We start from the raw sequence: 70,735 nt of genomic DNA on the forward strand, positions 1-70,735 counted from the left end.
GTCACGCGGCGCCCGCGCGTGGGCGGGCGGCGGAGCGCGCGCGGGCTCTCCCCATGTGACCGCGCGGGAGGGGGCGGTGTGTGTGTGTGCGTGTGTGTGTGTGCGCGGGGCGGGGGCCGGCGGCGGGGCTGGGGCCCGGGGGCGCCGCAGGCCGCTCCCTCCCGCCGCCCGCGCGCCCGCCCGCTCGGCCTCCGCGCACGGAGAGCGCGGCCGCGAAGAGGCGAGCTGCGCGGGGCGGCGGGGCGGCCGCGCGGGCCCCCCCCCCCCCTTCCCGGCGGCAGCGAGGCGGTGGCGGGGACCGGCTCGCCCACCCGCCCCGTCGATGGGAAAGGAGGAGCCTGGGCCGGCGGCGCGCAGGCGGGGGGGGCGCTGGCAGGAACTTCGGCGGGGCTGAGTCTGCGGCGGCGGGACGGCATCGAGGGAAGCCCCGCGCAGCCGGCGGCGGCAGCAGCCTATTGCAGAGTACGTGCGGGACGGGCGGTGGGGCGCGGGGCTGCGGAGCTGGGGCAGCCTGGCCCCGGTCCCGCTCCCGCGGGGGACGGCCGGAAGGAGCGGGCGGGCCGTGCGTGGGTGATTCCCGGAGCAATCCGGCGCGGGGGGGACGGGGGAGTGGGCGGAAAGTACAGAAACGTCCCTGCCGTGTCGGCTGCCGCGGGGGGGCGGCGGGGCGGGACGGGACGGGCGGGGGCGGCGCCCCGGCGGCGGGCGGCCGGCCGGCCCTGCGCGGGGGTACCGGGGGGGGGGGACGGCGCTGTGGTACCGGCCGCCTCCTCCTCCCCCGGCATCGTAGTGCCGTGCCCCTCCGCGGCCTCTCCCCCCCGCCGTCCCCCGCGCAGTGGTTCACCCCCTCCTCCCGCCCCGCGCCGTTGGTGGGACGGGACGGGACGGGACGGGACCGGCTGTCCGCACCCGGTGGCTCCGGGCCGAGGCCGCCCCGCCTGTCCGGCACCCGCGTCCCTCGGTGTAGCCTTCACGGAAAAGCGGCCGCCGGGGAGGCTTCCCGCGGGCAGCCGGCTGCCGGGCCCCGGCTCGGGGGTGTTCCTGTCAGCGGGCTCCGCGGCTGCCAACTCGGTGTCGGGACCGCGGCCCCTCCCGGACTCGCTGCGCCGGGCTCTCCGCGGCCTGCCCGGGGCCGGCGGGCATGCCGGCGCGGTAGGTAACGCTCCCGGGCGGGACGCTGCGCCGAGCGGGTGGGAATCGTGAACTATTGGGACTCTTTTTTTTTTTAATCCTTCCGCGGTTGTTTGTTGCACGTTTCAAGTTTCTTATTAGTTGCAGCGAGATACGCATCTGCGTGTGAACGTGAAACTCGCTTAATGGGTTGTGTTTTGGCACATCTCGGAGCTAGACAGGACTATTTAATTTGCTAAGTCTCGCTGCTGCAGCTACGCGTAATTTTCTCCTGCTAAAAGTCCTTTGGAAACGCTGCGAAAGTGTAATGAATATGCAAAGCAGCCACAGCTCTCAAATCCAAACCCGGTTTGTCTTTAGAGACTTTTCAAAACGCCCAAAGTGATCAAGATATATTATGAAATAATCACTTTTGCCTAAAATACAGGAGTGCGATGTTCCGCGCTTTCTCCTCGTGCGTACTCCTGATTTAATTGGTGACAGCTCAAATATAATTCACCTGAAATTAAAAAAATCTTTAAAACTCCGTCAGGATTGTTCAATTGCTCTTACTTCCAGCGCAGCCTTAAAAAAGCAGGAAAACTCCTAGCAAAGCCCTCACCCCGTGCTTACGTCGCGCAGCTCCCGAGCTTTCCTTCTCCCGGTGCTTCACCCGCACCCCCCACCCGCTCGCTGCAGCCCCTCGCTCCCTCCACCGCCGGGGAACGTGCAGCTCTGAGCCCCGACCAGGCAGGACGGGAAGAAATGGGTGTTTTCCCCTGGTTAAAGATGAGCTGGGCTGCTGCTGCCGCCGGTTGCCTTGATAGAGGGAGCCGGTTGCAGGCATAGTTTGTGATTGCTGCACTGATTGTTTACAAATATTTAGTAGTGCTGTGTGGTGCCTCTGTGGTTTTTGTTTTCCTTTTCTCCTAGGAGTTAATGTTTGCGGTCGGGGTTAAGGTGACATCCAGCGTTTGGAGAGGAGGGCACGGCGTGTGGGGGTGATAGGCTGTGGATGTGGGTGAGGTAATGTGGAACATGAGAACGCGGGGTTGTGGGTTGCAAAGGCTGAGTGAAAACCTGACTTGTGATTTCCTGGTTCTTCCGTGGCCGTGGCAGTATGCGACCTTGCACGTATTTTAAACAGCTTTGTCTGTTACGGGGAATTTCCTAGCTGCTTTGTTTGTTCTGTATGTGAAAAATGTAGAAGGCAGCTGCTCTTCCCTGCGTGTTCCCACACTCCTGACTGGTATGGACGATGAGCGATGAAGGGGGAGAAGTAGCAGCTCAACTGCCATCGCCACGTTCGTTTATTCCTGCAGACCTTCCCATGCCAGCTTCGCTTTCCCATCTTTTGCTGTCATAGGGTTTGCAGTTGGCCGTACCTTAGATCTACCTGCTTGCTCCTAAGGCAGCAGATCGTTCTGGCTAGCTTCTTAGGGTTTGCCAGAGGACGTTACCAGGCTGTTACCCTGCGCCAGGTTTGTTGGGGATCACAGATTAGAAAGTCTAGGACTTCCGAGCAGGCTGTGGAAGAGGGGGAACGCACGTGGTGCCCCAGGGTCTGACCCGAGGTGCTCTCCCTGGTGAGGAGCATACGCCATGCTCCTGGCTGTGAGCTCGTCCCTTGTCTTCTCCTTGCGTAACCTCTTCTCGTGCTCACCCTCTGCCCTAAAAGCATGGTCCCTGTTGCGCTAAGAAATGAGAACAAGAGTGGTGGAAAGCAGTACTTTTTGTCTCTTGGATTCAATTTAAAGGTCACCTGAAAGATGTGTAGCACTGGGACTTGAGTAGGTGCTGAGGCTTTGCCGTAGCCGGAGAGGTAAGCAGCCGGGCAGCAACAGCAGTGCCCCAGGAGAGCGGGAGAGGGGCTTTTTGCAAGGGCAAGTAGTGACAGGACGAGGGGGAATGGTTTTAAACTGAAAGAGGGGAGATTTAGATTAGATATTAGGAAGAAATTCTTTCTTGTGAGGGTGGTGAGACACTGACCCAGGTTGCCCAGAGAAGCTGTGGCTGCCCCCTCCCTGGCCGTGTTCAAGGCCAGGTTGGATGGGGCTTGGAGCAACCTGGTCTAGTGAAAGGTGTCCCTGCCCATGGCAGGGGGGGTGGAACTAGATGATCTTTAAGGTCCCTTCCAACCCAAACCATTCTATGATTCTATGTGTCCTTTGGGTTAACGGTCTCTTCTGATTCCAGCAGTGCTGCGCTGCTTTCTCGCAGACCTTGTTTGTTGCTTGTCCTCCTCCTAAGCCTCGTCTTACTCCTCCAAGTCGACTAGCTTACCTGCTTTCCTGGCTTTGTAGGCTGTGAGCTGAGCCGAACCTGTGGAGCAGACCAGTAAGAGCAGCGTAGCTGGCGGCGTGGTGAAGCTGGCTCGGAAAGGGGAGGGAGCCTTCCCCTTGTAAAGGTGTGGAAATACTTGGGATGTTGTTGAGGTCAGTGCAGAAGGAACTCAGCTTAGTGTGAGGAGAAAAGAGGTCAAAAGGAGGAGTGTTGGAAAATGTCTTCTCTGCAGAACGTGGTAGCAATCTGAAATGGAAAATTTGCGTGGCCCTCTCAGGAGTTACTGTACTAAATTTGGGAAACAGAGTTGGCCTTTAAAGTACAAAACAAAGAGATTTCAGTCTTGCTTTAAATGCAAATCTCAACGCAGTCTGAACTGTGGACTTGCTACTGACGCCTCCATAGTACATATTAATCCAGTTTTATCTGTCATGAGGAGATTTGTTGATTAGAAGCCTCTAGGTAAAGGCTGCTCACGGGCTGTAGCTGCTCTTCCAGCCTGTGGGCTGGAAAAATGAGCTCCGTGCCTTGCCTGGAGCTCTTGGGCTGGGTGTAATTTCACTGCCACCGTCCTCCCAGGGTTCAATTTAGCTCGCTGCACAAAGTCCATTTATGTAGATTTATGTAGATTTTGTGCTAAGATGGATGACTTTCGGGGCGAACGGGTATTGTAACAGTTACATAAGTTAATTTGTGGTATTGATGGTAGAAAGTCAACACCATTTGAAATGGGAAGGTAGGAACAGTTTGCTGAAACGCCACTAAACCATAAGCCGTCAGTTTTGTTTGTCTTGTGTGGAATGGGAGTTTTTATGAAATGGGAGGATTTTTCTAAGAACTTCAGTGAAGTAATGACAATTTTTAAAATACTGAATTATGTACCGTTTAAAGGATCACCTTAAGTGATTTTCCTCATTTTCCTTGTTGCTGCTCACATCTTTTGAGTGTAGACAGTACTTAATTGTTTTCTTGCAATTAACTATTATTTTTGAAAGCTAAACTGTTTTTCTAAAATAAGCAGCTCTTAAATGTTTCCAGTTTCACCCTGAGTTCCAAAGTGTGCAGTTCATTAGCTCTTGAGCTCACCAGCAGTTCCTTGGGGTGGCTGCTCAGACCTCAACGGCTATTGCTGTCTGTTCTGTTTTACAAAGGATGATATGTGCAGCTGGTGGTTTGGGTTTTTTTTTGTATGTTTTGTTTTTTCCAGGGCTTTTCTTCCTGAAGAGATTGTTTGTAGTACGCTGCCACATGAAGTTTCTGTTGGCCTCCTAATTTTGTTTGTCTCTAGTAGAGTTTGATCAAGGTTGTATAGCAAAAGCCTGATCTTTCAGATGCCTCCTGAACAGAAGTTGTGTTCCATTTGTTACATCTGTACATTTATTTTGAGTTGCTGAAGGAAGAGAGCGTATTTTAAAAAAACAATATGCAAAAGTGCACGTTGTAAAAATAAATTTCTGCCTTAGTTTTACTTTTGGTTACCAGTCTCCCAGTGCCCCTAAGCATACATATACTCTTGCATCAGAGTTTTGGGGGGAGTTTTGCATGCTATTAAAATCGTTTCCCCCCAGTGTGTGCAAATTGTTCTGTAAGCGCCGAGTTTTAGGTTACTACTGTGTGTTTTTTAAAGTGCAATGTGATAGTAGAGCCAGAGTAATGTTAGCAGACCAGCTCCGTGTTTTAGTTCTGTTACTTTCCCAACCAACTATAAATTACATGCTTTAGACCTCATCGATTGGTGGTTTGGCTTAATACAGTAATACTGGAAATTATCCGCTTGTAGCTGTGAAAGCCACCGTAGGGTGAAGAGGTGCGTGTGTGCGACCTCAGAATTCTCTGAAGAGTTTATTATTTGCGGGATAACTCTGGATAATGGGTTTTACGAAGCTGAAACTTGGGCAAATGGTTTTTCTGCAGCCATAAGGGTAGAATACTGCTGCAATTGGGCTGTTAGGAGCCCTTAGAGTGCAATTGCTGTGTTGCTGAGTGGTATTTCGTGTCCTAAGTACCAATAACGTGCAGGCCTGTTAGCAAATGGAACGGGCAGGTGAATTTGAAATAATGTTTTTGTACGTGTTGGAATCCATCAGTATTTTTGCTTTGTCTACAGATGTTGCTGCCGTAAGATCAGCAGAGGCATTAGATCCTTTTTATATGAAATGGGGAAAACTGTAGAAGTGCTTGGGTCTGAAACACCCTTTTACTGATCCAGCTTCATTAATCCCCTGGGGCTCTGTGGAGCACTTGTATTCTTTGCTTTCCTTTTACAGTCCTCTACACCGCTATGGGCAAAATGATTTGAAAATTAAGGAGAGTCGAAACTGATGAGCTTTTTTTCTTCAGGGGATCAAGTATTCAGTAATTCTTCGGAGCATTTTGTGATCGTTTTGATCTGAAGATATAAAAGAGAGTCAAGTAGAAGCAGTGAGCAATATTGAATGACATTCTTGGGAACAAACATGAAGTGGGAATGCTGAAAACAAGCTGGCTTCATGTTTGAATCATCTTCTTTGTAGGTGCATCGCAACTATCTGCCGATTTGTTTTTTCACAAATGTTTCCATTAAGTTAACTAGTCAAAAAATAGAGCTGTCGCCCCTTTTTTCATTTCCATATGTGTTCTTATGATGAGAGAAATAAGTCCTGTCCTCTGAGCTGACAGCGTTACGGAAGGATGGGCGGTGGGGGGAACGCGTCTGGACGTTGGCGTTCTGGTCCTCATCATCTCTCTGTTGTTACTCTTTGCAGGTTCTGTCGTCCGTGATGGCGTCAGCTCTACCCAGAACCCTTGGGGAATTGCAGCTGTATCGAATACTACAAAAAGCAAATCTCTTATTCTACTTCGATGCCTTCATTCAGCAGGGCGGTGATGATGTCCAGCAGCTCTGTGAAGCAGGTGAAGAGGAGTTTTTGGAGATAATGGCTCTCGTAGGCATGGCTAGTAAGCCACTCCATGTCCGAAGGCTGCAGAAGGCTTTGAGGGACTGGGTCACAAACCCTGGTCTTTTTAACCAGCCTCTCACCTCCTTACCGGTCAGCAGCATTCCAATATATAAGCTGCCGGAAGGGTCTCCTGCATGGCTGGGGATTTCCTGCAGCAGTTACGAAAGGAACAGCAGCACCAGAGAGCCTCACCTGAAGATTCCCAAATGTGCTGCCACAACGTGCGTGCAAAGCGTGGGCGCAAGCAAATCCGATGTGGTGGGGAGCTTGTCGCTGCAGAGCGGCAGTGAACCGAGACTCTGGCAAGGACACCACACCACAGAGAGCGAACATAGTCTTTCCCCGGCTGACCTTGGCTCTCCAGCTTCACCAAAGGAAAACAGTGAGACCCTGGATGCCGCCGCTGCTCTGTCAGTTGCTGAATGCGTAGAACGTATGGTTCCCTCCCTGCCCAAAAGTGACTCGAATGAAGTCAAGGAGCTACTGAAAACAAATAAGAAACTGGCAAAGATGATTGGTCACATCTTTGAGATGAGCGACGAGGACCCTCACAAAGAGGAGGAGATCAGGAAGTACAGTGCAATATATGGCAGGTTTGACTCGAAAAGAAAGGATGGCAAGCATCTCACCCTCCACGAGGTAAAACACCTTGAGCGACAGTGGGCTTCCTCCCCTGTTCTTACACCTTTTATGAGATGTTCTTCACAGGGTACACGTTCGGTACAGGCACTTCTCTCTGGGTGACAAGAACCATGTGTCTCGCAGGAGCTGTAGGCGGTCCTGCCCTGGGATAGAAATCTCGGCTGCGGTAGAAGTGCCCTTTCTTGGGTGGGTGTGTGCACTGATGACTTCAGCTTGGTGTCATCAGACTGCTCGATCCCTGGTGTGGCCCGTCAGACAGAGGGTTTGAACAGTTTGGCACTGAAGCAGCAAACCAGCATTGCACTGAGTGTGGCCCTTGGCGTTCTAGGCATTCGGCACATTTTCAAAGCAGTCCTGTCTTGGTATTCCCTTGCAGCTTTGAGAGTAGACTGTGTGGAAGATTAGTAACTAAAATGGTTTGTGTCTGGTAACAGGATCACCTGGCTTGGTTACTACCCTCTGCTGTCTTCCCTTACCTCGAGACCCTGCTCTGTAGCTTGTGCCCTCGAGGTAAAAAAGATTCTGCTGATGAGGTCCCTAAACCAGGTGGAGTGGGATTTTTTTTGTGTTTGAATTGGGATGAAGCTTAATTACACAACACGTGGGGTTTTTTGGGCACAGTGGTCTTAAACTGGTGAAGTGAAGTGCAGACTATGCGAGGAGGAAAGGAAAGGACCATCTCCAATATTGATGGGTGACTGTAATTTGAAGGTTTGTCCTTTAATACCTGCGTAGCATCTGTTCCCTCTTGTCCTTAGAAGTCCACGCGGGCCTCCTTCGCTTCTCTTGTGGCGTTCTCGAGGCTCACACTGCATGTGTTGTAACGCAGTAGGTGTGTCTGTGTGGGGAATAGTTCCCTAGTGCCAAAGTACAGTACAAGAGGAGAACAAACATTAATTCAAAGCAGTGCCAAAACACTGTTGATATGAGTGCTGCATCAGCATTTTCACAGTTAACAGTGATTGCAAAATTTCAGTTGGATTTAAAATCTGGCATGTAAGGCTTAGCTCCCAAAAGGAAAAGCAATGTTTGTGTTACAGGAGTGCCAAGAAAACTGTACTGGCTTTAGCCTTTTTTTGGTACGAGAAGTTTTGTAGGTGTGTGATCCATAGACTAGGTTCTCTTTATGCTTCTGGGTAGAAAGGCAGAAGGAAACAAGGCATATTTCTTTACATTTTTGTTTATGTATTTACATTTATAAGGCAACTGCACATCACCAGCGGTGACTTCACTGGGGCTTTTACTACAGACTGGGGAGACGCTTCCAAGGGAACTTGTCAGCACTCAGCCGCCTTTCTGCCACGCGGTTTTGGTTGTGCTGAGTGTTCCCTTACGTGTTTTGTGGCTTTTTGTTGAACACGTATAATCTATGAATTCATCCAGTGTGCAAGAACAAATCTCGTCTTACTCCCCTGAGCTTGTGGAAGTCTCTCCGTAACAGAACAAGTTGCTTATGAGATGGAGGCGGGATTTGAAAGGATTAATTGTGTAGATGCCCCGTGTACGTTGGTGCAGAGACAGGATTTGGAGCGAGGGGGTTCTCCCCACCTGAGGATGGAGGCAGTCAAGGTGTACAACGTGTGCAGCTGTGCGCCTTCCCAGTCTATCTCCGGGATAGCGGCTGCAGAAAATACACTGAAATCTGGGCGGACTCCTCCTAGGATAATGTCCTGGCACCCAGCAGCGTAATGGGAGGTGGGCGCCGGGGGCAGCTTTTGTGTCAGGCGTGTGGTAGCTCAGGAGTGGCTCTGCGAAGCTGGAGGAGTGAACAGTGAGGGGGCAGCTTGAAGGAGCAGGGGAGCAAAGAACTGGAAGAAAGGACGACTGCTCTGCCCTGTTAATATTTTTTAGTACTGCACTACAGATTTTTACTACATCATTGTAAAACCATGTTTAAAAATGGAATGAGAGCATGGTTTGGCTTTAGGAAATATTTCTATCGCTATTATGATTAAGGGCACAAGATCAAAGGAGTATGTGGTTGACTTATGGCTCACTTACGCATGTGGGGCCTCGCTGAGCTTGGTGGGAACTGCGCACATGCAAGCAAGAAGAATTTGCTCATCGTTGGGTTACTGTTTGCTTAAAGAGGCCGGATTGCAAAAAGTTTTGTCTTAAACAGTTTTTTCTCCGTTTCCATTTTAAAGCAGAAAATCTACAAATAGTAGCAATGAGACCATTTTTTTTTGTTTAAAATCTGCTAAACCAGAGTTTGCCTTTTGTAAACTCAACTTCAATGGATTTTTGTTTTTGATGGCTTAATCAATTTGCTGCTCAGAAGGAGGGACCTTGAACAACCAGGGAGGTAAGTTTCTGCTCGTCCAGAGACTGTGTTTCTGCACGTGTTAATACATTCCAAGGCTGTCATTCTGCCTCGCAGTTCAAGGTTTCTCTTTGCAGCTGGCAATGAACAGCTGAATAAACTTCACTACAAATTTAAAAAGCTTAAGTAGTGGTTAGCTTCTTAATGTGCAGATTAGGGTATCTGACTCCTCAAGCAGAGTGGAGTTGCACGCAAATTTAGCTCCAACTTGCTGGAATTATTAGTGGTGAATTACTGAGGATACTCTCTGTTTCGTATGGACACTGGAGTGTCTCAGAGGGCTTGAGCAGCCATTAGAGGCCAGTGAGAGCTGTAGACCCTGAGCTGGTTTGGAAGTGCGTGCTGTTGGGAGGATTATCTGCGTAAGGCACTGATCTAGCATAAAATCTCATGCAGAATCTTTTAAACAAAGAGGTTCCAAAACCAATAAACATGCTGTCCTTAATCCATGCCATTGTCTTGGTATTAGAGTGCTTTTCAAGCACGGAGAGCGCTTTATGTTTAAAGTTGGGCTGGAGGAGAGATGAGTACAAGGCATACCCTTGAACTCGGTGACCCGTGCATGTTTGAGTCAGATTTGTAATTTGCGTGTTAATATTTCGGGGCTTTTCTAGGTACCTATAAAACTGAAAAAAATCCTGTTTAATAGTGTGAGAAACAGGAATAAGAAAGGCAAGTAATAAATTTTGTCTAGCTCAGTCTCTTCTTTTGCTGACTCGCCAAAACTGTAGGGCTTGGTATTTATGTGGTTTTTAGTGGGGGGCTCTATAAATCCCATCAGATGGGAACATACCCTCATCCCACTCCGTAGAGCCTATATGGTTATGTGCTGCTCCGTATCATTAAGGGTTCCAGCAAACAATCTTTACTTTTAGACGTGCAACACTTTCTATCTACAGTATTATGCCTCCTGAAAAGGCAGGAAGCCATGATGTGCTTCAGTGCAGTAAGTCAGGATGTGACCTGAAAGAAGAAACCAGGAAAAACAAACATATATTTGGCTTTTCTCACATATTAGAATAAACAGCGTTTGCCTACAACTACCCAAAGCATTGCCAGCCATTTCAGCTCTTTGCAACCTTTCAATCAGCTCTTTGCAACCTTTCAACACTTTATTGAGAGATAAAAACCATCCAGATTGTTTTCTAAGCATTAGCCCTATTATCCATCCTCTGCAAAGGAATAGCTATCGCTGTTACAGAAATTAATGCCTGCTTTGGGTGGTAATTCTTTCCATCAGTGTTGTATTAATCTTTTATTTTTTTATCTTTTTTTTCGCCTGTTTTTTTTCTGAAAAGATAGACATTGTAGAACAACTGTTCCTGTCTAAGGGCTAATAGTTTGTTGTTTTAGTACATTGTATTATAGGAACATGGTAGCCTACAGAAGTTTCTCAGATTAAACCTAAACTTCCCACCCTTGTACACCTGATCTCCATGAGATATTTTTTTTTTCTGTACAGATACTAAAGGATCAGGCAACATGTCTAGTTTGCCTGTTAAAGACATGTTTGCACTCTGATTAGCATTCAGGCATTGCAGGAAATGCCCTGCTCAGATCAGAGGCTTTTGTGCTAAACACGGGAAAAAATGCTTATGAGATACTAGGAGCAGCAGTTCTGTGTGAGGTTTTACCAGAAACACTGCGTGGCCACAGGCTGCGGAGAGGATCTCAGCTCTTCTGATGCGTGTTTTTGTTTTTTCAACCCCCACGGAGTACAAGTGTCGCATGAGGCAAAATACATTTTTTCTAATTTGGATGGCATCAGGCAGTGCAGCGACGGACAGCACGGTTGTCTGTTGTCCATGTCTTATGACGGCTTCCATCCTTCAGGGATGGAGCGTGCGGCGTCCGGGCGAGCTGCTGGCCTCTGTGATTTAACTCACAGGTAACGTCCTGTGCAGTGGGAGGCAGCGAGGTGAGGGAGCAGGTTTCTTAGCCTTCTCCCGAGAGACACCGTTTCACTGCAGACCTGCTGGTCCATCCTCGGCTTCACCCTCTGTCCGCGTCCATGAAAAGCGCTTCTTGTACGAGCGGCGGTTGTGGCGTCCGAGGTCGCACGTGTGCGGTGCTGCCCATCCCCAGCCACGTCACCCCGTGCGCTGAGCTGCGGCTGCTCTTGGCACTGCCAGATCCGGGCTTGGGCACGGCACATGAATATGCTGTGGCAAACCAAGCTGCTGTGGAACATTCACTAGCCTGGGACACGCACAGAACGTGCTGGTGACAGGAGCAGCAGAGCAGCTGTGCTCATGCGCGAGGAGCCAGACCTGTTCAAAGCAGCTTCATTTCTAGAAATAAAGAGCAGAAGAGTTGTGGGCACTTCGGAAAAAAACCCTGTAGTGTTCTGTAGGCCTCTTGCTGTTATGCCTCATTACCAATGCTGGCTGATCTCCAGCTGGGGAAGAAGGGAAAATGTCTCTTCGGCCCCTGCTTACTGGGGATGGAGCAAGGAATCTCCTCTCCAGCATCTCAGTTTCAGTGTCTCTCATTGCATTAATGATTTTGGTGTTTGTCCGTGCTGTTGATCGTCGGCTTTTCAGACGGCAGCGTTGTTAAGCTGGTACAATTCATGACAGTCTCTCCACTTCCTGTAGGCTCCTGAAGAGCATTGCGAAACCATTTTGAGCCTTAACTTAAGGCTTCCCCCCCCTCTTTATGAAACTGTTGCCAGCAGCAGAGGCCCTAGAAATGTGTCCCGGCAGGCTCAGGAAAACATCCTCAAAACAAGTTACATTTGATTCATGTCCGAAGATAGTCTTCACAAACACGAGGGTGAGAAACATAGCTAAAAAAAGTTAAATCGTTTCTTAAACCATCACCTTCTACAGGATTTGTGCTGTATTCACCAGGGAAAGCCATCTGTACCCACACTGTCAGGGTTTTTTTTTTTTTCTTTTTTCCCCAAGTCCTGGGCATATTGCATTTATAAAAATAGTATTCCCTGTAAACCAGGCTTTGGGAACCAAACACTGTGAACGTTCAGAGCTACTGTTTTACACAGAGATTTAATTAATGCTGGGATGAGGCACAAGTGGCACACGTTGAGAGAGTCTTACAATAACGTTTTACTTGAAAGGATGTTAAATGCACCAACTACATTTACATCTTTTCTCTTCCCAGAAGCTTACCTGGCTTAATAAGGGTATAAATAAACTGAAGAAAACCCCAGGGTTTAGTACACAATTATAGGTAGCTTTACTTGCAGTTGAAATTTTTAATGATTTCGGAAGAACAGGTACTTTTACAAGCACAATGAGTGAGAGCATGCAAAATCCTGAATCCCTGTTTGTGTGTTTAATTTCCAGCTAACAGTTAACGAAGCAGCCGCTCAGCTGTGCGTAAAAGATAACGCGTTGTTGACCAGGAGAGATGAACTCTTCGCGCTAGCTCGGCAAATCTCTCGAGAAGTTACGTACAAGTACACTTACAGGACCACCAAGTAAGGTTTTAATTAACTCGAAGGACCTTTATTTTCAGGGAACTAATCAGTCTGATAGGATTTCTTTTGAAGCACTAGAGACGCTTTCTTCTTGCTCTTTAGCTAGCAAAGTGCTCTTCTGAGGAGGGTGGGAAAATGCTATTTAAGTCGTGAACCTTTCAAACTGCTAAGATTTATCTGTCTTGAATTACCTTTCTATTCACTCTCTAGTTTTCCACATTTTGCGATGATAGTGCATGTGGAGAGGCATCCAGAGGCTGGCATTTCAAGTATTTGAGGCATTTGTGTATTTCAAGGTTCATGTAAATAGGCAGAGTAGCCAAAGCTGCTTAATATATCAATTTTTTTTTTTTTCCATATACAGATTTGGCTTGTTAGTTCCCAGGGAATGAAAAAGATAAGGTCATAGGGAGTGGCTTATGAACTTGCTTTAAAGGAACTGAAGCCAAGTCCTGATTTCAGTTGTTACTGGTCTGTTAAACAAACTGCTGTTATGAAGCAGTAACAAAGGCTTAACAGCTTTTAAATACAATTAAAACTTTAGAATTAATAAATTTGATTGAAATTCTTGAAACTTTCTATATATTTTTAAATGTGAACTCCCTCATGTGTAATGCAATATCCTTTCAAAATACATTTTCCTACACTTCTAGGAGCTTTTTATGGTTTTCCTTTGCTCCCCTTTCTTCCATAGTGATGAATGTAAATATACATCCATTCTGGGTAAGCAGTGCCAAAGGCACTTCTGTAATTCTCTGTGCTCAGGTAGCTTTCCTTCCTGTTCAGAAGAAGAGCATACGAGTCTCTTGACACTTTTGAAAGCAACACAAGGGGCTTGTATTCCTCTACACTTGAGTGACATTTACTGCTATGTCCAAGTGAATTGGAGGCTTTTTCTGTGCACCTCACTTGTTCTTGCCCGATTTTTCTTTTTCCTTGGCTCTGTTTTTCATTATTATTTCTGATGGTCAGGGTTAATGTGCTGTTTACTGACAATGTGTCTTCTCTTCTAGATCTAAATGTGGAGAAAGGGATGAGCTGTCACCAAAGAGAATCAAGATAGAGGTACAGTGCTGTGACTCCTATATTTTGACCTGTGCATGCTAAAATTCGCTTTTGTTTTGAAGGGATCTGTCTTAAGGAAAGTTGTCAGAAAAACATTTGACAGGCAGTTGATGGGTGTGAGAGAGAGGGGAGGAGAACATCACCACTGTCTCTGCAAATGTAAGTGCTTGATGGAGAAACCTGTAGGAGCAGGAGCGAAGAGTAGGATTTGCTTTATGGTGAAGTTACTCTCAGTGTTTAGCCCTCTGAGTGAGTAGGAGGGGGAAGAATGGGACTGACTGAGTTCCTGTGGTGGAATAAGCTCAAGAGCTATAGGAAATGTCTTCCCATAAGATCTCCTGTTTTTAAGTCAGTATGAGGTGGGGTTTTCTTGATTTGCTTGAGTCAGCTTTTGATCGTGTCCAGAACCTAGAGTTCTGGATAAGGATTGATGGCGCAATACTAGTCGTCTCTGACTACGCTATAAATTATAAAACTGAAAAGTCAAAAGCTAACTTAAAGCTGTATTTGTCAACACAAATTGTTGTCCCTGTAGATACTAATTTACAGGTTTTTGTAGTTAGTTTTGTGTAAAAAGCACATGCGTACATGGCTAATGTGTACACCTGCACAAGGTGTTGCTTAGGGAGATGCTGGGAGTTTCTTGTTAGGAGTGCAGGAGCAACATGTATGTAGTTTACCTTTTTCTCCAGTTATCACTGCTGGAAAGTATATTTTAGGCCTTTTAAAAAGTCACTTTTAATAAAAAAATAATAACAATTGAAAAAATTGTAAATATGTATGCCTATATACCTCATAAAAACAGCAGATCTTCCTTTTTCATTTATTTTTTAAACAATTTACTGTTTCACTGTTACGTGGGTATCTAATTCATCCTTAGTGTTGTGGGGTTTTTTAATGGTGCTGTCTACTCCAAAAGGTGTAGGTTAAATGTGCATTAGAATGTGAGCTAGGCCTGAGCTGGATTTGTATGTGACACAGATAAGTGATATATTCTTTAACTGTAGAGGGAAGTTTCAACGTATTGTGGAGTGCGTTTCTCGTATGTAACTCGATCTGTGATGAATGGTGCCCCAACTGTAAGGCTTTCATTTTTTCAGTAGTGTGATGCTTTGTTACCTGTACAAGGGCTTTTCCTGTGCCGCAAACCCCGGGGAGAGCCAGGGTTTTGAAAAGGCAGTTTTGAATAGATACAGAGGAGTTAATCTTTTTTACTGATTTATTTTTTAAGTTCCATCAGTTGTAGCTTGAGTTTATATAATGCAAAATATACAGTGAGGATTTACATGTAGCTTTAATGCTAAGTCAGTGATGTCATTTAGATGTGCTGGGATTTGCTTTGACCTATGCTTGTTCTTTGGTCCAGAAAAAAAGAGTGGAGAAAAACTGCATTAAATGATTTTATCCGCCTTGACCAACAGATTGCAGGATGGTTGCTTGAGTCTCCCCACTTTTGTCCAGTCTAGTCCTAATTTGTAAGAGCTGGTGGGGAGCTGCTGCTCCTTTGCTTGAAGTAGTATTTCACTATTAGCTTTCAGCATTAGGGAGTTTTTCCTTCATTCAGTAATAACTGATGATGAACAACTGTCTAAAATGACACACTGCCAGGGAGGTGCTTGTTTCCACAGGATCTTCATTGAAAGAAATAGTGAAGTTAAAATCCTGAAAGATACAGGCTGAAACTTTAGATTTTTTGGAGAGCAGGAAATTTGGACAGCCTTAGGGGACATGCATTCTCTTATTTTCTGCGTGGTGATATCTTAAAGAGTCTGAAAGGCCTGTTGTCTCCAGCTCAGTAATTCCCAGAAAGGATGTTTACTTGGTTTTCTTTTTATCAAAAATTACCAGTCATATTTTAAAATGCTTGTGAAAATTTCATGTCCTAACTGTGCAAATGGCTATTTCAGAAATAGGACTTTCTTCCAAAATAAGAAATTGAAAATTAAACTGAATAATCTTTTATTTGATAGCATAGCATTAATAATTATGAAATGACCAGTGTTGTTATCAGCATAAATTGTCTTTTCCCTTACAAGTTTGGGACTCTTCCAAGGAGTAAACCATTACTTCACTGCAGTACTGTTACACTGCAAATCGTGGACTTTTCTTCAAAGACACATTAAAAAAAAATGCAGTATTGCACAGTAGATCACTTTTACGTGGGATGTTTCAGGTTCTCAGGGCTTGCATTTTGCAAAAAAAAAAAAAAAGGTTCTTTTTTAGTAGTATGTTTGGGGATTTTGTGGGGTGTTTTGTTTGTTTTTAGAAAGGTAGAGAATGTTTTTAGAAAGGTAGAAAAATGAAAAAGGTAGCAAATGCTGCAGATTTTTCCTTTTGTTCTGGGTGAGAATTCTTTATCCTGTTTTTAAAGTTGTAATGCTTCATTGTGGCTTGATTAGCTTGCTATCATGCTAATACCATGCAGAGGATCTGAACATGGGTGATATTTTTGTTGTTGTGACTAGCTGTCTTTTTTTTTCTTTTCTTTTTGTTCTTTTTTTTTTTGGTAAAGGTCATTTTGCCTTTCTGTTTCAAGGCTGGACTGTGTATTTTGATTCACCATTCCTTTACCCATTAGTCATCAATATCTCCGCAAAGTGTGGTCTAAGATACTAGTGCTTGAATTTAGAAAGACTTCACGCCTTGTTTGCATAGTGTAAAAGAGTACTTAAAAAAAAAAAGATGAGTTAATTTCCTGAAATTTAATAACACTTTAAAAAACCTCCAGAGAGACTCTGAAGGTCAGCCCAGAGCAGAGCTGCGCGTGCGAGCTGCAACGTTGAGTTACAGCCACCGTTGTAAATTTATCCTCTTCAGGAATATGAAACTCACACAAGCATTACAAAGAAACAATATGCCATGAATTACATCAAATTACCTGTAAAAGCCTTTCTCTCCCCCTGCGAGCTCTCCCCCTCTTATTCGTAGAGTGGGTGGGCGAGCTGTGGGAGGGAAGTGTGGAGAGGAGAAGGGAAAAAATTCCAGGCGAATGACAGACTAAACGTGTGGAAAGAGGGAATGGAGTGAGTTGGGATTTGGAAGCAGGTTATAAAAAGGGGGTTGTAGCTCCTAAATCTGCTCTGCAGAAAGAGCAGGACAGACGAATAGGGATGGAAGCGGCGCATCCTCCTGCGGAGCGAGTATCCCTCCTGCATAGCTGTTGTGGGGTGGGGACATCCCTTATGTTGTTGTCTTCCATGACTCGGTACCAGCACCGCTCAAAGCGGTGAGCTGTTGTGGCACCAGCTTGGAAAGCAAAGCAGAGCAAGTCTCAGGTATGTCATGCAGAAGGCACGGAGGGCGAGGCTACTCGACACTGCTTCAGGGTTGGTGAGGTTCCCCTCCAGAGACGGTGTGAACAGCCACGAGAGCAAAGAAAGAGAGTTTTTAAAACGTTCTTGCTGTCTGTGGTATAAAGGAGTTGTTCGGTGTGTCAGCGGCTCCATTCAGCTGAACGGGAGGAGCGGGGGGGGCTTGCGAAAGCTCATTTCACGAAGCTCGGTGGGAGGCGGGGGGCGCAGGCAGGAAGACCTGAGCGGGGGCTGCAGGGAAACGTCTTCCCTTGGTGCCTGCATGGGCAGGGGGAGAGGAGAGAAAAGGCCCACCTCCAGCCTGCTGAGAAGGTGGAAGAGAAAACCAGTCGAAGTGTGGGATTTGCGTTTTTCACAAAAACAGCACAAGCGGTGGAAGCTGCTGTTTGCGTAGGAAAAATGTCATTAGAGGGAGCGAAAAAGCACATGTGGGACTGAGAACATCTACTGCGCGGAGCCGCTTGGAGAACAACGGAGCAGCGGCGTGGCAGGACAGGCACGTGGCACCGCGTGCAGCGGGCCCAGCCGCTCCTCGGCAGCCCTCACCGACGGGGCGGCGGGGAAGGGCACCCAGCACCGCGTCCTCGTCCGAGCGTTGTCTGCGTGACTGATGGGTGACAGTCACGGCAATGGGCAGCCGGGCTCACTTTTGGGAAACAGCCTTTGGTTTTGTATTGGCAAGTGATCACAGATAGGTTATGAAGAGCCGCGTTACCTGTTTTGTGGCAAAAATAGGATCCTGAGTGAGAGGTTTTTGTGTATTGAGTGTTTCATCTTCCTACACGTAATCATTCTCCTCTCCCAAACAAATTCAATAGCTATGAAAATGGTCAGTGCTTATGGAAATGCACTGCAAAGCCTTTGTTTGTAGCGGATGAGGTTTTGTGGCAATTTACCTGGTTATGAAATTTTGCATACCCATCATGTTTATTCTTAACCTGAGGGAGTACGTTGGGTGGATAAAAGCAGTATGCAATGTTCAGACAGATAATGGGTTTTTTTCCTTCCTGGGTGTAAAGAACAGCTTTATTTGCGTTAAGTTGCACTGAGGGTCTGGCCACCTGACGTGGGTCTGACCATGACCACACAGATCAGTGGGCAGCCTGCCGACGGCATGGACCTTGTAGTCCTTCCCCTGTGGTTTTTCTGAAAGATGGCTTTTCTTGTTCTTGGGCAATAACCCGTTTGTTCAGCTGTTGTCAAAAATGTTATTATTTACATGCATGTGCCTCCAGAATCCACAAGGAAAATGCCTTTTTTGGCATATTTCTGATGCCTGGGTCTACAGATCCTCGGTGACGGATGTCACTGTCTTCAGGTTTGGGTCTGTCTGAAGATCTCTAGCTTCCTCTCACATTTTAGCAGTCTCACCTATACTGTGTTTTTGTGAACATTTCTGGATATTCCTCTGTTTTACACGAGCTTTCCTTTTATAATGCCGAGCAGCATAAATTTCTCATTTTGAACCCTTGCTTCGATGATTAATTTTTTAATGGAGTCTGGCAGGCTTTCACAGGAACTTTATTTTCTTTATTGGTACATATGCAAACTGCAAAAGAGATTTGCATGTCATAACCATTTGCGACTGAAAGAAGTTTTTTGCTATCCTACTTTTAAAATGGTGATATTTCATTTTGTGATACTAGTATAGGTTCTGTACTTCGAGTTTTTGGAGGCTTCACTCAGTTTCTCGAGGTTAGTATATCCAGCTGCTGTGCCTTAGTCCTGACTACATATAAACTTGATTTCTGAAGAATCTCCAAAGCTGCTGTGTGTAATGAGTGACAGAAACCATAGACCTAAATCTGCCTGGCAAGGTTGAGTGTAAGCTAGTTTAATGTCAGTGAGGACAGTAGTCTGGGTTCACCTGAAACTGTGAGAGATGATATGATTGCCTATGTATGCCATTTTAGATACATAGCAGTTGTTGTAGAGGGGCTGTGTGTGTTTTATACATAAATGAAGTAGGTAGCATGAACGTGTAACTTCCAGTCCAGAATCTTCACAGTAGTTCAGGAATGTGGGTTTTGTTGATGTTTTGTTTTTTTTTTTTTCTTTTGAGTATACAGAGAGGGTGAAGAAAAATCTATAACATGTCCCTCTTGGTGTTTGCTTTCTTCTTATGCTCAATAGGATGGTTATCCTGATTTCCAGGACACAGTCCAGACGCTCTATCAGCAAGAGAAAATGCCACTTGCGTTGGCTAAAGGAAAGAGTGAAGACTCAGCAGCTCTTAATTCGCAGGTAAACCAACTACACAACACTCTGAATAATACTGGCCGTGTCCTTGTAGGTTGATTTTGATGTACTGTTTTGATGACTAAAGTAATAACCTTCAATTTTCAAAGGCTACCTAGCTTAGCTGTGGTTGCATCATTCTTAATTTGGGTTTACCTTCTGAAACTGTTCTGACACGGTGCTACAGCTTTACCTTTGTTCGTTCCAAGGAGGTAAGATCTAGTGTAGCAGGCTTGAAAATACGTGATTGCCTGTTGGGAGCAAGTCGGGTACTATTGGTACAGTATGTGCTGTGTTACTTGTGTTATTAGCTATAAATGGCAAGTTCAAGTTACTGAGCCTAGAGGAACAGAGTAGGCGATCTCGGAGTCCTCAGTTCTGACATTTCTTGTAAGAAGAAGGGCCAATGTATTTAGGAAATAGTGAACCTCTGGATCCAGGAGGATAAATTGCCTTTCTAAATAACATCTAGCCTGGTGGAAGTGCAGTGCTTTTGAGTATCCAGAAAGCTCTTTATAAATGAAGACAGGTTTCCGATTCTTTCTTTGTCTTTTCTGTAGTATATCCCAGCCTTGAAGCAAAATACACATTTCCTGTTGCCAGTTGTTGCCAAGGAGGGATTTCATGCTAGGCTGCAACAAATTTATTTTGTATAGCTGATCTAGGCAAATGTAATCACCGAATTTTCACATAAGATTACATTTAGGAGTTACACGCCTGTTTTCTGAGACTAGATGTGTTACCCTGTCTTTTACTGTCTTGTCTTGAAAAGTAGTGTACAGTCACGCAAATCTGTTCATTCTGGTACATCAACAAGCAATTATGCTACATGGTCTGATGTCACGTGATTAATTTAACTTGATTTCTGTAAGCTTATTTTCATCTTCCATATGCTTTAGAGTTTTCATTGGTCACTGCTACATAACAATGGACTAGAGATTTATTTTAAGCTTAAATATATTTGCAGCTCTACAGGTTTTTTTATGGTGATCAAAAACATCATTGCAGTTTAAAATACTTTCTGTTTTTATCCCAACAAAGATGGCATGAGTGAGAAATGTTTTCTTCTTTTAAAAAATCGTTTTACAGTTCAGAAATTTTAACAGGAGTGACAGAATAGCAAAGTTCAATTTGAAGTAAACTATTTGAAAATATTTTCTTTTGTTACCTACCTCCCAACACCAAGCTGGAGCTATCAGCGTTCTTCTGCAGAACCTGATGAGCTCTAAGCCAGAGTAAGTAAATATCGGTCATGTCATTACCCTGCTGTCAGGGTCATCACTGTGGTGGAGAAGCTCAGATTTTGCTGGTCTGTTATGCTGTCATTGTGTTTGTAAAGTGTTGAACTATGCTGAGGAAGCAGACTTTTGTGGGAAGTCAAGGCTTTCATCATCTCCCAAGAAGAGTTAAGCGCTGTGCAATTAATAGGCCTCTACTAGTTGAAACAGTTATGGCATTACCTGAAGAAATTAATCTTCTCCTCTGAATCGTGGATGTTAAGTTTGTACACTTTCTGTTCTTATGTGCATTGTGGCTCTTCTAAATCAACTTTCTTGACTTGTAACTTGCTTTTTATTTTTGCAAGGTGCTTATTTACATTCTTGAGAACAAGATTATATTTAAAGTTAGAATTCTCTTGGCATTAAAGTCAATGACAAACATTCAGACGCTGTTTCCTCCCACATTGCACTGCATTGTTTAATTTCACTCTCTAGAGGTGTATAGGTCTTGTTCTTCTTCTAGACAGACATTTCACACCTTTATCCCCCACAAACATACTGTCATCCTACACGTTCAGAATGGCAGATTTTTAAGCTTGTGTAGCGCTGTTTCCTAAAATAAAGATTCCAAGATGTCTGGTGAAATCTTGGCGTAAGTTTTTAGCAGATGTTGCCATTGCTCTTGGAATACTTCGTGAAGACATATATTTGAACAGAGCTAACTGGATAATTAAGACATTATTTTTTGGTTTCCTTGAGATTCTCTTCACGTAACCTGCAGTCCTAAAGTGGAGAAAGTGATTTTTGTGTGTTGTCGAAGAACAGAATTTAACGTTTCATTTTTGCATGGATGAACTAGACCAACTTGCATTTTAAGTATCCTTGAGTGACTCAGATGTACAGTATGAAAATCTTCATGGGTGCAAAAATATTTTGTTTGCTTGATAGTTTTGAAGAAACTGTAAAGTACACAGCTGTACATATGAGTCAACAAAAACCTATATCTAGGCTGTTAGTCTTATCATCTGATATTGTTTTTTTCCCTATGTTTTGACTCACTATATGTATGTATATAGAGAGAAATATTCTTTTTGCTTTATTTGCAGTCGGAAAAGGTGATGGCAAAACAAATGGAGTTTCTTTGCAACCAGGCTGCGTTAGAGAGACGTCTTTCCACAGGGTGTTACAGACAAAACTCGGAAGAGCACAGCCCCAATGGCATGTCATTAGATAATGCTGATGGACAAGGTATGGTAGCTTCCAGGCATGGTGTTGCTGCCAGCAAATACATTTGATGTTATGCAACCTTTGTCAGTGGTGTTATTTATCTAGTATAGAACACTGAGTACTGAATGGACAAGACAAGATCTCTGCCCTGCAGTGCTTATAGTCTAAATAATGCAATCATCAGATGTACAGTCAGATTCTGCTCTGTCACTCTAATGTATCTGGGCAAACTGCTTTCCCTATGGATAACGTGGGGAGGGAAGAAGGTAGGGTGCACTGCTCTCTTTGAGGGCAGAACTTGGCTCTAGCTTTATCCTAAGTTTTGCAAATAGAGCAGAATGTTGCATTTCATGAGTGTTCTTGCTTTGTGGAAATTGAAAGTGAAGCAGATAATGTAGTTGGTACCCCTTTTTGTTTACCTGTTTGTTCAGTCTAGGAACAAAACCTGAGACACTGGCTATGTAAATTACTTAGAACTAAGCAGATTCTAATGGTGTTCTTAGTAGCTTGTTATTCTTCAAAAAGCTTACAGTTTTGTGGTTCTCTCTTTGATTTACCAACTGGCTACTCCTTAGCTTGAATTAATTTTAGGAGTGTTTGTTTTGTTCCAGCGCTTTCTGTTTGGATTTCTTTTTTTACTGTTGTGAAATGAGACAAAATGTTATAAACACAAGAAATACAACCAGAAGTTCTTGTATCTGTTTTTTAAGAGCTGGTTTGTTTAAGGGAGGGGGGAAGAGAAGCAGTAGAGGGAGAAACTGAGGGAATTGATATAAGTAAGCATTAAAACATAGGTTTTCATTTGTGTGTGTTGGTCAAGCAATGTGATACACAAGTATATAGGAAGAATTAGGGGTGTGGATCCAGCTCTTCTTGATAGTGGAAGCTTCTTTATACCATTTATCCATTGTGCAGTGGGAGCGGGAATTTTTAGGATCTCAAAGGGATTGTGCAGTAGGACAGGAATTTTTAGGATCTCAAAGGGGTTTTTTTAGCAGAATAAGAGAGGGGTTTTTTTGTTTGGAATTTAGCTGGAATTTAGGATGCATTTTGCTGATAGAATTAGTATGTCTTTATGTCTCTACCTGTTTTTTAATAGTGCTTTGCTTTTAATGCATCGATGTTTCACTGTGAACAACTTCCAGGTGAAAGGCCGCTGAATCTCCGAATGCCAAATCTGCCAAGTAGACAGTTGCAGCACATTTCACTTGATGGAGAGCAGCATGTTGGAAAACCTCTGTGCAGTGATTTGATCCGGCTTTACCCCAGCAGTGAGGCAAAGTCTCAGTCCTCGGGTTAGTGCTGTCCCTTGTAAATTACCCACCGTTTTTTAAAAGCCTGTGATGAACTTACTAATATGTGATGTCTCTGAGGGAAGAAGCAAGTAGCTCAGCCTGGCATGTTTTGTGTGTAACCTTTTAATCAAGGCTTTGGACCAAACTTCAAGAGGAGTGTTACTTGCTAATCTAGAATCAGCTGGAATATTGTTTGGGAAAAGCTTAGAGGATGCAGTAAGAGGGTTCAGATAAGCAAGTTCTGGCATGTGTCTGTCCTCAGAGAGCGGTATTGACCCAGACTACTGCTGTTAAATACTGATGTTGCTGTCATTGTAACGCAGCTCGATTATAACGTGGCTTTGCTCTGTATAAAGGGATCAGACTTTTTATAAAAAGCCTTTTATTCTGGTTTATAAGGACCTAGCGCTGTTTGCGTACTGTGAACCGAATCATGCAGTCAGTCTTTTGAACTGAGTTTCCCATTCACTGACTTCTGCTCACTGGCAATCTCATCATTTACCTCTGGCATTGGGAGAAATTCTGAGTTTGATAGAAGAGAGGAAGAATCCTTTGTGAAACCTATGTGGGTGGTTTCAGTTGAGTGCTCGGCGCACTGAGGTAAAGCCAGGAATTCTTGAGACACTCGCAACTTTAGGAATAATAATAAAATCCCACCTGAGTTTGGAAGATGCAATGGGAAAGAGGTTATTTGAAAGGCAAGCTGCAAAAGTAGTTGTTTTGAAGACTGGGCAGAACCTTGCATCTTCCACTTCGGTGTATTGCAATCTTAGCTCACCTTTGTTGCAGTTTGTCCCAATTCCAGTGATAGTTCACTTAGTGAAATTTCTAGCTGGGGATTTTTACCAGTTCCCTTTCAAAATGCAAGTGAAGAGTGTATCTCCACTAAGCCCTGCTCCTGGAGAGAATTAAGTCTGTGGTGATTACTCTGTCATCACTGCAGTGTAACTGAGGTGGTTCTAACCCAGCTAGGTTAAAGCCCAGCAGGAGGAGGCAGAATTTATTGCTTTAGCTGTAAGTATGATATGGTTCATGGACCTTTTTATTGAATTAAGAACAGAATATATTTGTTTCCAAGCAGTGTTTTTAACATCTTTTTTTTTTTTCCCCTTTCTTTTCTTAATGCAGAAGGCCTTGGTATTTTAAAGGATTTTCCTCATTCGGCTTTTAACAACATAGAAAGGAAGGTCATAAAAACAGAACCTGAAGACACAAGATAGTCATTCTGCTCTGGAAAAAGGTGTCATAGTAAAGAATGAAACTTCACAAGAGAGAAAAAAAAAAACCAGCCTTAATAACCAGTGTTGCCTCATTCAAATAAGAGATTTCAATAGCCAAAGCCTAAGAACTGGTACAGTAATCTGTGGAAGCAGGAAAGCAAGAGACACTGCAAACTAAAACAGTAATACAGGTGGATAAACATTCCTGTAAAAGTGGGTTTATAACGTGGGAAGATTCACAAATTAATATTGTGGGTCTTCATTATTTAAGAATGTATTATGTATTTGTATAACTTATCAAAGTAAATCTAGATGTCGGGACGTGTATTGAGTCCAGTAGATGTGGCTACAGTTCATTTTACTTGAAATTTCAATGTCTACTTTAAGTGTACCTAGCGTAGATATGGTTGTTAAACATTTGAATTAAAAATCCTTGGAGAATTAGGAATGCGAACCTCGTGACACAATTAACAGCAAGTTTGCAACAATATTTGTAGAAAAAAAAGGAAAAACGCATAAAATATTTCATGGTTTAAAATGTTATGTGGATATAGCATTTGGTAGACCTAGACCCTGATTCTGTATTATAGCGGACGTACTTGACACTTAACTATCGTTACATCACTTTCAATGGTTTCAGCAGCCTTCGTGTAACACACTTTTAGCATAATACCTACCTACAGTTCAGGAGTGTAGAAAATGCCAGTTTAGAGTATGGAAGAGTCCATATGGTTGGCTCCCATTTCGTTGGGAAAAACTACGGTTTGATATACTGTACAATTACTAAAATCTCATTTGGTAGGAAACCCAAGAGACCAAGTAGCATGGACAGGGCTGCAAAAATTGTGGTTCAGACCATTACAACTTTTTGGACTTCTCTGTGGATCTTTAAAAAAAAGAAAAAAAATGCATCCTAGTTGTGGCAAAGATGAAATATGATGCAGGATTTATGCATCGGTGTAAAAGTTTGCACTTGATATCCAGAAACCATAAGATTTTGGAGGAGAGAAACAAGGAGTTGTGTCTTTAGCATGTGACTCCTTATTAAGTGCTGTCCAGCCCACATGATTCTATGAATATACCGTATACTGCATACAGTATGCCAATACGTTTCTTTATATATGTGATTAATGAACATCTGTATTCTTTATTTATTTGACAGTTTTTATTTTTTGTACATTTTCACTTTTGCAGATGTCATTTTATCTAAGGAGAAATAGTCGGCATATAACTTTGGGATTTACCATGGTGTGTTTGTGTGCATCCATTTTTCCTCTGCGCAGCTCCCTCAATAAGAGTTGCTTCCCTGCAGTCAAAGTAGTTATATGCCTTTAGTGTTTGCATACGGTTTTTGCCTACAACATGTTCTGGAGGGGAAGGGGAGGGCTGAAGAAAGTAAGTTACCATGCCAGTGGGTAAACTTCCATATTCAGGTGTGCACTTCATGTCTGCAGTTCGCTCTGTGTCATAGATGTGTATTAACGATTCAGTCGCAGTCCATGTTGTACTGAAACGGTCAGCAAAATGTGAGCTGAAATGTCTACACTGCAGTCTCTTATCACTGTAAACATATCTAATTATTTTATCACTTTTGATTTGTGGAACAAAGCTTTATAGTAGAAACACCAGTAAACAACTTTTTATACTATTAAAATGTTTGGGTTTTTTTAAAAAAATGTTTCTTGAACTGTATGGTACTGTTTCACTTACTGAAGTATCTTACTTTAAGCAATGGAGTTCGCAGCTTTGCTGTTAGAAATAAGAGGTTGAACGTGTAGTTGTGTTTCCTCTTTCCTGTTGTGTGAGCTAGTAATACGGATAAGATGTTTCTTCAGTTTGTAACGTTAGCCGGTGCTCTGGTTAGGATATGAGTAGCTTTCATGAGACGTGTGGAACTTGTTAAAGGACAGCTTAAGGTTTGAACTGTACAGCTTGAGTGGTAGAAGGTACCAAGCAACAAGACTTTAGAGATGCAGGAAATGTTCTGGTTTTTTCAACATTTGGCACGATCAAAAGTTGTGTGTGGATCACAGAAGAAGCTCTTAAGCTTGCTGGTCTCTTCGATTAAAGTGAGAGGAAGGAAAAAGAACTTGCTAAGCAGCACGCTGTCTCAGTTGAGTCCAGAATTTATTTTGTAAACACTAATGTATTAAATTTGCTATAAATTAAAGTATATAACAGTTATATTTTTGAGTTGTAAATACAGTACTTCGTGTCACAACCGGTTGGTTATCTCTAGAATGATATTTCAGTTTATAGTCCAACAGGCCATTTCAGTCTCAATAAGCTGGAAGCGATTTTTTTTACTGGTTTGCAGCTGTATGACTTTTTTTTTTAACCTGGGGGGTGGGAGGTGGGAGTTACATTCCGAGATTGCACATACATTTGGTAATAGCAAATATTCAAGCGTTGGTCTTTCCATGACAAAGGTCTTGGTGGACTGCGACTTGGCTAGCCTCTGGAGTTGCAGGTGAAGGCTTGCCCTCATCTGCTCTTGAAGGGTTGCTAGATTCAGGGTACTCTGGATCAAAGGCCAGCCCTGCAAATGATGCCTGTTCTTATTCACATGTTTATATTGTTGCTTACAAAATAAAATTCACCGTGAGAACTCTTTAGTTTCCCCAGGGTTTTTCCTTTTTTTTTTTTTTTTTTTTGTTTTGTGTTTTCTAAAGGGGGATGTTAATTTTCTGGGGATAGGGGAGGAGGGAGGAGCTTGAACTGCAGCTCTCACTGGAGGAAGCCTTTTCCTGTTCTTGTGGTTGCATCCTCATTTGCGGGTGGCCTTGTTACGTGAACAGCCTGCAGGCCTTTCATGGGCCAAGGCACAGAGGGAGGAACTAAAACCTGGGAAGGCTCTGCAGCATGGCGTGTGTTTGTGTGAGTGTGAACAAAGATCTGCTGGGAGGTGATAGGAGGCCAGTGTAAGTGGTCTTTGGGAATTCAGGAGACAAAGCATCTCTGCCCAGCCTATGGCTGCCCTCAGCAGTTGTCTTGGTGGCCCACCGTGTTTCCACTCGCTTTCTAAAGAGCAGCCCCATCTCAATAGTCAAGTGCTAAAGTATCGTTGGAGGACAGAAACGCGAGATGCGGTATAAAAAGGGAAGCAAAAATATCAAAGAGAAGTGGGGTGAAATCCCACCAAAAACCTTCAAAAAGATCCAGGTTGCTGAAATGGCATAGAAGTCGGGTGTGATTCAAAGCACAGGAGAGAATCCACTTGGCCCGATGGGGTCAGAGTAGGGTGCAGTCCCTCTGCCTTCTCCCGGCCCAGCCCAGAGGAGATTAAATGTGGGAAATCAGAACCAATGGCTTCATGTTTGCTGGTTTTTGTCTGCACTTCCAGTGTGATCTTGCCCTGTTCTGGGAGAGGAAATAGGAGGAGGAAGGAAGGAACTATGCACTGTTGTCTTGAAGGTACAAGGATGGGACAGAATATACCACAACTTATTTATTGATCTTCCAGACTGCACACAAATATAATTGGAAAACCTTTGGATACTTTTTTAACTTGATCTGGGCCGAGCAGTGACTGGAGTTCAATAAAAACACAGTGATGTTGGACCAGTGTGGTCTCACCAGGGCCCAAGGGCTTGTGTCAGGCCCACCAGATTCCATGTCTCATCAAGGTGCTGTGAACCTTAACGCTGTGAGGTCCTCAGTTGGAAAGCACTGCTGGATTAAACAACTATTACAGAAGGGTCATTAATGTTAATTTGAGATTTCAGGAGGTGCCTGTTTCTCATGCAGCCAAAAAACCTTGTTATTTAAATTTTTATTGCTGGCTACCTGCCTGTCTTTTTCTAAATAAGCAGATTATATGAGGGTCCACGGGGAAAGCATCCGCTCATGGCCGTGCCTTTACTCCTGGCCATGGCTTTGCCCATGACCACGGCTGCAGAGCTCATTTCCTCCGCGTTTTCTTTTCGAAATGCAGGAAACTCGTACACAAACACCAGGTTCAGACGTGGTGATGAGAATTCTCCAGCAGCCCCCAGTTAAAGCACAAATGCTCGTTACTGCAGTGGCTGGGATTTGGCAGGGCTTTGGCTTGGATCTGGGCTCCTGGGACGGTGAGGAGAGCACATGGTGCTTGGGACACCCCACACTGCTCCTTCCCTTTTTTTTTTTTTCAGCTGAGAAATCAGCAGCATCCTTAGCACCTTCATGCTGGCCATGGGTGGGCTGGGCTGTGGTTTTGGGGTGCCGGCTGGCGGGCAGGGGGGTGTCTGCTTCCCCGGGGCTGGGAGGGGATGTGCTGAGGCGCAGCTGGGTCACGCTGAGGGGCTCACCGGCTGGCTCCTGAAGCAGGGACACGAGCTGAGATGCCGTGAGGCTCTTTTCTGCTGTACAGAAGGGTTGAAAAGATGTTGTGCTGCAGTGATTCAGTGGGGAAAGGATAAATCCCTCACATACACCTACGCACCACCACGAGAAAGAACTCCGTGGGCAGAGAAGGAGCAGAACATGCAATATGAATTTCCTCGAGCTGCTCAGGAGGGATGGCTCTCCAGAGCCCTCCCTCGGGCAGCCCTGTGCCCCTGCCCAGCTGTGTGGGGACAAACGTCAGGCCCTGGCCGGGCAGGGCCCATCGCCTGCACCTGCAGCCTCCACGAGGCTCACGGGGCTTTGGGCTGCAGCTCCCGCCCCGGGAGATGGGCCGAGGCCGCCTGCCCAGCCCTGCGCAAGGCCGCAGCTCCAGCGGGCCGCGGGGCTGGGGAAGATGGCGGAGGTGGCTCCTGCTGTGGCAAACCTTGGGAAGCCCTCATGTAGGCCCCTGCCAAGGCCTTGGGTCAGCAGATGGTGCCCCAGAGAGCTGCTCACCCCAAAACCACCAGCCCTGGCCCCGCCTGCGATGCTCCTGACTCCCTGGTCTGTGGGTAAGTCCGCAAGGCCTGCCTTGTGCTCTTGGGGCGGGGGGCTGCGGTTTGGGGTGCTGAAAGGCTTGGGGAAGGCTTTTGCTCATTTAACAAAATATTCAGGGGCCTTTAAAGTGTGTTTGCCCAAGACGTGCAGTGTCTGTGGCCGTCCCTGTCGGAGCAGGGGCCGTGCAGAGCCTGGTGCCACGTGGAGTCCCCCAGAGGGGCCGGTGCAGCGAAGGCAGCAGCTGCTGGTTTGGGTAGACCTGATTTACATGGCAAGGGTTCTTATTCAATTTGTTTGCTTTCTTAAATATTTTATATTACTTCTCGGTAAATTTGAATTCCTCTTATATCTTTAGAGCATTCATGTATGCAGTTAGTTTCCTGTTACCTTGGGGATGTTAGACAGCTTCGTTCTCAGAGCTATTTAGAAAATTATTTAATCACCTTGGAAAATCCTATGTAGCCAAAAAATCTTGTGTTTACTTATTACTCGGTTGTAAATTGGTGCTGCAAAATATAGCAGTGCTGGGTTGTAAAACCGCACAGAAGTCTCTGTTGAAATCCAGTGCCAAAATAAGAAAAAAAATAATTAACTCTTTGCATGTAATGACACGAATGCAAATGTATTTTTCCATCACAAGGTTGGGCAGGAATTTCCGAGGTTTCTGCTGAGCCGAGTAACCCCGCAGATTCAGGGCAGCTCGTCGGTGACGCACCGAATTAGGATGTGATCACATTTACGCATTTTGAAACCCCGTAATGACTCATCCGTATGCCGTTAAAAGTTTGTGCTTTGTAAATGTGTGTTTGGCTGCTGAAAAGGGGCCGTGTCAAACACCCACGGGATCTCGGGGAGACAGCCCTTCCTCCCACGGGCCGGGCACGCCGGGGCAGGCACTGGGGTGCTGCTGGGCGGTGGGCGCTTGCCTGCGTCCTCAGCCCTCCTCAAGTGTCCCCAAAAGGGGATTTGCGTGGGCACAAAACTGCTGCCCGAGGGGCCCTTAGGTTCAGCATAGCCATGCTGGAAAAAGAAGCGTGAGCTGGTTCCCCCCTTAATACAGAAATATCACGGGACATGTTCTTGTGTTTCTCAGTGACCTGCTGAAGTCACTCACATGTGCTTGGCAGCGCAGATACTGGACCCAGTGCGTGTATAAGAACCGCTTTATTTTTAAGGGACAAAATCCAGCCTTTTCCTTGTGCACAAAATGAAGCTCCCTGGGTGTCTGGTGAGCCCCCAGCTGAGCCTGGGAGGGGCCACGGTCCCAGCCTGGGAGTGATGTGGCCGAGGGCTCCGGCGGAGCGGTGCCAGCCTCATGCCTGCACGACAGCCTCAGGACCTGCCTCATGCTCACCCAGGAGCTTCAGCCTCACCGCTGCACACAGACCCATAGCAGCAGCATCCCTCCTGTATCTCCCCTCCCTGGCTCGCTTCCAGCCCCTTCTGCATGCACCCGGTTATTACTGTAGCACCCAGCGTGTTTTACTTCACGTTCATCTCTTTTGCACATACCGGCCCACTCACATATTAGAGCTGAATCTTTTTTTTTATCTTTTTTTTTATCTTTTTTTTTTAATCTTTTTTTTTTTCTTTTTTTTTTTTTCTTCCTGCTTGTTGCTCGACGAAGCAGTGAGGCATGACCTGCTGCGTGTTGGGACACATCCTGACAGGTCTCAGCGGCACAGCATGGCACAGTATGGCACAGAGCAGCTGTCTCCACTGTGCCCTCGCTGGCTCTCGCCAGCAGCCCACCTTTGGGGAAGTGGAGGAGAGCGTTGGATGCTGTGGATGGTGGTGGCACCAAAGGTGTCTTGGCTTTTAGTATGTACCTCTTGACAAAGCAGGGAGAAAGGCATGGAAAACCGCAGCTGTGTGGTGCGCCCAAAGCCTTGCTGCCATCTTCTTAGATATTACGTTGGCTTTTCTTTCTCACGCGTGGCAGCGGCCACATTAGCTGCAGGTAACGCCGCAGGGCTGGTTGGGGCCGCGCAGGATTCCCTGCTATATTGCTAGCATGGCAAGGTGAAATGCAGAAATAGTGCGAGTACAGAGTTTTCAAAGGATTTTGGTGCGTTAAGCGTGTGGCCCGTTTTAAAGGGCTATCGCTGCGCTTCTTGGAAAGATAAGTAAAGCTTTTAAAGCTTGATAGGAACAGTGAACTGCAAATGGATCGTATCTTCTTGTCCAGGGGGTGTCACGAGTGGCTGGGGAAGGCAGTACTGGTGCACGGCTTCAGTGGAGATGGCATCACTGCGGCTGGGCTTTTCTCTTGTGTGTGTGTGTGTGTCTCCTGAAAACTTGTTTTTCTGGTTGTTGGTTTTTCTCTTCTGGAGTGACCTACTCAAAAGTGCTTCTGCTGGCTGGTGGAGTCTGGGCTTTATTTAAATTTGTCGAGGAAAAAAGTTGGAATGATATTCAAAGTGGCCATTGTAAAGTCTGCATCCATTGCAGGGGATCTCTGATGTCACTGTAGGTGTTTTGATTATGAGAGGGAGAAGAATTCATGTCAGTGCTTGAAACCAAGTTTAAATCTCGTCCTCACACAAACCACTTTCTCTTGCTATCCGAAACAATCCCCTGGGTGCCCACGAAGCGGCGTCCCATCTCATTTCCCAAAGGCTGTTTATTTCCTCCCTCAAATAGAGATTAGCAGGCTTGGGGAGCAGTGGACACTGTGCACATCGCCTTTGGCTCCCCTCTTACCTGGAGCCATCTAACGTCACCCTTCGCTGTACCGAACACTGGCTGGACGGTGCTGGGTCTCCAGGTGGATGCTTGTGGTGGTGGCTATGGGTTTTTTCTAGCCATTTCTATGTATTTGGGGGAAATCAAAGAGGTTTGGTGTGAGCTCCATGGCCGCGACGGAGCCGGTGAAGCAGGTGGCAAGCCCGTGTTTGGTGCAGGGAGGAAAAAACCTGCAAACCAAACTGAAAGGCTTTTAATTAAAACAAAAGATTAGATCAACCGAGTATTACAACAGGTGGTTAAATCCTGCGGCTAAACAGCCCGTGCTTTGTTCTCCGAGTCTGATGCATGAAGAGGAACTTTCTAGAGGGCAAACAAGGGATCCTGAATACGTGGCATTAAAAGTTTATTACGCTTAACACAGCAAAATTGGCACCCGCGTTTCAGGGGGAGAAAGCAGAGACATGTAAATGCACGGCTTACATTGATGGGGCCTCTTGAACGATGTCAAAAGTTTGTGTTCCCATGGGATGGAAATAGACTGATTTGGTTTGCTCCTCGCTGCTCATACCCTGCACACCCAGGAGGTGGGTGCTGCTGGCGGGGGACGTGGGTCCGAGGCCGCTGGGTTTCCCTGTGGCCTGTTGCTGGCTGGCAGGGAGGCTGGGCACAGCCATCCACCCCCCGAGCGGTACACCCCGCTTGTTAAATTAGGGTGAAGCATTTTGCTCCTCACGGGATGTGATATTTGTAAAGCACTTTGAAACACACGCTGTTGGCAAGAGCTTCTGGGCAGTCTGTGGCCTCGTTGGGGAGGAGGTACGATGTGTTACCTGGTGCTGCTTACCCTGCTCCCAACCCCACGAGGTGCTGCTCAACTACCTACCAGAGATGCCCAGTTCCTTGTGGATGTGCTACACCTTGATTTTCAGAGCTGCTGAGCAATATTTCAGTCTCCTGATCTTGGACACTTGAACTCATATACCTCAAGGAAGATGATGACGAGAAGCTGTGTGCACCCAACAGTGTGTGCATCCAGTCTTCCAACATCCACGTAGGCATCCCCTACAGCTCATTGCTTTTTAAACCTCAAGACGAGAAGTCTCGTGGATCACACTGGGCAACATGGTCTGCATGCCAGGAGACACCTGGGCCACCAGCATGCTTCCCATTGATCATGCTGGTAGGTTGGCACCCTCCCGAAGGACCTGTCCGGACTGTGTCCTCCCCACTCTGGAGCTGCTGCAGGTCACCCCCGTGGCTGAGGGCACCGGTACCTGCCACGACGAGCGCAGGCAGGGCGAGGGCAGGTGATCCACGGGGTGTGGGCAGCTCCAGGGGATGAAGTCAGTGCACTGGGGACGTGCCCTCGCTGCAGCCGAGCAGCACAGACAAGCCCAAAGGCATTCCCAGCACTGCCTGAGCGCCAGGACCTGGGGAAACGGGTGAATGCTGGGGCTGCTCTCACAACCACAAACAGTACCAGGAAAAAGAATCACTGTTCAGAACTGTTAAAATTTTCCTTTGAATTCAGGCTGGGGGGGAGAAAAAAGAAACACACCACTGAAGTGTTTGGTTGCTTTGCTCTACAGTCTGTGTTCAACAGAATTTGGGGGAATTGTCTGTCTTCCTAAAAGACAACCTTTCATCAGAAAAAAGCCCAACCCAAACCCCTCTTTAAAATGTTCCGGAGCGAGGAATTGGATTAGCTATGGCTGTGCACCAGGGAAAAAAATCAGAGCTATCGTCTGATGCTTTTAAAGCATCTGCTGAGCTGCCATTTCAGGAGGCAGGTAAGCAGGGCAGGTCCCAGGGGAGGGATGCCGCTCTCCCGTGGAGCGGGTACCAGCAGGCACAGCCCCAGCCTGGAGAGGAGCAGCCGGAGCAGGAACCCCAAGAAGCAGTGCCATGCTGGGGCTTGGTGCCACCTGCTATTTTTCGGGGGATGAGGAAAGCGCTCTCGCCTGACCCAGGGGCTCCTTTCCCCCGGGAGAGCACAGATGGTCTCCCAGTGAAGGCGTGGGACTGGGAATCGGGAGCTCTGGATGCCTTTCCCGGCTACATCAGAAACTTGCTATGTGGCACCACCTACTTCTGCACCCACGTTTCCTCCTCCTCCTTCCCTCTCGCTCGTCGCTTTTTTCCAGACCTTTCACCTCGCTGCTCGAATGTTTTCTCCTTTCGCAGAGTGCTTTTCGCAGACTCGAAAGCCTCCCGGCACGCTGTCACCAGTACCTGGACCAGACACCCACTCCTGCCAGGCTTCTCCCCCATCAATCTCTCCCTTTCCCTCGCAAAGCTGCTGCCGCTCAATGTCTCCTCCAGATACTGCTCGTGGCCAGAACTTCTCCCTGCTCTACTTTCGGAGCGCCGCCGTGGGTTTTGCCGCAGGCAGTGTGCTCGGAGGCACGGGCGAGTCGGGAGCCGAGGGCAGAGCTGGCGGGCGGCAGCAGGCACGGTTCAGCCCCCGCTCAGGCAAACCTGCGGGCAGGAGTGTCGTGGTGTTGGTGGACCTGACTCAGCTTCTGCGGTCTCTGCTCTGGACTGAACAAAACCTTCCGAGCCGCATACTGCTCATCCTCTGGGGATGCATTTGTCCCTAGGCTCTGGGTTTTGCTGTAATTTACTGCTTCAGGGTGATGCTCTCCATTTTTGGAGAGAAGCGTGTGCTTCGTGGAGCAAGCACTGCCTGGCTAATAAGCCTAGGGCACAGTTTTTCGCTCCCTAAAGATTATCCATGTGACATGACACCGTACCTCCCCTTCCCAAGGGCTCCTTGCAAAGGCTTCGCTTTCCGTGCTCCATCCAGGCTGCGGCTGTCAATGTCAATTGATTTTAAAAGTGACTAATCGCAATGTTTAGGTTATTTATTGCTGCCTCAAAAGGATGAGACACCCACCCCAAAGCAAAAGCACCTACAAGATTTCTCAAGCCAGGTCCAGTCCGGGCTGCTCAGTGCGTGTTGCTGCTCCCGGTCACCCAGGGGACAGGTCAAGGTGATGAGCCATGGTTAGCAGTGCCAAAACGTCGGCGGTGTCAAACCCTTCAGCAGCACCTTCCATGGTTGCTGTTACTGCTTGCTGTCCAGAGCGAGCACCGGGGACTGTTTGAGGCGGTGTTGGAGGCACAGCCAGTGTTTCTTGTTGTTCCTGCTCAGGACGAGACTCGGGCTCGCTCCTGCTCCAACCCGTGTTCACGCAGCTCTTGTCCCTCTGGGATCTCTGTCCCAGCAGCCCTCGAGGTCCCACCCGGTTGGGTTTCTGCCTTGGGCACATGCAGCAGTCTTCAAACCCTGGTGGAAGCCTCCCCGTGATAGACTGAGTGTAGCTCTGCTCGGGCACAGCAGCCACCCAATTTATTCAGTTTTTTTCAATCAATCAATCAATCGATCAGGTTGGAAGAGACCTCTGGGATCATCGAGTCCAACCATTGCCCTGACACCACCACGTCAACTAGACCATGGCACTAAGTGCCATGTCCAGTCTTTTCTTAAACACATCCAGAGATGGTGACTCCACCACCTCCCTGGGCAGATGGTGGTGAAGTGTGAGGATGCAATAGGTGCTGTAGTCCTTGCCTCCAGCATAGCTTTTGGTAGGATCCGAGTTGGCAGTCTCATGAGCGAGCTGGGAGGATGTCTTCTGCATGTGGAAGCGGGGCCAAAAATGCCAGAGGTCCACATCCAGGTTGGGGAGTGCTTAAAGAGGAGACAGGAGGCATTTCCCAGGGCCACCGGCCCTTCCTCCAAAACACAAGGTAAGGGAAACTGGCTCATCTAGTCTGCAGAGAAAAGCTGGGGATGAGGGAGAGGAGCGATGCCAGCAGGATAAGGGGATGCCAGCATATAAACCTTGAACCTACAGCTTGAAGCTTTAATTTTTCAGGAGCGCCCCAAAGGTGGGCTGAGCCCTGTGGTGCTGAGCACGTAGAGCGGAGCCACTTGGGAATGCGCGGCGGAGCAAAAGGTGAACCACGGGCCTGGCTGAAAATATCTCTACTTTTCATAGCCCAATAACAAATCTTGCATGTAAATTAGGTGTCTGACGTGTTCCCACCACCATCAGCAGGATTTTTATCTGCCTGCGAGAAAGGGAGCTGGGGAAGAACCTTGTGTTACTGAATAATCCTGCAAGAGAGGAGAATATAAGAACTAATTAAATTAAACCTTATTTAATACTTGGCTCGGGGTTAGGATGGTAATAAAAGAAGAGAAACAGTTTCCTTGTTGTAATATGGTAGAGCATTAATTAAAAAAAAAAAAAAAAGCCCCAAAACTGTTGTGATGCCAAGTTGCATTAATATCCAGCTGTTGCGCTTTGCATCTGCTGGAACAGTCCTTTAAAACATACAGTGTTAAATGTGCGTCAGTAAAAGCAACGATCGAGGGTGCAGGGCAGCAAACAGAAGGGAGAGCAGAGATGCTCTGCACTACAGGGGCAGGAGACGAGGTTTCTCAAGGAGCTTCGTTCTCCAGAGGAAGACACAAACCCATGGTCCTTCCTACCTCTCCTGCTGCCACCGCAGCCTCCAGCGAGGAAGCGTTTCTGCGGGGTGGAGGTAATGGGGCTTCTCCTTTCCCTCCTGCTCTGCAAAAGAGACGGCCAGCAAAGCTGATGAGGAAAACAAAGCAATATTACTTCATCCCTGAACTTGTAATCTTCTGTGAAATTAAGGATTCTGAAATGTCTCTTGACCTTCTTAAAACTTTATTTTATGCAATTCATATAAAAGTACTTTATTTTAATATTTTTATCAAAATTATTTTGTTTTGATATTGTAATCTATAAATGTATCATAAATTTAAGGAAAAAAATCTTAAGTTATTTATCTTGGGACCTTTTTTATGAAACTGAAACGTGCCTTTGAAATATTATGGATTTACTAAATCCGCTTTTTTTTTTTTTTTTCCTATGGCAGAAAGAATTCAGCAAATTTGTGTGCTAGATTACTAAATAAATCAGGCTTTAGCAGAAGTCATTCGAAGATGACGTTTTGGAAAACCAGTAAGTGATAGAGGTATAAAGCTCATCAGATTTCAGGGTTCTTATGAAATGTCACAAAGGGAAATAACGTATAGCTGCTGAATTAGAACAAAGCCAAATATTTTCAGTTTTCCATAAACTGGAATTTTGGAAAAAATCTTCTTTTAGAATTTTGAGGAAGATTTGGTTGGGTATCTCCAAACATGGTTAGTGCATAGGGATGTTTTGCCATTCCAACCTTCCATGTCATACCTGTGAAGGCAGCACATTACGCGCCTTACAATTACTGACACATCGTAATATGACATAAGAGCTTCAACAATTTTATTTTTTATTTTTTAATTAAGAGCGGTTTGGGCTCGATGCTGATTAACCTCCCTTGCCTTTGTTTCTAGATCAAAGTGTCTGTGTTGTAACGAAACGGTTTGACAGCTTCGCTAGGGCACAAACAGGAGCCACTTTGATCTAGAACAAAGAAAAGATGTCTCAAATAGTACCAGATAACAGCTGCTCTTTGTGATTGTAATGGAAAATAAAATGAGGGTATTTCAACTATGATTGTCATAATATGACATGACACAATAACTACTTCTGACATGTAATTTAATAGGTAAAAATAATATTATTAGAAGGAAACTCTTAAAATAAGAATGATTTTTTTAAACTGAGAATCCTTCATTTATGAAGTAGAAATTTTTATCAATATGCATGTTACATCAACAACTGAATTCTGTTGCAAGTGGCAAAGACTCAGTTTGGCCAGAAGTTAAGAAACGGCTCTCGTTAGCTTGGAGTCCTTGGTGAGCAGCTGCCTGGGATGCAGAGATGCCCTTGCAGATGTCCCCTGTGTCAGGGGACGACGTAAGAGCTTTGCTCTGCTGGGACTAGGAGGGGATGCTGATGCCCATTAAAAATGGGGAAGCTGCAGGATTTCTTCCCAAGAGAGGCTGACTTGTTCAGGTGTTTTTCCAAAGCTGCGTTCCACCATCCTCTGTGGTCTTAATTTATGACTTTGTGGTCTCTATGGCTTTGCTGGTGCCTCTCTGTGTTGAAGAAAGCTGGTATAGGAGGGGAGGTCTCCTCAGCCCACTGGATCTGGGGTCTTGCGTTCCTCACTCTCCAAACTCATGGACCCCAGGTTGCCGCCAGCTGTGGCATCGTGTAGCCACCACCCACTGACCGTCCCCCTCGTCCCCTTGCAGGCTCCCAGGGCAGGCAGGGACCCGGCGTGGCCCTTCCCTGTGCCCCACAGCATCCCACTCCTGCAGCCCAGCTGACGGCACACTGGGAGGCGTAGCCAGGACCAGAGAAGCTTCCTGGGATCTGGGGAAGGAGCCAAAAGTCACAGTCTGCTCCCACCCAGCTGGTGAAGTTAGCTGAAACTTCAGGAGCTGACAGCGAGGTTTCTGGCCAGCCTTAGCCTCAGGTGCTCCGGCGAGGAGCAGAGAATAAAACACCATTATTTTGTGTATGTAAATTGTCTCCTGAAACAGGCGTTTGGCAACCCTAATGGTTTTCTGCATGCCGGGGTGTAGCCAGGCACTAAAATAAGTCAGTCTGGAGGAGGGATGGGAGGTGGGAGATAGGGAAAACTCTTTTTATATTACTCCCCTTGCTATATTAAGAGGCACCGTTCCATTTCCTGGCTCGAGGAAGAACTCTCCCTCGGCTTGCAGACGGTCTCTCGTCCTGGTTTAGCTGCTCAGAAACCAGCGTTTAGAAATCCTTGTTCTTGGCATGGCCACCTGCATCCCTGTGACCTGCAGGGATGCGAGGAGGCTTTAGCTGAGCCCGGCTGCAGGGTAAGGCCGTGGCAATGCCATTAGCTGAAGCCAGGGTTTGGGGTCTGCCTTGTGTCCTGTCTCAGTGGCCAGTTGCAGACGGAGAGAATATGGGGAGCTGGGCATTATACGGAGGTCCTGCTCCTCCCAGAGAAGGGTGTGATGGCCAAGGGGAACCTCAGGCATCAGGATTGCATCTTGCTTGTCTCCCTTTTTCTCTTTTTTTTTTTTTCTTTTCTTTTTCCCCCCCTTAAAGCTCGCAGCTGGGTGTTGCTGGAGGTGAGGCTGCTCGGGGGGGGTGGATAACTTTGGCTGTGCGTGTTTTAAATAGTGGCGTCGAGCCCAGAGCTTTTTTGGATGGGCGCTGCCTTGGTATTGTGGAGATCCAGGGAAATAAATAGCAAATAAGTGACTCTGACACTTTGCTGGGTGTCTGCTCATGGTGAACTTCATCCCATAACCATGACAATTTGCAGCCCCTTCAAGCACTCCTTGGGAATGAATCAGTAAGAGGTTTAATCCGTGACCTCCTCACGCATGATGGGCTCTGCTCGCCCAACACGACTCCCCTCCCCGGCTGGCAGCCCGGCGCGCTGCTGGAAGCCAACACGAGTGAGGAGGAACGGCGAGCAGGCTGTTTTCTCCCCGACGTGCGTGGGAGCAGGCGGTGGGCGATGCTGCGCCCCGCTTGTCACGGCAGTTGTTTTCACCAGAGTGAGGGGGGAGCGACGCAGACGTGAAAGCTGGATCGCGCCGCACCGCTGCTCCCCCTCGCCCAAGCCTAAACACATCCCAATCCATCACGCTGCTCAGAGTAGTAATTAATGAGTGTACAACGTTCCCAACCAGAAAAGCTCACATGAAAAGCAGAGCAGGAGCAGTGACAGCCGCGGGTGCCCGTGCAGAGCCTGGCATGGCCGGGGACCCCTGGGCTCCTCACCTCAGAGGATGCTCGATAACACCCCCCCCCAAAGCCATTCTGCTGAATGTAAAGATTTGTTGTTGTTTTTCCGCAAAGCCTAAACATTGAGTTGCGGCGGAGGTGACAGTACCTTCTATTTCACCAGGGTTCAGCATAAAAAGCAAGTCAGGGGAGTGACCCCGCACAGATGTATGCGTATTTATTCACTCAGGTGTATAGATGTTTGTGGGCTACAGCCTTAACGTGGCATCTGAAATTACTCAGCTTGTCTAGATATCGCTATTAACATCTACCCATAACAACAGCATCATCATTTCCACACTAATACCCTTCAACCGAGAAAATGCAGAGGAGACCCTGAGCCAGCCGCTCCGTTGGAGCCAAACTCTGCGCCCCAGAAACGCCCTCCTTCCCTTCAGTACTGCGAAGGGAGTAAACTGTGAGCGTCAGGGGACACAGCAGGGATCCTCGCTTCTGTATTTTCGTCAGGGGTAGGGCTGTCATTCTGACAACCAGGCTGTGAGGAGGAGGAGGGAGTGGGACGCTCCGACCCCTCCCCGCAGGAGCAATGGTTCTTCGCTGGGACTGGACGCTATGGTACGTTGCACCTGGGGCCAGTAGACACTCGGTCCCTGTAAGATGATGGTAACTTCCAGGAGTGCAGGAAACACATCAAAGAGCTTCTGTCCAGACTAACTTGATAATGACACATTGACTTTGTAAAACAGGGCTTTTCCAATGAGATCATTCCTCAGTGGTGCCGAGAGGATTTTCCCCCTTTGCTAACAATGTGTAAACGCGGAGTTACTCATGAAACCCAACGCGTATTTTATAGCCTAATACAGTGTTATATTGACCTTGAGTATTAATTCCAGAGATGACCCATTTCCATTGCTGGAACAAACCCCCACCAATTTTCTGCCATAGTGACCATGTTGACCTTGTGCTCCATACAAGAACAAGGCGCCCAGTACAGCCTCCGACGCCGGGAGACAACTGGTCCAGTGTTTTCCAACAGGCATGTTTCTACAGGTAGCAAGCAAGCCATTTGTTAGCTGTTACATCTACATAAGTGTCATCCTGTATTTTATTCCCTTTTTTGTCCTCCTTTCCCCAATCACTCCCTTTTTCATAAGCTCTTTAGAAAGGGCTCCTGATGCTATTTGGAGCCTCAGTCTGACGATGTGAATATCGAGTACATCCAAGATTTCTTCCTACAACATCAGGTGTGCTTTGCGGATTAGACAGCAGCGTCCTCACCAGACGACTTTGCTACAAAGCCTCACGAAATCTGCTCTGACAGGGGCAGGCGATCCCCGCGCGGAGCCTGCTCGCAGCGCTGCCTGCCTTGTGATGCTCGCGGTTATTTTTGGAGCGCTTGGAGCCTCGAACGTGTTAGGCTCTGAGATGCCATTTTGCTTTCTCCCAAAATAAATTTGCTGTCTTTGTGGTTGAGGGCAAAAACGCTGAGTTTATATTTTTCTTTCCACTGTTAAATAGAAAACAGAAGAACCATCCTTTAAAGCTATTCTTTATATGTATTTCAAAGAAGAAAGACAAGGCGTGAGGCCCTTTTTGCTCTGCAGATCACCCTGGATTCCCATTTGCCATACCCACACCACACTTTTGTTGCTTGGTGAATGGAACCAAATACATTCTTTTTTTACCTTTCTTTTTTTTTTTTTCATTTAGCTCCCCAGCTGAAATCAAAGGGGTGGTGCTGGCACAGCTGGGAGGGGGGCAGCAGCTGGCCCCCGTTCCCCAAGTGACTTGCTGATTACACTTCCTCCGGGCAGGGCAAGATGTAGCCTGTCCCTCCTTGGACTCCTATGTCAGGGTCTTTGGTAGAATTTCTCTTCTGAAAAGAAGGTAAAAGCATATTTAAGCAGTTGCTATGTTTTGGCCTGTTTTTTTTTTCTTTGCTGTGTTGATGACATTCCTTGGGAAGGATGAAGAAGGGAGGAGGCAAGAGGACGGATGCTATCACACCGCCTAAGGCTTTGGTGAGATTAAAGCCTTCCTTGCTGTTGCTGGCGGTCATCAGCAGAAGGTCAAGGTGGGTGAGACTGGCTTTTGCTTTGCTGCTTGTGTGAGCTTTGCCTGTTGTCAGCTTGTCCTGTGCCAGCCAGATCTTCATGCTAGCAGTTGTGGCAGAGGGTACCCACCAAGGGGAACCGTTCTGCTGTGCAAGCAAAACAGCCCCTGAGTTCACTGTGGGCACAGCTGCGTCATGTATCTCCTCTATAGGAGCTGTTATGGGTTTCCTCACTGTTGTAGCAAGATGGGAAGTAAGAAGATACATGGCGCTTAGGGACATGGTTCAGTGGTGGACTTGGCAGTTGGACTCGATGGTCTTAAGGGTCTTTTCCAACTTAAATGATTCTGTGGTTCTAAGATAAATAAGAACCAGCATTCAGATATTACAGAGGTGGGCTAATACCCCATGAGGTGTGCACTTCCACCGGGGTTTCATCTAAAGGACTGACTCTCGGGTGTGGCTATGCACGGGCTAGTTGAGGTGTTTAACTTAGGAGTGTTTAATCAGGGTTACTGTAATCAAGTTTACTAGTGTCAGTGCAAAAGCCTTTCTGATTAATGCCATTTCTAAACAAACAAAGGCAGGCAATGTTAACTAAATAGACTAGGACCGCATTCAAAGTGAACTTAGTCTTTCCGAAGCTAAATAAATGTTCAAGAAAGAGTTTGGGCTGGTTTAAGAGTCAGTGGCTGGGGGAACAATGGAAAATGGGAAAATGGAAATGGGCGTTCAAAGCCCACAGATGTGTGAGCCTCCACCAAAGAGAAACAAATATCTCGTCTTATCCCAAGAGAGCTTCAGCCCAAAATCCCAACAATATGCATCTTGATTGCAAATAAAATCTGCAAAGAAAAAGACATTTAAAAAAAAATTATAAATAAACAGGGGGTGTTGTGCAAGACCCTGGGAAGGCTCTGGATTTTAACATTCACGCTGGCTCGCTGCAAACCTCTGCTCCAACAGGCAAACACCCACCTCCGCGCCCGCCTGCGTGCGCCGCTGTCACGTTCCTTCCACCTCCCCCATCCCCAGGGTGCGGGAGGTGATTAATGCCGGGAGAGCAGGCATGCGAATAGTGTTTGTCTTGATCTTAAATAAACAGGGTCCGTATGGAAATAATTGAACAACCAACCATGTTTTAACTGCAGCTCCTCCGGGGTGTGCCATTTAGAGCTGATGTGTCAGGAGTAAGAGGGGAAAATGGGCAGTTCCCATGTGTTTCTATGATTCTTTTCGATTCTACTAATATATTGCATGTAATCTATAGATATGGAAGACAAAAAGTCTCCCTCTTGAGCCTCGATTGCTTTGCCGCTTCCCGCTCGGAAGCACCGCAAGGGTCCGGCAAGGGCTGTGTGCCGCCTTCTGAGCGCGATGCTCAGCAGTGCTCACGGCCATCAACACGCTGAAAATATTGGAGATTGTTGAGACTTAAGTCGCCATATAATATCTTTTTCTAAAACCACTGGTATCACAGATTGCAGCTCTGGCTATACAAAAGGCTTGATTCGACTTTCAGTGAAGCTGGTGCAAATTTGGGTTGGGCCCAAGGCAGTGTTTTTCAAGCTGGTGAAATGTGCTGTTCTCTCCGACTTGCTCCCATCGAGCACAAAAAACACGGGGAAACTGCAATGCAATTGAAATCAAATCACGCAATGTTTTTTCTACCCCTTTCTCTTCCTCCTCCCCCAGTTCTCCTGAAAACAAACAAAAACAAAATGAAAGAAAATGAAGAAAAACAAGCAGGGGAAAAAAGGGAGAAGAGGTTGTTCAGTACTGAAGTGCTACATAATTACAGGTTTCCTGGAAAAAACGCCTGGTGGGGCGTTACCCCCGGCTGCTGAGCACTGCTGTGCTCCCCGGGCTGCTCAGCCTGGTTTTGGCACTTTTCGGGGTGTTCAGGATTGGGGCACAGCTGTATTTTGCAGTAAGGGCTGGTCACCCTCCTGATGCGGATGTTGTTCCCGTGACAAATTATCCGATGGAAATTCGTGCTTCACTAGTCCGAGATGTTTAAAATAACAATGATCCCGCTCCACCCCGGCAGAGCGTTCCCCGTGATGCACCTCGCAGTGCTCACCGTGATGGAGCGTGGCTGGGACGTACGGTGCCACCTCTCTCGCTGGCTGAGATGAGCTGTGCTGGGTGCAGGGAGTGCCTAGCCCCGATGACTTGGTTTAAATAAACCTCCGGCTCCCGGAGCTCCTTTACAATTGGGCTGTGCTTTGCATGGGGAGATGGATGTACACGGGTACCCCCCACCCCGCTGGTGCCAGGCGTGATGGCAATGCTGAGACCCATTAGGAGGATGAATGGGGAAAATAAAAGGGTAAGCCCAAGCTGCAGTCACTGGCAAGCTTTGAATCTAGCAGCAAGGTTCGGCTCTTAGTTACTAATCTGCTGTGCGGAAGGGAGTTAATCTGGATTTATACCCAGGGAGCAAAAGGAAGCAATTTGGCCCTGGGTTTCCCATCTCGAATTGCGTGCCTGAGGCCCTCTTCTCACAAGGAGATGACAGCAGCTTTGCCACTGACTTCAGGAGGCTCCTGAAGGCTCCAGGTGTAGGCTCCAAGTTTCACATATTTTTTTTTTTCTTAATATTTAGCATTTTAGGCATGTCTTGGAATGATCCTTGTGACAACTTCATGAAACCCATCTGGCTCCTCTCTTTTTTTTTTTTTTTAATTTATTTTTCAAATGCATCTGTGCAAACCTAAATAAGCTATCGATAGTAATGTAACATACGCTCCGTAAAAGCGTGAACCCTGCGTGCTCGGTGCTTATGACCACCGAGCACAAAGCCACTAAGAAAGGTGTTTCTAACTGGGCCTCCTGCCCTCGATAATTCAGGTGGTGTTTGTGCAGATAAATCAGGGCACCAAAGCATTTATTTGCTTTTAGTGACAGGCACCATCTGCTACATGCCTGGGAAGCGTTCAGGAAGGGATCCTGCCCGCCTGCCGCGCAGGGAGGCTGTGGCAATGAGAATAATAGCAGTGGATTTAGCAGCAATAAATGTATATAAATATATACAGCGGTCCTGCCCGCTGGGAGCGGAGGGGCAGGGGGTTAGCTCAGGCACAGACTGGTGCGACCTGGCAAACAGCACCCAGGTGGGAACGAGCATCCCCTGAGTACCCGCACTTACCCACGCCAGCATTCCCCCAAACCACGGCGTGGCTGTGAGATGCTCCCTGATGGCTTTCGTGGATTCACCCACGAGTGCTATGTGTGGATAGATCGCCAGGTGAAAATACCCTCTCGGGAGGAATTTGGGTACCCCTGGGGCACAGCTGCCAGGGTTTGGGGTAATGAGGGACCACAAATCTGCCAGAGAGTGGATGTGGCATCTCAGTGGTAGCCCGGGTGCCATTACTGCCTTCCTCTGTGACAGCAGCCAAATGACACAGCCCCCGAGGTGCCCAAGGCTGATCATCCCCACCGCCTGAATTCTGCCGCTCTGCTAGCGGCACGCTGGCTCCTGCTCCTGCTGAAATGGGGACGTTCAGGTTTGGCACCACCATGTCGCCATCTGCAAAGCGAGGGAGAGGGTATCGAGCTGGTAGGGGTGGGAAGAGGCACTGCAGTGGGATTTGATGGAAAGGGTTTCTGAGCATCACTGTGACCTTATATCTCAGAATAACACTATCCCTGCTATATATGTGTATATATATATGTATTTTTTAGAGCACAATAGGACTTTTTAATAGGAAATAATTGCTCCTCTTTTTGGATAAGTCATTCACTCCTGGAGGAAGCTCCCAGGAATTTTCTGTTCTCTCATGCCAGTGCGTTACAGCAGGGTCAGCTCGCCGTGCAAGTCAAATTCATGCAAAACAACATACATGTAGGCTCTAGTCTACTGGGTTTAGATCAGAGACGGATCAGATGACTCAGAGGAATCTATGGAAATAGATCAAAGTAGCAGCACGCATTTGAAGCGAGCATTTACGTTCGGCAGGGAGCGGGGTTTGTTCGACAGCGGCGCGGAGCGTGAGTCAGAGCGTGGGCCGGCGTGGGCGGCTGCGTGGGCGGCTGCAGCTGTGGGTGTCGGACCGAGACAGACGCAGATAGATGGCTGCAATTAAGCAGTTAGCGAAATGACTGTAATAGTAAAATGAATTTAAAGGCGCAGGTTGCAAACGCGGCGTTCCCAAACAGCTCCTTCCCGGCAGTGCCGGGGCCGGCGGGCGTTCCCCCACGGATGCTCTGCTCCGGGAGTCGGTTATCCCCGCTGATGTGGGAGCAAACCAGGGCGGCTGCTCGCCGGAAACCCGGCTGGTTCCCAAGGGCCGTGCACACCCTGAGGAGGGCACGGGATGGGTGGTGAAGCCCTGCCCGGGGCCACGGGCACTGACCCGGGCAAACGCTGGAGGGCCGAGGGGAGGAAGGGACCCAAGCAGAGCTGGTGAGGGAACAAGGAGAGGAGAACAGGTCTGCGTTTCCTGGGAATAGTTGCAAAACGCCCAAGCGCTTCTGTGGGACTAGGATCGTGCCCAGAGCTCACAGAAAAACTGACGTTGGTGGGGATTTTTTTACGGTGCCCGTCGATACCGCTTCTAAAGGCTGGCACTGGATCCCACTCATGGCGTGACCCCGGTACCCCAGTCCCGACAGCCTGCTCTTGTGCTGTACCTCTGCCTTCACAGCAAATGCAAACCACTCGCAATCAACTGCCTCCAAGGGACCTGGCTCCTTTGCTGTTGGTCTTGGTGCCCCCGCGACGGCGATAGTGCCCGTATTACACTGACTCCATCCCCGCAGGACCCACCTCTCGGCAGCCCCGTATGGGAGCTTTCGGGGAGTGGCGGGGAAAGAGAGCAAGACTTTCATCCTTGCTGCTATTCTTAGGTATTGCTATTCCATGCCCTGCCAATCAGATTTGATAATCAGATTTCTCTCGTGTCATGCAAACTTAAAATAAATAAATCAATAAAGCCCTCGTTCAGTAAGTGATGAAGGAAATGCAAATCTTATGGCCGCAAACCTGTATAACCAGCTAAATCTCTGCACGTGACCTGGGCAAGAGAGCGGCGGTACCAGACACCTGCTTTGGGTGGATGTCTGTGCTTTTGATGTTTAAACTTCATTTCCACGTAACAGTGCTGCTGACTTAATTGACAATATTGATTTACTCGAGTCTGTTAGTAATTTTTATGGGGGGGGGGGGGGGGGGGAAATTAAAAAGCCATCCTCCAAAGCCAGCTTTGCCATCCTGTAAAAATGAGAGAGAAATATTTCCCTGTGTATTTTCCTGCCATGTTTAATGATGAATTGTAATCAGATTTGCTGCCAACAAGGGCAAACAGCTGGGGCATCTCATGAGCCATGAGGATCTCATGTGCAGAAGCATGGCTCCCAGAAGAGATGTCCTCCTGGCTCCTACAAGTGGGTTCCTGCACGTTTCCAGACTGCACAGATCTGCCAGTTCGGGATTACCTGTGTGCTCCAGAGAACCTCTTAACTTCTGGTGGAAACCATGCGTGTTTATTAGTGGTATTTTAGTAAAGAACTTCCATGGATCCTTTTTAAGATACTGCTTGACCCTGCAAGGAGACATGTACAGTGGGGATTTCCTTCTCCAAGCAGATGGCTGGGGAAGGAAGGTTTCATAATTTATTGATTTTTTTTTTTTTTTTTTTTGAGATGTTCTGCACAGATGAGGGACCAAAGGATTGCCCTTCACTCTGCTTGCTACACAGAGCACACTTTAGCAGGGAGAAAGGGTGTTATTTTGAAGAATTAAAAAAAAAACCACCTCCAAACAAACCACCTCTTGAAGTAGTAGATGTGTAAAATTAATGTATTTTTAAAAGTGTCAGTGTAAGTGCTTCTAAATGTGTCCGCTGTAGCGTACGCTGCCCACGCAGCCGCAGCGTTCCCCAGCGCGTGTGAGCAATGCTGTCCTCTGCTGAGTGTCACCAGAGCTCTGCCCGGCCACCGCCAGCTCCGGTGCCCCATCTCCCTTCACTTCTAGAGAAGTCCTGGGTGCAACAACTCGCTTTTTGTAGCGAAACGAGGTCGCGCTGAAACTGGGAGTCGGCCTCTTCTCCCAGGCAACTAGCGACAGGACAAGAGGACACAGCCTCAAGCTTCGCCAGAGGAGGTTCAGGTTGGACATTAGGGAGCATTTCTTCTCAGAAAGGGTCGTTAGACGTTGGAATGGGCTGCCCAGGGAGGTGGTGGAGTCACCATCTCTGGATGTGTTTAAGAAAAGACTGGACATGGCACTTAGTGCCATGGTGTAGTTGACATGGTGGTGTCAGGGCAATGGGTGGACTCGATGATCCCAGAGGGCTCTTCCAACCTGATTGATTCTGGGATTCTGTGTGATTGCCCAGTCCAATACCTTTGCAGCTGGCTGATGGACATCCTGTACAGGGGTGAGGAACTGTGTGGATGTGAGCTGAAACTCTGGCTGTTTCAGCTACCCTGGTGCTCACCTTACTTGCTGCAATTCCTGGGACACTGTCTGCAAGCAATTTCACGGCATATAAATTACTGGAGATAGCCCAAGTTTACGTATTACACAGCTTTTTGTTTTCCTTTTTCATTTTCAACAATCTCTGGTCTACAGAGGTATCACCAATTGTAATTTAAAGTACTTATATTTCAAACTATGTATTAGAAAGAGAGAGAAATTAAATTGCAACGTGTTTTTTTTTGGAGGCAAATTTCTATTCCTGTCTGCTCTGGGATTGGGGTGCAATTACAGCATATGGGAGCTCAGCATTTCATTCACCATCTCCGGCTGTCAGGCAGTCAGACGCACGCCTTTCCCCGCCTCTCAGACCTGTAATTTAGCCGCTGCTCTGCCATGACACTTCACTCTGTTTTAATTACAGTGATGTCTCAATCTGGAAAGCTATTTCGAGGGGGCTGAGGGTTTTGAGTGCTCCCCTGCTTGGAGGCTCTCCCCAGAGCCAGGGCTGGCTGTGGTGGCCCTGTGCCCAGGCAGGAGGGTTTTGCACCCCAGGGGAGAAGCGGTGTAGGTTTAAAAGCAGGTTGAGATGACTGCAAAACCACCCGAGGTCTGGGACACAGGATAGAGCCCGGAGCCACTAACCACCGGAGTCTTCTGCGTTGTAATTTTATGTAAAATCAGGTTTTATTATTATTATACTTTTTTTTTTTTTCCCATGACATTTAAAGATGTGTTTTACGAGGACCCTGAGCGAGAGCTTGCTGGGGCACACGGTGCTGGGAGGCATCCTCCCTGACCCGTGCCGTGCCATCCCCAGTCCCACGCACACCCTCGCCCCGGCCTCCTCACACTGACTCATCCCCTGCCGCGCCTTCGCACGCTGCTCCTCGCTGCCTCTCCACTCCCCGCGTCTGTCTGTCTGTCTGTCTGCTTTTTTTATAAGGCTCTTGAAGCAGTTAAAAATCAAAAGCAATTTTTCTCGCCGCTCCCCTCCGCCACCTGGGATGACAGAGAACGGCGGCTTCTCACCGTGCTGGTTTTTCACCTCGTATTCACTGCGTGTGGTTCAGTTAAGATGTCGACCTGCTTGTGGATCTGTGCAGATGCTTCAGGAGATGGTGCCGTGATCCCTGAGGTCTCTAAAAACGTGGTGCCCCTTAGTGCTGGGATCCCACAGCCCAGCGGGGCTGGCACCTCCCTTGGCTTGTGCGTCCCTTGCCGGCACTCAGCAGTGGACCAGCTGCAGGGGAGGAAGAAGAAGAGAGGGCTTTTCCTCTGTGAACTCACAAACTATTTTCCATTTTAAAATACACTGATTTATTTTTCTCTTCTGTTTCAGAGAATGTAAGCAAGTATTGGTTTTATGCTGCTTCTGCTAAATGTCATTTAGGAAGCATTTATTCTCAGAAAGGGTCATCAGACATTGGAACAGGCTGCCCAGGGAGGTGGTGGAGTCACCATCTCTGGATGCCTTTAAGAAAAGACTGGACATGGCGCTTAGTGCCATGGTCTAGTTGACATGGTGGTGTCAGGGCAATGGTTGGACTCGATGATCCCAGAGGTCTCTTCCAACCTCATTGATTCTGTGATTCGTAACTGCGTAATTGTTGAAGCATTCGACTTCTAAAGTTTTGGAAATTTCTGATACCAAACCATCCCTCTCATCTCTTTTCCTAGATGGCAGGGTCTCCTCCTGGGGCTTCCCTGGTGCTACCCTGCCAAGTAGCTGCAGAAGGACCTGGTGGTGGTGAAACTCTGATCACCCCTCGCTACCTGTGCCGTGCAGGCAAAGGGGGCTTTGGGTTAGGGAAAAAAAATATAATTCCAATTTAAACGTTTATAATTGAAGGGAGCTTTGAGATGGAGAAGGGAAGAAACAGGATGGGTGATGCGCCATGGACGCGGGAGGCTCATTTGTTCCCAGCAGAGCTCCGACACAGCCGAGCAATGTGGCTGCGGCTGCCACGGGCTTGCGGCAAACGCTGAGTATGTGAGGTCAGGGCAGCTGATGGTCTGTACATGTCGGTGTGTAATGCACAGGGGCTTTGCTGTGCTGAGACACAAGCAACGGTGGAAGTGAAATGGCCAAGAGAAGAGAGGAGAAGCTCTGACACACACAGCTAAAACCATAAGAATAACAAGTTTTTTTTCATCCAGGTATACCAAAAAATGCTATTTAATGATAACAGTTCCCCTCCTGTAAGAGGGAAAAGGGGTAAGTCATTTTACACATAGCAGCCAGGGCCACTTGTTTGGCAACTTGGGCTTTGTGCAGGCAAGACTTGTATGGAGAAAATAATAACCTGTGTGCTCGTAGTTCTGGTCTGTCTGCAAGAGAGGGAAATTTGAGGAGCAAAACACAACCATGCCCCTCCCAGCACCTTTCCAGCCGCGATTCATAGTGATGAGCGGAGCAGAGTCCATCTGGTACAACACCTCACCGGGTCTGCCAGCCCCCCCGGCTTCGGAGCAAGGGGTTCCTGAGCTGCCCTGGCCCCATGGGCCCCTCTCTGCCTCTCCTCCCGCCCCCTCACCCTCTGAGCAAGCAGAGAGGGCCCCGTGAAGGGGTAAATACTGGTCCTTTCACTGATGGTGCTGCAAGTGATGAAAAAAAGCACAGGGAAATAGTCGTTGCAAAAATATGTCAGAGTACAGCACAAGTGACAGCTTCAAGGCAAAGCTTGGTTTGCTTTTCAGTGTAGCACTAGCCTCCGTTCAATGCCCATTAAGATGTGGTTGAAAAAGATGACATTTAATTTTCTTCTGATTTTTCCTTTTTCCTCCTTCTCTTTTTTTCAGTTCTGATCACTTTTATCTCTGCCCTGTCACAAGGCTTGGCTTTCACTCCCCAGGGCTGTTATCGCTGAGCAAATATCCTTTACAGATGTCTTTTGTACCAGCTGAGGAGCAGCTCCGCACGCCTTGCGAGATCCGGTTTGGCCACACACAGCATTTACAGAGTTTATTTAAATAAGTTTCTTATTTTCTCCCTACTTGAACATTGGCGGATGGTGGAGTATCAAACCCAGTTACCCTCTGGAGAGTAAGGTGGGAACAGCTGGGTTTTTGCTGGCTGCTTGTGGCCGCTGCGGTGGGCGTGCACGAGGACACATTCCCTGCTGTGAGCCTCCTGGAGCTGCTGGTCCCAGGATGAATGAGAAAGGAGAGCTGGAAACAGTTGGTGGGGAACTAGATGGGTGGTGAGATGATGTGAATGATGCGGCCGCGCTTTTGCGTGTGTGTTTTCTGTCTGCTCCTCTTTCCCTGTGCCTGGAAAATACCACAATGCCTGGTATTCATCAGAGATGATGACTTCAGTTGTGAGCGAAGGACCGGCTCCTGACAGGCTGGCCCCACGCAGAGCGGAGGAGGTGCTGGCCACGGGAGGGATGGCAACCCAAACCCGCTACTGCTGTGGTGCAGAACAGTTCAGCAGCGAGGGAGAGGGGCTAAAAAACAGCAAAGAAAATCGCTTGGAAAGTCCAGGTGAAGTGTTGGCCATGTCTAGCAGACACTGTGAAAGGAAAACAAATCCTATGACCAATAAGTAGAGCATTAGCCAGAAATTTAAATCTCCTTTTTATAACCTTTTCCTTCCCTCCAACTGTAGTGAGTGTGTTGGTCACCCTATTATCTTATTCTTAAGTTTTAAAGCTTTGTCAGAGCATTTTGTTTTGGTAAAACTCATGCTTTTCAAGTTTTAAAGCTTTGCTGGAGTATTTAATTTCAGTAAAAGATGCTTTTCTTGGTCTTTTTTTTTATTATTTTATTGAAAGTCTCATCTCTTGCTCAAAGCAGGTTGATGGAAGAAACACCAGCCACCAGTTCTTACAAGTGAATCATTTCTATTTCAAGGTATTGCATGTTAGCATAGGCTGATGGCACCTGTAAGCAGTAGCTGGGCCTGAGGATGCTTGAAGGTATGCAGGGGGATGTCAGACATCCATACTCCCACACTTTCACAGGGCTGTTGAAAATTGGCTTCTATGAAGCCTCCATCCTCCCCTTTGTATTTGTTCCAGGAGGGGAACAAGATATAAGGTTGTATGGGTTCTGGAAAGGATGCCCGCTTTCCAGGCAGCAAAGTCAGAAGAAAACCTATCTCCAAAGCAAGATAACGTGGCATAATGCAAGAAAACTCCTGACTTTATGAGCTGTAGTAATCAATGTTTATTAACAGAGTTATAATTGTCTTGAATTGCTTACCTGCTAGTCGCTCAGCAGATGAGCCTTTGTGGTCCAGTGGCTGCTTCTGTGGAGAGTTCCCACAGGTAATGCCTGCTTACCGGGAATTAGTGAACCAAAGCTCAGGTCTCCCCTTTTGGGCAAAGCAGTGGTTGTCACTCCCTCTTACCAGTGGTCCAGCAGAGCTGAAGGCACTTACGTGGGACCAAGCTCCCTTCATCCTGGTGCTGCTGTCCAGCAGAAGGCTTCCCCCGCAGAGCTGAGGTCCTGCGGCATGGCTGTCATCAAGGTGCCCCAGCCCGTGGTGCACCCAGGGACACCTTCCACAGGGCCCCTGAGCCGCCCTCGGGAGCAGGGGACTCTGCGGGGTAAGTGGTGGTAGAGGTTCGTGTGAGTTCCTGGCACACATCCAGGAAGGTTTCCTTCTGGGAGACGATCTGAAGGTGGTGGGGATTAGCGTAGCCAGTGTGCAACCATGGCAAGCTCCACACAGAGGTCTGATTTGGGCTCCATAGGATCCCATTGAGTGAGAGCAGCTGTTGAAGCGTTTTAAAAAATGACCTATGTGATGTTTACTTGAAGTTTAGAAATTGTGAGATGAGAAATTGTTATTTGACTGGATTTTTTGCTCACCGTTCACAAATTGCATCTTAGAAAAGAACACTTTGCGAACCTCAGAGCTTCCAAAAAGAAACACCACTCAAACACTCTCTCTCACATGTTCTGCTGAAATCCCCCATCCGTGTACTTATGCTGGGCTGGGCAGCGGGGCAGCCTGGCAGTGGGCAGCCTGTAGGACCCAGCTGTGACCATGTGCGAACAGCAATGCAGGCTGAAGTGGCAAAAAGTAGAAATATTTCCTGGAAAAAATTTACAAGGCATCTGTAAGGTAATGTTAATAACCCTAATGAAGCAGCTGAGTGTCTGTTGTCGGGCACCTTTGCCCTATATCAGTGATTCCTCATATGAGAAAGAAGGGTGGTGCATCCCGTCAGAGAGCTGCCCAGGGAGAGGCGGCTTCTGAAACACTACCCAGGTCCCTCCATGGGATGTAGTGCATCTTTGAGTGACCATGGTCCTCGCCCAGCTGGAAGACAACTCCATGTATCTCCTCCTCAGGACTAGGTTCCCCAAACACCTTCAACTGGGGACAGGCTTGGTGTCCCCAGGCAGGGGATGCAGTGTCAGCTGAGACGACATCTTATTTCCGTGTGACACCTGCTGGTAATGAACAGGCATGGCTGCCCTGTAGGAACAAGATCGGCTTTGTGGCTTGTTAGTTTTACAAAAAGGTGCATCTCTTACCGCTTGCCTGCACAGGGTTTCTTGGTGCTCCGAGTCAGTATTCTCAGTACTCTGACTCATTTTGGCAGGTGGGAAAGTACTTGTCCAAGGCACACATGCTTACAGGATGTATCTCTCTAGATGTTAGATTTCTTTGACTCTGCAGAAGATGAGCTTTCAAAAAAAAACCCCCACCCCTAAACTAATTAAACTTCAAATTATTTCAGTGGCAACAGGAACTGCTCTGAATGTGAACCAATGCAGCGTAGCTTAATGCCATGACTATGAAGAAAGGTGACCATATTTTCACACTGAAACAGAGCTCTTGAGCATCACCAGATTTTATTTTAGAATCATAGAATCGTTTTGGTTGGAAAGGATCTTTAAGATCATCGAGTCCAACCCTTGATTTACAGTGTCACTCTGTTCTTTGGCTGGCTGTTTAAGAGGAATATCATTCAACAAACAGTAGCTGAATGCATTGGTGTCAAGTGAAATCATTCCTTTAAAAGGTTTAGTTGTCAGGTATTCATTAAAGCGGGTTTCACATCAAAATGATAGTCACTAATACAGCAAAAACATCTTTTATAGCTTTCAAGATTTTTATGTTGCATTGTGTGAACGTCGGATCTCCACTGGCACAGAAATGTCTTCCTGGACCTGCACGGTAGAGATGAGACTGCATTTCTCTGGTCCCCTTCAGAAGAAAATGAATACGGTGTATCGGCGTGGTAGGAACAAGGACGTTCCTGAAAGTCCTTTATGTAAATGGGGAGCAATGGGCTGTAGCTGCAAATTTAGGGTAGCACTCCCATTGCTTCTGCAAACTGCTTTCCACCTTGCAAACACTAAAACTGGAGTTTCTTTTATTATCTCCATAAGGGGAAAATTACCATTCTAGCTTCTTTTTTTTTAAAGTAACTGAGCTAAAAGGTGGTTCTGGCTTAAGACATGGGACGTCAGTAGCAACGTGGTTACTTCAAACTTCAGTTGTCTGGATGCTTTGGAGAATTTCACTTGCCTAGGAGGCTGCTAAATCAGCATTTAGTACAAACCAGTCCTTTTCTGCTAGTCCCCAGGCTGGAGAAATCTCGAGGACACCTCCCAGGCTGCAGTGGCAGGGGGCATTGAATTCAGGGTCAGGTTAACAGGAGCTGCAGCATGCTCAGCTCGCCCTGAACATCAGGCAGGTGCCTAAATACGGATGGAGGCATCTCACTTTAGACTAGCTAGTTCTGAAACTCCTGGCCCTGCTTTGTGAATTGATGGCATTGCAGTTGCAAAGAGCAGATGGTACTTGCTAGTGATCCAGGACAGCATTTTGCATTAGTGTCAAAAATAGATCAAATGCCAGCTGTAGCTCTTTTGGGTCAGCGGAGGTGAATTCACAGAGTGATGTGCACAATATTGCAACGTGCAGCGGCAGGGAAAAATCAGGCGTTCCTTTTAACAGCACAAAGTGCTTTTGAATGGCTTAAAATGCTATTTCTCATGTCTTTTTGCACAGCTCCATTCCTCGTGCACCTCACTCAGCAGTAAACTAAATTGCCTGATACTACCAAAGTACTGTTCTGTGTAGATTTAGCTTTCAATTTGCTGTAATTCAGCGTTTGCATCCAGTTCTTTGGAGGCAGCTTTGGCTGTGCTGCTAATGGGGCACTTCACAGGGGCACAGTCCCTTCCCGCAGTCTGCAAGTACCTGAAGGGAGGTTGTAGTGGAGTGGGAGTTGGCCTCTTCTCCCAGGCAACTAGCGATAGGACAAGAGGACACAGCCTCAAGCTTCACCAGGGGAGGTTCAGGTTAGACATTAGGAAGAATTTCTTTTCAGAAAGGGTTATTAGACATTGGAAGGGGCTGCTCAGGGAGGTGGTGGAGTCACCATCTCTGGATGTGTTTAAGAAAAGACTGGACGTGGCATTTAGTGCCATGGTGTAGTTGACATGGTGGTGTCAGGGCAATGGTCGGACTTGATCCCAGAGGTCTCTTCCAACCGGATTGATTCTGTGATTCTCAACCCTGTGAGCTGGAGAACTCACTAAATTTAGTGGTGCCAGGCGGGGTCTGGAGGGAGCGGGGCGGAAGAAGGAGCTGCGGTGCCCTTGTTTGCCTTCTCAGGAGATCTAGTTTTAGAGGTCCTGGTGGAAAGGCTGCTGAGCTGATCCATCCAAGAGCAGGCAGCATGAAGAGGAGTTTAAGAGTATTTTACGTTTATTAGAAAACCAGAGGTAATCTCTGTTTCTCAGCTTCCTGCTCCTTTTACATATTGCTGAAGTTTAGTTGTGCTCTCTGTGAGAAACTACAGAAAGGTGGTGTAGTGTCAGCAGGGATGATCCTTTTCTGTGAGTTTAATTGGGTGCATAGCCTCTTTTTTTTGGACTGAAGCAAGCTATGATGCATAAAGAACAGAGTTTGCATCATTTAAGGCAAAAAGTGAGTTGTGTGTGTGGAAGAAAGCTGGTCCACAGGCACACCCTGCTGGTTTGTAGGGAGAGTGCAAAGGAAATTGTATATATACGCTATAAAAAGGCAGCTTTCCTGTCTTTTTATATTCTACATTAACTTTTTTTCCATAGTGTCTCTCTTGGTCTTCATTTCTGAAAACACAAGCAGTGATGCATGAGCTGCTCAGGAGAGATCTGCAGGAGGTTGCCTGACCAGGAGGACTCCCGCAGCAGATCCCAAAGCTTTTGGAAATCTCTCTACCAGATCTGTAATGCCCACCAGAACAAATTTATCATGGGTGTAGCTGAAACAGCTAAGAACTAAAGTAGGTTGTATGTGACACCTCTCCACGCCCTAAGAGGTAAGCAACACTGCAAGCTTGACTGTTGTCAGGATTTTTCCACATGAAGAAAATTATCAGAATAGCAACAGAGAAAAAGACCTGTTCTTTGATTCTGCTCTGGAATGTCTCCCAGATGCCAGTGTGATGATTGCCTCCATATGACTTTCCACCCCCCCCCAAAAAAGAATAAAGAAAAAAAAAAAAAGAATAAAGGAAATAATGTTTCTTTTATCCCCGAATAAAATGTCTGCAGTGATTCGGAAATAGTTATTCCATTGATTTCCGCACGCAGACCCGTGCTGTTAACAGCATGAGTGAATTACCTGGGAGCAGTAAGTGTCTTCTAACTGTATCTGGCCTTCACAGGGCAAACATTAAGGCTGACATTTTGAAGAGTCATAGGCAATTGTTGGCTGTCCCATTTGAAACCTCTCAAGTGGAGCCAATTTTGAAAAATTGCTGTGCAGCTGAAAATCAGGTGTTTTTAGAGATGTCAGACCAGAGCCACCCTTGTTCGGTAGTTCTGGAGTGGCTGAGTGCCTGCATTTTTCGAGAGACATACTGTAATTTTCATATGTTTGGGAGTCACAAGGCTGATGGAGAGGATAGCTGCCTGGGGAGGGGGAAATTGAAAGGACCCCGTCGTTTGTGGTGTGTGAGCCCCCAGGGAGCACAGCTGGGAGCATTAGCACCCACTGGGGTCTCTTCTCTTCTTCCCCCACCTAGGATTTGGATAACCACAGCAACCGGGTACCAGCACACCCCTGCCCGTGACAGGTGGGTGCCCTGCAGCCCCCGGTTCTCCTGGCTGTAGCAGCTTGCTGGGGTTATGCCTGAGCTTGCTGGCACTGGGTATGCTGGAGGAATTCATCGGGGCACTCTTGGTGTTGCCTGGCAATCAAAGTGATGTGCCAGGGATGCAGGAATATGGAGTTTGGACCTCTCCCTGTGATATCCCCGTGGGAAAGGGGATGGAGAGGGAAGGGGTAGCCAACAGGGTGAGCAGGCTGTGTGCAGAGCTGCTCAGGAAGCTCCCTGAGGACCAGGAGTCTCACCTGGAGGTAAGCCACATTTTCCTTTGGCTGTTTAGCCTCTCCGTATCCAGTGTAAATAACGCTTGTGGGGACTCCAAGTCTTCCTGAATTGTCGGAGAAGGAGGCGATATTACAAATTACGGTGCCTAATTCACTCCCATCGGAAAATAACTTCAAAGAAAAATCATCATTAATATGATGATTCAACCTTCATTCGCCCTTTTTCCAGTACCCCGTGCTTGTGTCCATGACTGGTTTAGAAACCCTCTTTCAGCCCCTTCCCCAGCAAGGGTAAGCGAGAGGCCCTCACCCTTGCAAGGCTGCGTTTGGATGCAACGCCCCGGGAAGGGTGAAGCTTGTAACCCATTTTTCTCCTGTAAGCAGGGCTTTACCTTCACGCACACGCTGGTTTTCCATCAGCTCCGTCGGAGCCCTGCAGCCTGACGTGCAGTATGGGCTCACACCTGCAGGCTGTGCTTCTGGACAGCTTTTCTCCTCGGCTCCAATTGCTGACGCACTTTCTATCTCACTTCTCGCAGATTATATTTGTCGGGGAAATTATTAATCGCTCGCATTTGCTAGATTACCTTTGCCTTTGTACAAACCTATAATGAGCTTATAATAAATCAGAGCGGGATGCCACTGCACAGTAAAATAACCAGCAAATATAGCAACAGCTTTAAGAATGATAATCCAAGCAGATAGATGTTTGTGTATATTTTATGATGCTTTTATACGATGCCAGTAGCACTTCAAAGCCTTGGAAGGCAGATCTTTGCCCTGCAGCACTCACAAAGCAAACAGCCCTTCAGGGGAAGGGCAGCAAGGAAATGCCTAATTCAGTTGGGATGTTCGAGCAGTAACGTTATTGCTTGCATAACTAATGTCAGTGGCGTGAGGAAAATGCTGGGGCCGATACATTTTTTTCATGGTTGAGGGGTTTTTTGGTTGGTTGGTTTGTTTTTTTGTGATGGAAGATCCCTGTCAGTGGCCGCTCCTGATAACGTGCCAGCTCCCAAACTTTGTGAAATCCGGTGAAACGCCTGGGCTGATTGTGCTGTTACAGTGGGGAAGGGCTGTTCCTTGCGCTGCTAAATGGAGAAGTAACTCAGATCTGGCAGGCGCAGGAGGAAATAGGGAGATTGGCTCAGAACAAGTTGAGTTTAGTTACAACAGGTTTTATTTTTTGTTTAATGACTTTTATAGAAGAAACAAAAATATCCCTCATTTCTGCATATCCAGTTTACATTGTTTTACAGCATGTTCCTTTCTCGGTTCTCCTCCTCCTCCTCTCACACACACACACAAAAATGTTATTTTGGATTGAGCCGTCTCTGTGGTATGCGTGGTGGTGCCACCCGAGGAAGTAAACAAAAAAAAGAGTGCACCACAGCCCTTCTCACACTACAAACCTACCAGTCAAAAATATTTTTGTTGTCCTCCAGTAGCCTTTATGATCTCCCAGCCTTCATCCACATCGCTGCAATAGTCCTTGTAAGATAACCCATGAAAGCAACAGGAGATACTGCGCGCCCTGCCTGATATACGACAGGCCTCCTGTAACGCTGTAGCCCTGGCTGTTGCACGCTGGTGTACGAACACCTGTGATGATGATGAGATGAATTTTGGGTGGAGCAGTACATCCCCCATACGGGGCTCTGGAGGAAGGGTCTGCTATGAGCTGGTTTTGCACAGTGCTCGTCAGCGTCCCTTCAAAAAGGAAATGACGCTTAGTCAGGCGATGTTCCACCAGGCAGGTAGCAAATAAAGTGGGCAGCAGCTGCAAGGTACCAAATTCAGGAGGAGTGGATGCAAAACTGGGAGGAGCGGCTGATATCCCAGCAGGCTGTGCTGCCATTCAGCGAGACCTGGCCGGGCTGGAGAGGAACCTCACGAAGTTCAACCAAGGCAAGTGTAGGGTCCTGCACCCAGGGAGGAATGACCCCATGCACCGGTACAGGTTGGGTCCGACCTGCTGGAAAGCAGCTCTGCAGAGAAGGACCTGGGAGTCCTGGTGGACAAGTTCCCCATGAGCCAACAGTGTGCCCTTGTGGCCAGGAAGGCCAATGGTATCCTGAGGTGCATGAGGAAGAGTGTGGCCAGTAGGTTGAGGGAGGTTATCCTCCCACTCTACTCTGCCCTAGTGAGGCCACACCTGTGTACTGTGTCCAGTTCTGGGCCCCCCAGTTCAAGAAATACAAGGAACTACTGGAGAGAGTCCTGTGGAGGGCTACTAAGATGATCAGAGAACTGGAGCACCTCTCTTACGAGGAAAGGCTGAGGGAGCTGCGTCTGTTTAGCCTGGAGCAGAGAAGACTGAGGGGGGGATCTTATCAATGCTTACAAATACCTTAGGGGCGGGTGTCAAGAGGATGGGGCCAGACTCTCCTCAGTGGTGCCCAGTGACAGGACAAGGGGCAACAGGCACAACTGAAACATGGGAAGTTCCACCTCAATATGAGGAAAAAATTCTTTATTTTGAGGGTGCCAGAGCACTGGAACAGGCTGCCCAGGGAGGCTGTGGAGTCTCCTTCTCTGGAGATATCTGAAACCCACTTGGATGTGACCCTGTGCAATGTGCTCTAGAGGAACCTGCTTTGGCAGGGGGTTGGACTAGATGATCTCCAGAGGTCCCTTCCAACCCCAATCATTCTGTGAGATTTCAGCTTGTCCCTTCAGCTAACTTGACGTTTTTTCTCATGACATTATTTCAACTGAATGCTCTTGGGGTTTGAGAAACCACCACATAACTAATGGCCTTTCAGCTTTGTAAGTGAGTCATCTCCAAGCTAAGGAGCACACAGTGACTCCTTTCAATTGCCTTGCAGGGCAGGGTGACCTGCATTTGTAACTCCAGTTGGCAGCCTCTGAGCAGACAGAAAAACCAATGGGGATATTGCTAATCATTTACAAATAAATGATAAATTCTGTTATTTTGTTATGTGAAAGTGGTTGCTGTTGCTTAGGCAGAGAAGGCTGAATGCTAAAGATGGTCTTGGCCACTGGCTTGCTGTCCTCAGCTGCCCTGTCTGCTGCAGATTATCACCACCTCTGTTGCCTTGCTTCAATAGTTCATTGAATCTGGGCCCGAAACTGGATCTGGGCAATAGATTTTCTTTAAAAAAAAGCACATGTTTTAGGCAAATATTCAATCCACTTTACGCAGCAATGAGGTGTTAATTGTTAAGACTTTATGGGTTAGGAAGGTTGACACAGAGTAACTTTAGCCAGGGCATCACAGTCGTGAGCAGAGCTACGTACAGACTTAGGTCTTCGCAGCTCTTTTGAAAATTTAGGAATGAGGAGATCTGTGATGAGCCTTACCAGTTCAAGCACGAACACAGCTGGGCTTAAATCTGGCTTCCAACTTGAGTGTGGTATAAATATACATGTACCCACTGTCTTAATAGTCTTCTGTCCCTTCCTTTCGCTTCTCAGGACTGCTGCTGCAGTAACTGAAGGGCTTGTCACCTTCAGAATGCTTTGCAGTCCCTGGATTTGAGACGGTAGTTGTTTCGGGCAAAAGGCTCGAAAGGGAGTTAGTTGGGCTGGTGCGTGTGCTACTACTGATTCTCTGCCCCCCTTTGTGAGAGGGCTTCTAGGAGGGATGAGTAAGGGCCCAGCCCAGTCTCCTGGTAACTCAAGTCATCGCAGGGCATAGTTTGATGGGGCTTTCCCTATTTTCTGTATTGCTCACATGGCTGTAATGCCCGGGCATCAGGGACGAGGGGCAGAGGTCTGTCGAGTTAAGCACCGTACGAACGTGTGATAAAGAGACAAGCGCTGAAGGGTTTGCAAGCTGTTGTTGGTGGGCAAAGCTGATGGTACAAACTTTGCACGTTCTCTGCGCTGTTTACTTTTGGGGGGGGGGGGTGGGATGATTTTTTTTTAAATGGTGAAGTCACCTGGTATTTAACAAAGGAAAAAAAAGAGGAATTCTGTTTTCTTCTTTCCAGTTTGACACTGGTACAAAGGATACCAGATTGCAGGTCTATTTTCGCAGTGAAGACTAAAGACTAAGGGAATAGCTAAGCCCAGCTGAGTCTGGAGCTTTGCCTTATAAGGGCACTGACAGAAAGCACAGTTCTGCAGTGAGCCTCTCCCTGGCAGAGAAATCCATAAAGCAGCATGGTGATGTGTCAGAAAGGAGGTTGCAGGGATGGCCAGAAACACAACACTCCTTTAAATAACTTTGCAAAACCCCAGCGTGAAGGAGGCCACCAGCTTCCTTCTGAAGAGCGGTGTGTGCAGTCACGCCACAGAAACATCCACCAGTTTGCCTGAACAGGAGCCTCCTTTGTAACACCCGGTGCAGAGAGTCTTGATTGCAGACTGGTGCTTTAGCTGGCTTCTCCTCAGCTGGAAGCTATAAACACCTTCTGGACTAGCAGGCCCTTTCAGCTGGATGCAGAGAGCTCCTTCCCCGGCTTTAGGAACTGTTCCTGGTTGTCACCCCGTCCCCTGCTCTGAGCTGTCCTCTCCAGCTCCTGGGGCAGATCATTCATGCTGTGGTCCCTAAGAGCCTCATCCCCTGCAGATGTGCCCAAGCAGCCCGCTGGTTTCGCGAGGGGAAATCGAACTGATGGGTCCTATTCTTGTGCCACAGGTCCCTTCCTGAGTTAATGGGTGTTGGAAGGACAGCAAAGATGCTTTGCAAAGACTGCTGGCTCAGCAATGAAGGTAACACATTGTTTAATTAAAAGGGTAAGTAGTTATGAAATGTTCCTGAAACCTTAAATAGACATTGACAGCACCAGTTTTGTTAGAAGCATAATCAATTTAAATAGATCTGCTAATGTCTGCCATGCAGCCACGTGACTCCCCTGGGTTTCGGCATCTCGGCTGCGAGGCAGCGGTTGCAGAGGGCTTGCTGGGACGGGGCGCGATGAAACACAGCCTTGGTGGGAGAGTATAAGGTCTCCTTTGTATGGAAGGCAGCCTCCCAAAGCAGAGCATCGTGGCAATACTCCAGCCCTCGGCTCTGCTCGTGCTTCCTCCGGTGCTGCGATCGCAGGCTAGTAGAACGTGCTGTCAGACAGAAACTGAATCTGCAAATGAGCAGATGTGGGGAAGTTCCCTTGCTCACTTTAGAAAAGAAGGGCCAAAACTGAGAAATCACCGCCAGCTTGCTGTGCGCAGACTGTCATCCAACAGCAGAGCTTCACCCAATCTTACCTGCTGTGGAGCCCAGCTTTGGAGACCATGGCACAGAGCAGAGACCTCCAAGGCTTTGGGAATTCAGCTTGATCAGCCCCGCTGCTTTGGAGTTAAACGGGTCCTTCCTGGAGGGGAAGAGGTACCTCTGAGGAAGGTGTTTAGTGAAGATCATCAGAGATGCTCTGAATCTGGTTATGACTTTTGGGGGAGCAGGTTCAGCTCCAGAATACACCTTGAGGGCAAGTGGTCATGTAACACATGAAACCTGCTTGTGAGAGCACTCATGCACCATCCGCTGCCGTTCCTAGGTGTGGGTGATGTTACTCTGTTGCATACCTGTAACGCTGGGATAACTTTGAGGTAGTAATGATAAAAAGCTGGTGTTATTAAATGAAAGCTACAGCTCCCCTCACTAAAGGATTGACAGTATAAAATGGTAAAAATATATATATCCTGCTGTGCATGGAAAAACTTTATTTGTGCAGCAACATCTGATATTCAAGAGCTCAGTTAGGTCTGATGAATGAGCCTAAAGATACACTTCAAGTGCAGGCTTCAGAAGCACAAGGATGTTTCCCCACGTTAAATACGTCTGTACGTAAGTGGCTTTGTAGAGGTCTTAAACGTCATCCACTGAGCGCAGGTGCAGGAACGTTGCAACTTGCCAAAAACTCAACAGGTTTTAGCAAAACATAAGCCCTAGGAATAATTAGGAATAATAAATCCTTTTTCACAACACTGTTTCTATTAACACTGTAAAAATCTGAATTTACATTAAATCAATCCCTGTCTTATCCCCATCAGCACTTAGTGTGGTGTCCTTTCTCCCAGTAGGATTGCTGGTATTTAACCTCCTGCGTGGGAGCAAGCCACACCAGGACCTGTCAGATGGAGAAACACGAGGAGGTACCTGTCCCTCAGCAAAGTTAAACCTGTACGCTTCCATCTCAGGCTGGAGTTAATGATTGACCTTCCTCAGATGTAAGCTACATGCTTCTGAGAAAATAAAAACAAACACACATTCCTGCCCCAACCAACATCCCTGCATCTGCATGTGAACTGCTAATGAGTAACTTTAGCACATAGTTTGGGAAGCAGGGTATAAGCTCTTTTGTATGAGCCTTGGTTAAAACCCTCAGCTTTGCCCCTTGGAAGTATTACAGTGTCTAGAAAAGAATTCTTGAGCATCTTTTTTTTCTATCCTGTAATTTTGTGTGTGCTTTTCCTAACCTCTCTTCTCCACCTGGCGTCTATCCCTAAATGCATAATGCAGCTTTTTGGAGTGGACAGTCATACAGATGTGTTGTTTCAGGCATACAGTATGACTTGCCTTTGACTCACAGGCTCATCTGGGCTGAATTTCCACTCAACTAATGCTCTTCCAAACAGCAGTGTCTGCTGGGCTGGTGGCGGTGGCTGCTCGTGCTGTCCTCTTGAGTGCCATGGCTATGCGGGCTGGGATCTGCTACCTGTGTTGCTGGCGAAAAGCAACAGCCGATGTGCCTCTGGTGTCCACCAGAGATGCTGAACACCTCGGCCTGCGAGCTCCTTGGTATGGTGATCTCTAAATGCTTGGAAAGCCCTTGGCAGGTAGCGCTGTGCGTGATCTGTGTTGCTGTATTCTCATTATAGCTACCTGCCTATTAACACAACACGTTCATTGTCATTTCGTTGATGAATTACTCGCCAGGTGCTGTTGCACGCCCCAGCCAGGCAGTTTTCCTTCCAGACGCGACGTTTGTTCCTCCAGGTTAGCTGGCAGTGCCCATCTGGAAGGGACGGAGGCATGCCTGGCAAGCTGGGGGATGCCTGCCTCACCTCGCTTCTGCTCCTTTCATCTGTCGGTTCCATCTCCTTGTCCCTGAAACAGCATGTCTTCCCTCTGGTGTATGTGGGTTTTTTTCGTGTTTAAGTTTAGCCAAAATTCGGGGGGCTCAGGCCTCCCTTTAGTCCGAGGACTATAATTTTCACACATACTTGCATGGTTTCTTTTCTGTTGTTTCCTTCTTCCCTTGCTCACGAACCCCTCCGCTCCGCCTCCTGCCAGAAGATCTACTGCACCCGAGCTTTCTGCCTGCCTTTCTCTGTCATAAATGTCCCCCGTCACTCTTACACACGTCTTCAGTGCCCGCTTTCCCAGGGGGCTCCAGCCAGCTGCTGCAGGCTGTGCCTTCAGCTCCGGTACCTGCCAGCCCGAGCAGAAACAGTGGTTTTGGGGGAGAATGGTGGCTTTGACCGAGCGCCCATGTGATGGAGTGACGCTCAGCAGCATCCCAGGGCTGTCACGGTGCCAGTCACGTCTCCAGTGCTTTGACTGTCTGGTAGATTCAGAGGGCATAGCTGTACAGACTGTGAGTGAAATCTATTATCTGACGAGCCTGACTCCACAGCGCTGAGCAGATCAAGCATCTATCTTAGCATTTCGTGAATCTCTCTGTTGTTTAAGTTTGACTAAGATCTGCACACGTTCTGCTGTTTAAGCAGGGACTTCAGGGACTGTAGGTCAATTAGCTGACCTGGGTGGTGAATCTTTATTTTTTGTGTAGGTGGGTGTATTTTGGCTGTGTTGATACAGACATCTCCATCTAGACAGCTTTGCAAGTGATGATTGTGATATGAATCTTTTCTTGCCTGGTGCTGCTACTCTAGGAGGGGATGATGACTAGCCCATAGTCAATTAGTCAAGTTGCTGTACATATGTCTCCTGGTGGCTTTAGCATCTTGTATGTTCTGCAGGGGAACGTTGACTCTGGGCTGACAGAAGGGAGAAGGAACCTCCCTCGATGCTGCCAAACCACATGAGTTATGCTGGACACAGGCAGTATCAGGGGATGACTCACAGGATGATGTGTCAGCTATGTGACCTTCCGAGCTGGGGCTCGGAGCCAGCTGGAGAGCACAGACTAGCTCGTTCAAGATAACTCGTGCTTGCTTTGTTATTGTCGTGCAGTTTCTTCAGTCCCATGGCTGATGCCGCCTGCACGTCCCAAAGCAGCTGATGAAGCCCTCGACTGCTGGTAGCAGGGCTCGAGTAGTGAAATAGACGTGTAGGTTTGGATTTTCTTTCCACCTCCAGATGAAAAAAAAAGGATCTCTTCCACTTGCCCTGCGTTAGAGCTTTTGGGATGATTTAGCGTATCCAAAAATGCAAGTGGTTAATAACACCATCCATATTACTGCAAACGCTTTCCAGACACAAGGCATTGCAATTGTGTTGCTACAGCCATAGTACTATAGTCTCCTTTATCACGCAGCTTTGCTGGGGCAGGGCAAGCTTGCTTTGTGCAGATTGCTGGAAGCCCCCCCTTCGTTTATCTTCAGCTCCTTGGAAGGGCTGACGGCCGTGGGCCAGGCTGTGAAAGATGGCCGCAAGGTGCGGGCGACTGCGGCGCTCTTCCCCAGCAGCAGCTCGGAAGGACGTGCTTGTGGTGAGGAGGGGCCAGGTGCACGTATAGAGACTGGCTGCGCAGCCCCGAGAAAGCGGAGGGGGAGCCTCGTGTGGGTCTGTTTTGATCCTTAGGGTTTAGAGCCAAATAGGTGCGTGGGTTCGCGCCGAGCGTGTCGGTCCCGTACGCGGGAAGGCTGCCCAGAAGCGTGGAAGTGTGCCAGTAACTCTCATTTGCAGCGCTGCGATGGGTCATGTCCGCGGTGGAGCTGACCGAGCCGCGCTCCTGCTCGCTTGCACATCCTCCCCGTGTCCGACCCAGCACCGCCGCGGGCATCCAGGAAATCCTTTCCACTGAGTCAGAGAAGGGACCTTGTTGTGAAATACGGGGTTTGCACTCTAGCACGGCTTCCACACGGGATTAGGACAGCATCTGTGCTTTCCCTAAACTAATCTCCAACTATGCTAGCAGCCAGCCTTCATGGGGGTGTCCCCGAGAGTGTAAAATGAATTAAAGGGACACCGAAGCCCCGCTTTGCTGGGACGAGCAACAGCCGCAGAACTTGCCGGGGAGAGCCAGCGGGCTCCAGCTTACAGCTGCTTCCAATCGTTCCCATTGCCTGGATAATGGTGTTCATTTCCTTCCAGATTTTACTTGCCTGGGAACACAGTAACATCTGCTCCTCCAGGTTTCATGAAAGATGAACTTCCTCACGGCAGAAAAGGCACCCTTTTTTTTGTTCTCAGAACAGTTGCTTTAAGCGAGGTTTAGCTCTGAAAGACAATTATAAAAATGATAAGCTTGCCTCTGCGTTTGGCTATTTGCTGAACTATTTCTGCTCCTACTTGCTCACGACACCAGCCCCAGCTCCGAAAGCCCATTTTCCCCGAAGTGCAGGGCAGCAGGCAGAGCACTGATGACTGCGGCTGCGCCGCCTCACGGCGCACCAAAGCTGAACAGATTGGTGGTGCAGCTAACATGTACCTGTGTTGTAGCCAGTTCTACTGAGGATGTATAAAATGGTATGGAAAGAAACCTTTCCCGTGCAAAGGTATGTTCCACCTGCTGCACTAATATGGATGCCCCTCCCTGGAAGTGTTCAAGGCCAGATTGGATGAGGCTTTGAGAAACCTGTTCTAGTGGAAGGTGTCCCTGCCCATGGCAGGGGGGTTGGAACTAGATGAACTTTAAGATCCCTTCCAACCCAAACCATTCTATGATTCTATGAATTTCAACCCTCAAGCTCTCTTACTGTCTTCAGCGGATGCCTAGCATCTCCCACAGCTCCCTGACACCTTTGAGGATGACATTTATACCAATGACCTCTCTCTCTGGCCATTGCATGGCCTTTTAGCAAACTTGCCCAAACCTTTGCACACACGCAAGCTGTGACCCAGTGGACTGACTGTTCTAGGACATCCCTTCCTGCTCAAGGCAGAGCGCCCTGCCATCCCTCTGCCCACTCCACTTTGAGATAATGTGTAACGGGCTGCCAGAGCCTTTGGAAATCATCTTCTTCATCCATTTGCAGCTCCGGTCTGAACACCTCTGAGAGCTGAAGGTTAAGCAGTTCGAGTTCCAGCTGGAATAAGCAGCTTCACTTTATACATTAACTCTGAAATAGGCATTCAAAGGTTACACCTGTAACTTCTGTGGCACAGCTGCCTGTTACCCATGCCCTTGAACTCAGAAGACCAGTAGGTAACAGAGGTACAGAGAAACTAGCTTTGCCCTGCTACGGGCAAGCTGGAGCCAGTCTGCTGTGCTTCTGCTCTTTTTGGGGCACAAACTTCCCAACGTTGAGTTTCAACAGTACTCAACAGGCTCACGACGGTCCGTCTGGGTGACAGCCATCGGGTGACCACACCGCTTCTACCCTTCATCTCACCTTCCGATTTTTAAAACGTAAGTCTCAACATGCCACTAACTGTTGCCTAAACATTTGAAGTGTACAGGGGACAGAAATAAACAGGTGAGAAAGCACAGCAGTAACTCTAGGAAAGGTGCTCATTCCTTTTCTCCTCCCTGAAACGTTTAGAAGATGGCATTGGAGCCAATTGTGTGCGATCTATTTGAGGATGCAAAAAAAATGCCAGCAAACTTTTTTCAGCATGACTGCGTGGGAAGAGCACCGTTCCTCGTGGTTTTCTTTTTCCAAACAACAATTTAAGGCGATGGTAATCCTGAGCAGAGCTGAACGCCACTCGCCTGGGCTGCACCGGGCATCCAGAACCGGGCCCAGTACTCGGGGAACGATCAGCAGCGTCCCACCGCGCAGAGCCCGTGGCTTCTCCTTAAGTACAGGGTCACTGGACTGAGCTGGTGGATGTCTCAGTTCATTAACTCCATAAGTTAATGGGTTCTCTTTATGCAAATTAGTATTGAGACATAAATTAATCTTTTCCTTGTTAGCTGTTAAAATAAAGGGTATAATCTCTATCTTCAGGATGTTTGTAGAAGATTATTACTCACTAGCATGTGGATTTTGATTGATTATTTCCAGTTCCAGTAATCATTAACAACTACTGGTAGTTTAAGAATTACTTTTTATTTCAAAGGGTAGAATTTATTTGGCTTTACACCAAGGCAGATTAAGTAAGCCACACTGAGCAGTTATTACCTTTCCCTTCAATCATACTGCTGTGGAAAGAGGCAATACCTTCTACTCCTTGCGCTTTTTCAACTCTGAATTTCACCTTTAATATTATTAAAATATGTTGACATATCAAACAATGTAACTAATCGGTAAAGCAGAACAAAATGAGTCACAATTTAAACTATTATTTTAGATCTTGCTTTCTTTATTAAAGTATATCAATCAAAAGACAAAGAGGTACAACTTAGAAATAGATAGCCAGAGGAAAAACTTGCAGAGATGTACAAGGTGAGATAAACTGAAGCTGAATAAAAGAACTGCATGAGAATACACATAATGAAAGTCCAAGAAATAAACCAAATTAACTTCTTGATTAAACATGACTGATACGAAGACATGTGCCCTATCTTGAGAGCTTCTAATGCTGCTGCAGATATGATGCGGTAAGTCAAAGCTGGGGAGGAAACAGGAAGGTGTCTGGGTGGTGTTTTCTTAACCATAGATACATGAATAATTACATGTGTCTGTTCTGCATGCCTTCTGGCCCAAAATAGTTGGCACAGTTCATTTTACATTTGTTCTCTTAAAGTCCTTTTAGCCCAAAATACCCTCCCTAACAGAGCTTGGTTCTGGTCTCATTGCTCAGGCTTTGTTTTAGCAGAGCTGATCCTCAAGCGTCTAATGAGCGTTCAGTCTAACGCAGCATATGTAGCAAAGAGCCTGAAGACAAAAAAAAATCATATCAAATGGGCTGCTGGTAGGCTCTATTAGATTTGTTCTCAGATTAGGCCCATGATGTCTTGGGTGATTACCATAGGGTATTATAAGGTTATTTTGTGTGCAAGTATGTGACAGAATAAGGAATGTTCTAGTAATTCCAGAACTGCTTATATTTCCTCCTAAAATCAATATAACCATATTATCCAGACAGACAACTGCTTTGGCTTCCTGCTTTATTATAAGATATCTAATTGCCTGAAGCTCTGCTCATTGATCGAGCTACCAAATGAAACTTTATCTAAATATTCAACATATCCAAGCACTTGGTCATCGTTTAAAAATTGCCTGTGACAGGAAGGCTGTGAAGTCTGTTGTCCGACAACATCCCCTTCCTGTGGTACAAGGCTGAGTATACAGAGAGAAACAAAATCATCGAGATTTCTTGGCTACTGTTCTTCCTTTGAGCCATCCTATGTCATGTCTAATTTAAAGCTCCTTAAGACACGTTTCACAGATTTATTATGTGAAACTCCTCTTTCTCAAAGACGAGAGTTATCACTCACCAATTTTAACCCAGGTTGTTTCACTTGCGCAGTTTACAGCGTGACCCAAATCAATAGCTGTCTCAGAACAACTGAGGGGGTGACAAGCCACGGCATGTGCGTGGGAATGACTGACTTTGCCACGTAACATTAGAAACGCTCCGAATTTCAACAGCACAACCCAGTCAGTCAAGGCAGAAGCCCACATAATTTGGCCTAATACTGCTATGGAAACTATGCTGAGGGTTAAAAATACTATTTAAAAAGTAGTGATTCTGTTCTTGTGTGCTTTTCCATCAGCTCCTCACTTCAGTGAGAGTTGTTTCAAGCCCTGTCTGAAAAGATGGAGCATTATGGAGCAGTTAAAGATTATGTGAAGATGTTCCGTGACAGCAGTTAACTCTAAAGAAACACAAATCTTGCACTTTCACAAATGTTTCAAATGCACCAAAAATACCTTACAAGAATTTTGAATGTTTGTCTTCTTGGAATTTAGGATGCACATACATGCATTTGAGCACTAAAGTAGTTATTAGGAAAAATACATGCTTAATCCAGGCTAATTTACAACCTTGATTGCTCCGTTTTTTAAATCTTTGAGTTCAGTTTCACAAATCTTCAGTCCCCACTGGCCTACTGTTGTGGAACTGTTCGAAAGTCCTTGTCTAAATATGAAATACCCTTGGAGTGTGATGGTACGTTGTGTGCTACTGGAAGTGCTGCTGGTAGCACGTCTGCAGTTACCAGCAACACATCGGCTTGCTCACTGGTACCAGGAGTATCTGCTTTGCTATGCTGCTTTGCCTCCTTCCTTTCACCTCCTTAAGTTAGGTGTTTATAAAGAGAGAATTAGATAGGAAAAAAACCCACCTTCCTTCAAAGTTACGTCCTTCAAGAATTAAAAGAGGTTGGGTGTTTTCCCATTAGCCTTAATGGGACTGTTTGTTTTTAAGTCAACAAGAGACTTAAACAGTCTTGCAGCTTGCAAGGAGACTTGCAACTCATGGCAGTTGCAAAGGAAGGCTGAGCCCTAAC

At 47.1% G+C, this 70,735-nt stretch overlaps 1 protein-coding gene across 2 annotated transcripts; it reads left to right on the top strand.

The window, feature by feature from the left end:
* The first annotated feature begins 302 nt into the window (after positions 1–302).
* NAB1 (NGFI-A binding protein 1) lies at positions 303–26,926 on the top strand. 2 transcript variants are annotated; one of them, XM_068407655.1, is made up of 8 exons: positions 303–462; positions 6,138–6,971; positions 12,606–12,739; positions 13,753–13,804; positions 19,249–19,359; positions 21,680–21,821; positions 22,946–23,095; positions 24,224–26,926. In XM_068407655.1, the coding sequence occupies exons 2-8, from the start codon at positions 6,153–6,155 to the stop codon at positions 24,313–24,315; spliced, it is 1,500 nt and encodes a 499-aa protein (XP_068263756.1). In that variant the 5' UTR covers positions 303–462; positions 6,138–6,152; the 3' UTR covers positions 24,316–26,926. The 2 variants fall into 2 exon arrangements, with proteins under 2 accessions (XP_068263756.1, XP_068263757.1); XM_068407656.1 differs by lacking the exon at positions 303–462 and adding an exon at positions 996–1,152.
* The last annotated feature ends 43,809 nt before the right edge of the window (positions 26,927–70,735 follow it).

Source organism: Nyctibius grandis, chromosome 9 (assembly GCF_013368605.1).
Source record: "Nyctibius grandis isolate bNycGra1 chromosome 9, bNycGra1.pri, whole genome shotgun sequence".
NCBI lineage: Eukaryota > Metazoa > Chordata > Aves > Nyctibiiformes > Nyctibiidae > Nyctibius > Nyctibius grandis.

Bases quoted from the DNA above. Each gene is read 5' to 3' on its own strand.
- NAB1 (XM_068407655.1), top strand. From the start codon at position 6,153: ATGGCGTCAGCTCTACCCAGAACCCTTGGGGAATTGCAGCTGTATCGA. The intron at 13,805-19,248 runs GTACAGTGCTGT...TATGCTCAATAG, and splicing joins CAAAGAGAATCAAGATAGAG to GATGGTTATCCTGATTTCCA. The intron at 21,822-22,945 runs GTATGGTAGCTT...AACAACTTCCAG, and splicing joins AGATAATGCTGATGGACAAG to GTGAAAGGCCGCTGAATCTC.